The sequence below is a fragment of the Cupressus sempervirens genome, chromosome 3 (genome assembly GCF_028749045.1).
Source record: "Cupressus sempervirens isolate cs-2001-9-10 chromosome 3, ASM2874904v1, whole genome shotgun sequence".
Lineage (NCBI taxonomy): Eukaryota > Viridiplantae > Streptophyta > Pinopsida > Cupressales > Cupressaceae > Cupressus > Cupressus sempervirens.
The window spans coordinates 430,352,587-430,424,675 of NC_143120.1; positions in this window are offsets into that span (position 1 = coordinate 430,352,587).

Sequence of the window (72,089 nt, forward strand, 5' to 3'; positions counted from 1 at the left end):
ACTATAGGCCACTCCTACTATTTTTTACATAGCACACACATGTAATAGTATAATACATGCTTCATAATGCATTATATTTCACCAAGACTGAGGTTTGTATTTTCCTTGGAGGTCGAAGCCAAAGGTTTGGTAGAGTCAAGCTAGTCTATGATGTATTTTCAATAATTATATAGGTAAAAGCACAAATATGTGTTTCCCTATAGGATATCCAGTAGGGCTATGACCAAACTAGTTATAGCCGAACATGTTATGGCTAAAACTATTTCAATCATACATATGTGGCACTACTTGGCATCAACATGGCATGAAGGTGGTTAAAAGGTTATGTATGAAAAGCTTCTAGACAAAATTATTTTGTCTAAAATGGTACAAAAAGAATACATTTTTTCTTCAGTGACCCTAATTATATCATTTTGACTATAGCAGCTTCTAGAGTTCCTAGAGCAGGTTAGGGTGTTTTGGCCCTAAGAGGTAGGTAGAATTTTTTTTAAAGTTAGTATATGTTAATATTAGTTAGATTATTTTTTCTAGGTATTTTATTAGTTACATAGTAAGAGTTATTAGCTAGATTAAGTAAATTTTATTTTTTAATTATTATATCTTAGATAGATTAAATACATTAGAAAATTATATAGTTAAAATTAAATCTATTTAAACATAGACCTAAAGGTTCAATATAGATAGGGTGGGGGCCCTAGCCTAGTTGGCTATATCTTCCCTGTTGTAGGGGGTTGGTCATGGGTTCTAGTCTCCCCTGTCCCCATGGTACCAGTGGGCATGTTGAGCCAACACTACCAGTCATGTTAAAAAGTTTATCTAGTGTAATGTAGTTTATAAGGGGGGGTCATGCTACACCCAATTGTTGTAGCCTAAAAAAAAAAAGGTTCAATGCAGATAACTATAGTTTCACAATTTCATATCCAATTATTCATAGGCACAGATTAAATGCATAAATGTATAGTCAAATTTAACATTAGTTCATTGTACTCATAGATTAAAATTAGTTAAGAAATATTAGTGTGACTAGTTAATAACTTAATTGTATTTTAGAAGTTAACCTAGTAAATCTAGAATCCAACATACCCAACTTTTAAGATATAGAATAAACATATTAAAAAATCAAGTAGGAAGAAAATAGAATAACTTAGTTATTGAAAATTAGAACTAAAAGTTAACCAATTCCAAAAGATGTGTAACATATAATCTAGATGACCAACTTAGTTGTTCAAATAAATAAAGCCTAGAGTTAAGTTTCATCTAGACATCAAACCTAGATAACTTGTTCAAATGTATTGTTATCTTAGTTTCTCAAATTTAGTGAATAACCTTTATCTATATACTTATTTTGGAATTGATTGAACTAGAGTTTTTAATCCTTCACATGTACATACTTTTTGTTCAAATAGATGAACTATACATAGTTAATATATATACATATTTTAAAATGATCTATAGGTTTCAAATGTTCAACTTAGATATGATTAAATAGTTCATACACATAATTTTGTACATATATGTTTAAAATTAAGACTTGATTTTTTAATTTACATTCTCTCTATATGTGTACATATATGCATGTGGAGATCTATATCTTTGGGATAGTTCTATGTTATCTCAATTTATAGATATACATATTTTTACATACATCATACATTATGGAATCTAGTACTCAGGGTGTACCTACATCCTTAGGGGAGGGTAGTGTTTAGGTAAGGGGTGGTAGTGTTGATTATGGTTGAGAATGTTGAGAAATATCATCTACTGTGGAGAGAGAATAGTTATTTAGAGACACCCTTTCTAGGCTATCTCATACTATTGAGGTCCAACATTCTACACTCTTGACTTCTACCACCCTCCCTAATAGGGAGAGGAATAATACTATGAGAGATGAGTTGTATTGTATGATTTAGGTAGTTGAATTATATAACCCATATGATGATATTAGTATTGAGCCTTTTTATTTGTCTCTTTCTTTTAGTGTTACTAGAACTATGAAGTATAGGTAAATTGATATAAATGTCTCAACTACTTTGGTGAAGACCATGTTTCCCTTTTAGAAAGATAAGAATAGGGTTAGGGGTTACTCGGCTATGAAGTATATAGATGAGCTTGTTGCATCATTTATATATACTTGGTAGATAGCTACACACCATAGATGGCTATAGAAGGATGAGTTCCCCTATATTTTTGCAAATAATTATTTGTAGTATTTATTTGTAGTATGATGCAGGTTATACAAATTTTCTAGGTCATGTTGGGAATGACCTAAGTAGATTATCAAAGAGGATTAGACCTATGGACACCCCTACACCCATTAACAAATGGGAAATGATGGGTCCAAACCTTTTAGTTATGCCATAAGGTCTAAAGATGACTTCTGCAAGTTTGAGTATTCCAGATGATACAGTTAGGAGTTAGATATATTATAGCATTGATATTGTGGCTACATAGTTGTAGGAGATGTCATATGATCATTGTGGGAGATATATGTTGCATTCTTGTGGTACCATTTTGAAATTTGCATTCTCTAGCATATGGCTTGATGATGCATACAGGATAGAAGACATCCCTTCTCCACTAGAGGTTTCTTCTTTATTAGAGATGGATGCATTGCATCATATTTAGCTATTGGTCTTCTTCATTCATATTAGGCCTCATCAATAGTCACATGGATTCCTCTTAACAACATGGGTGAACACATCAGCCACATTATCTCATGTATAATAGAATCACAAGGTTCACAAATATAGGAGGATATTCTTGCACCTTCTAAAACACCTACTCCTACTCAGACTGCTACAAAACCTCCTATAGTACCCCACTGCTTAGGCCACCATAGTATGCTGACATCTATTTAGCACTATTATTACAAATGTGACAATCAATTTAGACACCAACCTATTATATTAATGCACAATTTAAATATCAATCAAATCAACAGAGCATGATATGGTAAATACATATATCTATGTTTTAAACTTATTTTTATAATTTACAATTATACTTATACATAGTTGAGTTTAAATACATACCTAGAGACATATATTTTTGATTCAATATAACTTAAATATGTGTACATGTACATGTGATGCAGGGCCTTAGTGATAGTATGTTACATTTTGGTGATCTATAGACATCTACAGATCCAAGACAACATGACTCAAAGGTATGAAATTTATATAAATTTTATATACATATAATGTGTGTAACTTTAAAACTCTATAAAATAAATTTAGTTTGACATATATTTATGGATTTCTTTCATTTGACATAGAGTTTAAACTCACATCATTTAGCTTTTTGAGGAGATGGATCAGGAGGTGATGTTGTTGATCGACATGTATATGTAGTGCTTATTTTATTTTATTTGTGCATTTCATTAACTAGAACTATGTTATTCTGAATTTTGACATGGAGACATTTTATATGTTATTTTGGATTTTCCTTTTAATCGAGGTCCATGTTTTATATGTTATTTGGATACAGGAATTTGTTTGGGGGATGTCTTAATCTATTGAACTATAAAATGACATGTCTTAAGGGGAGGTCCTAAAACCTACACATAAGAACACAAAGAAAACACAAAAGAACACATTAGATTATTTAATCACTAAAGAATACATATAAACATGTTTAGATTAAAAAAAACATAAGCTATTTAGCATAAGTAACATATTGAAATACACACATATATATTGAACCATCTAATGCACATATAAAACATATCACCATAAAATCATATCTACCAAGGAAGGCTTCTAGAGCTCTACAAACATTGTATTGTTAAGATTCTCTCTATTTTTATTATCTCTTAAAGTTTTCCATGTTCTTCAATAGATGGTTTCCACTTTTTATTTTTGCGTTGTCCTCTTCAGTGTATTGTGTCAAATTGCAACCTTTTCACTATGGCGTGGTTACTGTAATGTAATTAGAATTTTCTATCTAGGCATGTATTCAATAAATTCAATACCACTTTTGTTTAACCTTATTTATTGATAATATGCCCCTTCAACAACAACTAAAACAATTGCATATGATTGTCCATCAGTATCTATAGTTCCTTCTATCAACTTGTCTTTTTCTTTTGTGCATGTTAGAAGATAATAGTCTCCATTATCTGCATTATCTGCTAAGAATTGGACAATAAAGATATCTCCTACATGTACATAAATATAATAAGAATTTTTTTTAATAGAAAAATTAAATATATAAATTGATATTTTAATGAGCATACATATATACATATGCATTGATTTGCAGTAACTAAATAAAAAATGCACTCATAATCAGATGAATGTACATGATCATGAATGTCAATATCAATGTCATCATATTTCAAAGGAGGTTGTGTGACTATCACCTTCAAATTCCAATGCGAAACATATCCATTTCCTTATTTTAACATTCACTCATTAGATTGTAATTAGTGCAGTCATCACAAAAACATGATGTCTCTCTTACTTTAATCACTGGAGGTTTGTGGTGTCTTGTATTCATCACTTGATGTAAAATTTGAATACCAACAATCATTTGACAATTTTAAGGATCATATTGGTCTAGATATGTGTTACAAATATGAAAAATAAATTTTTCATTTCAAAATAAATATAATAAAAAACTTGAATTTGAAAAATACATCAAATATATATAAATTACCTTTCACTTCCCAAAAATAATGATTATTGTGTTTGGTATCTCAACTAGTGAAATGAACTTTGCACCATTCAAAAATTTGATTCACACACACACACACACACACACACACACACACACACACACACACACACACACACACACACACACACACACACACACACACACACACACACACACACACACACACACAAAATACATATGTACCTACAAGTTCATTTTGTCAAAGTGGACACTTTATACATGATCTTGCTTGATCATGCTCCCCTTTTCCACATCCACTTTCAAAGAAGTTCCTCAAAATTCTAACAAATTAAATGCTTTTACAGATTCAAATTGTCCTATGAACATAAAATCAGATTTAAAAAAATTACATATTAAATTAAAATAACTAAAATATGTGTACAAATACATATAAGTTAAATAAAGTTAAATTAATATGTATAGTACATGTACACTAACCTACACAACCATCATACCAAACTCAATGCTCTGAAATATTTATTCCATGATTTCTATGATCTTGAGAGAGCATTATAAAATAATGGCCCACATAACTTCCATCATAAACTCCATCATCATTGATAGAGAAATGAACCTCCTTAATGACAATGAACTCATTTCGGTCCAAACTTTCTATCTCATCCACTTCAAATTGTGCATGTTTTTAGGTTACTTGCAAAAATATTGCAACTTATTTAGAATGACAATATTGACCTTGAAGCTCTATTGGAGGTGAAAATATATAGTTCTTTGAGAAATTTACAAATGAAAGAATACAATCAAGTGGAAACTTTTATTTGAATCATGAAAATGTATAACTCGCCATTGTAAATCATGATAATGTTGGATATGTGGATAGATCAATGGATGGAATTTGTTCATAAAATCATTATACCATAATCCACTATCCTTCAACACTTTTTCTTTTTATTTATCTCTTGTCTAAGTTTTTTATGTCTCATATTCATATCTCATCCATGAAATTGGTGTTAATTCATTAACATTCTCAAGTTGCAGTGGAGATTTATGAAAATCTCCATAATCATCACATTAATTTTTGATACATTGTACATTGAACTCATATGAATATTCATATTTACAACATAATATAGACTTCAAAAATTGTATGGTACTGTTGGGGATGACCAAATTTGGATTAAGTACTACTAGAACATTTTTATATGATTGCAAGTGTAGACCAAATTCAACACAATTTCAACAAAAGTAAGTTTCACGTATATTATTTATGTGTACAAAGGAAGGACACAATCTCTCCAAAATTATCTAACATATGTTTACATTTGAAAATGCTTTCTTGAATGTTTGAAATAGTTCACTATGTGTTATATCTATAAAAAAAAATTGGATGTTCAATTTTTACCCCAATCTATGGATCTTTAATTTATATAGTATCATGTCTATTGGAAGAAACATGAGAGGATATAGTCTCAAACACAATAACATGTCTTTCAAGGAACTCTACAAATATTAACCTAATTATTCCTAATGTTTCCATCTGACATATTTCTCCTCCTAATGTATATTTCAATAATTCTTCCAAATAAATTTTGTAAATCATAAATTGCACATACTTATTTTATTTGTGTCAACTTTCTACTAGATGTTGTACTCATAAATACTCTTTATGTAGTGCTTGAATTACCTTTTCCTCCTTGAGTTGTATTGTAAATTTTGTTTTATGCAGTTTGTAAATTTTCAAGTATTGCTTTATTAACATTATGTGCATGGTTTCTCCTATTATCAATACCCAAAAATTCCAAGACAAGCCGTGTCTCTTTTCTCCTAAATAACTTGAAAAATAAATTTGCCTTTCTATATGTACATAAATTTTTGAAATATTTAACCCACATGTTTTTGCAATGCTTTTTAATAGATTTTTTAGATGCCATATGCTCAGATGGAATTTGACTAAAACTTATCTCCTCATCTATATCAATCAAAATTCCTATGCCTAATAATGTGTCTCTATTGCTAGAACAACCAATTTTTTCCTCCTCTGGAATCTCACACTCTTCATGAATTGCATCCTCTTCATGAATTTCAATAGATTGACTTTTATTACATTTTGTATGAACCTTTGATTTTGTCATTCGTTATTCTATCATATTTCATTGATTTATCCCTTTTATGTCCCATTAAATGTTTTGATCTACAAATAAATGTTTTAATCTAGATTCTACTAAACACAATTCAATGGTTTAATATAGAGTAAAAAAATAACTAGGTGAAAAAAACATACCTCAAGGGCAACCCAATGTAATTTCTTTTCAACACCATAAACACACTAATGAAAATTGGTTCAAAAGTTATTTATTTCCAAAAATATTGTATTATTTTTTACTACTTACTTGATTTTTAAATTATGAGAAAAATATTTTTTTTATATGAATCGACCATGTGACTATTAGCAATTTTGTTAGATCGGCTTGGGTTATGAAAAAAATAGTTTTGGTCATAACAGTTATGATAATCTGCAAGTGAGTTGTAAGTTGTTATTAGATTAGGGGTTACTATTAGTTTCTAATTATTATACCAGTCTAGGCTAAATCCATTGGATTAAGGTTGACCTCACAGTCATTTGTAAATCCATTAACTAGGAGACATTCCAAGTGAATGATATAAAGTCCTCTAATAAGGCTCATTGCTAACAAATTGATTGAAATTCTCTAACTAGGTCACATTCAACATTGTGTATTATAACCTATAATAGGTTTGGCCTTTCATAGGGCATCACTTCAAAAGAGTGAGAATGAGTAGCATGTTACTAGTGGTTTTTCCCAAATTAGGTTTCCACATTAAATCATTATGTCAAATGTGTTATTGAATCTATTACGCTTAATGATTACATTTTTTGCAAACTAAATATTTTACAATAACCTACAAGTTTAAGTGATTGTATGATCTAATGGATGCATGCATGATGGATATGTTATCTAGATATGGGTTCACTATGCTATGAAAAAATTTATTTGTACATTTGGAGCTTGGATAATTGATTCACTCCCTAGTTATTATAAAAAAATCCAGTAATTGGTATAAGAGCCATCTTCTTAAGATGACTAATTTGAAGGTACTACAAGAAACTATCAAGATGTCAAAAATAGAGGTACCTAAGCTTAATAGATATAACTTTCCTACATGGAAATTTTTTATGAAGCTACACATAGGAGGTCCTAGAAACCATGCACAATCTATCATTGCCACTAAGAATGTTGATCCTGTTGGCACCCTAACTGTTGAAGATATGAAATAGAAGACAGAACACAATCAAGCAATGTTGGAGATTTTTTTGTCCTAATTTATGTCACATTTGATGACATCAAGGGTTGTAATAGTGCAAATAAAATGTGGGATGCTCTTTACACTAGCTATGGAGGTGATGCAATTTTTTTAAGAGCCAAATCTAAAAGTCTTAGAGGTAAGTTTGATGATATGAGTATGCAAGAAGCTGAGAATGTTCCTCAATATTTATCTAGGATAAAAGATGTTGTTAATGCTATAAGAGGATCTACAAATAAGATAGATGATGAGACTATATTAAGTAAAGTTTTGAGAACACTACTACCCATCTATGCTATTAGAGTTTCTACAATAAAAAAATTGAGATCTATACCAAGTTCTAATCTCACTCTTGAAGGTTTGGTAGGTAGTATTAGTACTTTTGAGCTATCTAATTTTGACAACTCCAAATCTAACAATGATGAATCTACTTTCAAAGCCAAGCTATCATTGCAGGAACCTAATTAGAAGAAGAACAACATGGTAAAATATGTTTCTAGTGAGAGTGATATAGATGAGGAGGATGTAGAACAACTTGAAGCACTAATAGCACGGAGATTTCATAGAGGTAAAGGAAAATTCAAAGATGAGCTATCTATCATGTGTTTTTAATTGCAATTAGGTTGGTCATATTGCTGCTAGATGTTTAGAGAAGAATAAGTATAGATGTGGAAAAAAATAAAAGAGTAGAAGAGACAAAGATAGCAAAGATTACGAAGACAAAGGCAAGAAGTCTTGATAGATTGTAAAAGAGGAAACCAAAGATGGATTTGATAATCATGATGATCAAGTGTTATATGTTACAATGAAGGATGATTTTGATGAGAATGATGCAATTGCACTAGTTCTTGTGTAAAAAAGAATGAAAAATGGATCATTTATAGTGGGTGTTCACATAAGCTCATTACCTTGAATTATTATAATAGAACTAGTGTAATGTTTGGTAATGATGCACTTTGTCTGATAAAAGGAAAAGGTTCTATCAAACTCATAGAAAAGATTTTATGTGACAATGCTTATTATGTTGAAGGGATTACTTACAATTTGTTGAGTTTATCACAATTGAATAGTTTAGGTTATAAGGTAGAGTTTGAGAACAAGATTTATAAGATATATGATATTGATGAAAAACTAAAGCGAGGTAATCTATTCTATCTTGACATGGATGATGTTACTTGTCTAGTTGTATAATTTAATGATGTATGGTTATGGAACAAGAGGTTATGTCATGTTAATTTTTATAACTTAGTTAGTATCAATAACATGAGAATAGCCAGAGATTTTCCTAGGTTCAAGAAACCTAAAAACATAATTTGCAAATAACATCAGTTAGGAAAAATGATAATGTCTAGTTTTAAGAGTAAGACTCATATCTCTAAAGAACTTTTGGAAATTATTCATATTGACTTGTGTGGACCTATTGATGTGTAAAGCTACAAAGGTGAAAAGTACATTATGTTATTTGTTGATGATTATTCTATGATGATGACAGCTATGTTTCTTAAATAGAAATCTGATGCTTTCCAAATGTTTAAGTGGTACTTAGTATGAGTTGAGAAGGAAATAGATAAAATTATGAAATGTTTGAAATCTAATAGAGGAGGAGAATTTACATCAAATGAGTTTAAGATTTTTTGTAATGACAGAGGAATCAAAATATAGACATTTGCTCCTAGAACCCCTCCACAAAATGGAATTTTTGAAAGGAGGAATAGATCTATAATGGACTGTGCTAGGACACAAATGATGGAGAAATATATTGCTTTCAAAAACTAGAGAGAGGTTTTAAGTACAACTGTCTATACCTTGAACCATTTGCTGGTCAAGAAAGGTACTCATTCAACATCTTTTGAACTATGGTATGGATACTCACCCAATGTAAGATAGCTTAAGGTATTTAGAAGAAAGTGTTGTATTCTCAAAGATTTTAGGAATGGTAAATTAGATGCAAAAGATGAAGAAGGTATACCTGATGGCTATTCCAAAAGAAGTAAATCTTATAAGTGTTTAAATACTAACACTATGAAAAGTTGTGGGAAGTGCAAATGTGAACTTTGATTAATATACAGAATTCAATCAGGTTGAACCTATGAAGGAACGAAAGGAATACTAATCATTTGTATAATTTTATGAAGGTATGCCTACTGGTGAAGATGATGTAAATAGAGTTACAAATCAACAACGAGTTTTAGTTTCTGTCAATTTACACACAATGAATGTCAAGTTGCATTCAAGAACCAAGCTACAATTAGGTGTTGAGTTACACAATGAAGTTGAGGAACATTCTAATTTTGAGATTAGTGTACATGAAAGAGATGTTGAATTACCTAATACTGAAGTTCATAGTTATTTAAAATTTGAGAGACCAAATGAGGAAAGCATAGCAGAACCTACTGCACAAATAATTAGACATAAAAATTCAAAACCAATGACAAGGAATATGTTGAGAAATGATACATGTTTTCTTAGCATGAATGAACCAAAAATAGTGAAAGATCCCTTAGAAGATATGGATTGGATTAATAGAATGAAAGAAGAGATTGAATAGATTGAGCAAAAAAGACATGGACTCTAGTTCCTAGACCAGAAGATAGAAATGTGATTGGCACCAAGTGGGTACATAGAAATAAGTTTGATGAAAATGGTGAATTCATAAGAAATAAGGAAATATTATTTTGCAAGGGGTATGCACAAGAAGAAGGGATAGACTATGGAGAAACATTAGGTCCTGCTACAAGATTGGAAGGAGTAAGAACTTCAATTGCTTACTCTACATACAAAGGTTTCAAAGTTTATCAAATGGATGTTAAATTTACATTTCTAAATGGCATATTAGAAGAAGAGCTTTGTATAGAACAACCAGAAGGATTTTTTGGCTAACAAAAAAAACATGGTATGTAGACTACACAAAGATTTATATGGTTTGAAGCAAGCACCAAGAGTATGGTATGAAAGGTTTTGTAATTATCTTATGAAAATTGGATTTGAGAGGACTAATGATAATATAAATCTATACTTGAAGATAGAGAACGGAAAAGGTATTTTACTATCTTATTTTTTTTTTTATGATATCATATTTGGAGGTTAGGATACTTTATGTAAATATTTTGTAAATGAAATGAAGAAAGAATTTGAGATGTCTATGTTTGGAGAAGTCAAGTTCTTTATGGGTTTGCAAGTACATCAGATGAAATATGGTATATACATCACTCAGTCAAAATATGTAAAGGAGGTACTCAAAACTTTTGGATTGGAAAATTCTTAGCTAGTAAGAGAAGCTATGGTGAAAGGACATAAATTGTCAAAGAATGATGATTTAGCTAAGGTGAATCAAACATTGTACAGGACAATGATTGGAAATTTGTAATATGCACTACATAGTAGACTTCATATTGCATTATTTATTGGGAAGGTTACAATATTCTCTTCTAATCCCAAGGAGAATAATTTGATAGTTGTTATGAGAATAATGAGATATATAAAAAGTATAGAAGACTATGGTCTATATTACAAGAAAAATGAAAAATTTGAGCTGAGAGCCTACACTAATTCTGATTGGGCTAGAAATGTTGATGATAGAAAGACCATTAGTGGAGGAGAATTTTTCATAGGAAAAAGGTTAGTTACATGGACTAGAAAGAAGCAAAATTGCATATCTCAATCTACTACCAAAGTTGAATATGTTGGTGCTACAAAAAATTGTACAAACATTGTATGGATGAAATAACTACTCAAAGGTATGAAGGAGGAAATCACTGAACCTATGATACTTTATTGTGATAATAAAAGTGTTATAAATATATCAACGAACCTTGTGATACATATAAAGAATAAGCACATTGCAATCAAGTATCATTACTTGAGAGAGTTAGTTCAAGACAAAGAGGTGAAGATGAAATATGTGAATATAAAAGAAAAAATAGCTAATATCTTCACAAAAGTATTACCTAATTATTCTCATGAGTATCTAAGAGGTAAAATAGGGGTGATACCCTATTTAAAGGCTATTTAATAAGCATGAGAATTTCCTTGTAATAACTATGATAATTGAGACATGTTCCACATTGATGCAATGGATCTTACTTTAGGAGCTGCTAAAGTAATCAAAGAGCTAGACCTACAAATCAGTCACAAGATAGGTGATAAAGGGAGGAACTAAAAAAATTCATATCTATATATTAAGATGATAAGTCTTTGACATTGTTGTCAAAGAGGGAGAAATACATGAAGCAATATCTACACAAAGGGAGATAGTGTACATAATGATTAAAAGACATACATCTACTTCAAAAGAGGGAGATATTAGCAAGGGAGATATAAGGATTCATAAGGAGAGAAATTGATCAAGAGGGAGCCCTAGGGATGAGTTGATTGTTTGTTGATTAGAACAAAATTTTATGATGTATACAAAAGATGAAAGCTACTGATATGGGGAGAGATTTCAATACAAGGAATTATTTTCTTTTTGGTATTATTGTTGGTTGTACCATAAGGAGAGAAATTGATCAAGAGGGAGCCCTAGGGATGAGTTGATTGTTTGTTGATTAGAACAAAATTTTATAATGTATACAAAAGATGAAAGCTACTGATATGGGGAGAGATTTCAATACAAGGAATTATTTTCTTTTTGGTATTATTGTTGGTTGTACTAGTTGTACTAGTTCTCCATCAATGCAAAAGAGGGAGATTGTTGAAAATAGACTATACAAGTATACGAATGTGTTTCAATCATTTTTTTGTCACTGATGTCAAACCTGCTACTTTATGGTAAGACAACTACTTTGTTGATTTTGAGTACTATCATTTGTTTGATTAATGAAGGGGATTTGATCAGATGAGATAAAAAAAAGCATGTAGACAAAAGGTTGAGTTATGGTATATAAAAGGAGTAAAAAGATCAGTTAAGACATAGATGATATAGTGCATTGATTATTTTCTTAAGGTTACAAAATTTGGATACATTGACTAAGTCTAGAAGAACAAGTAAGAAAAACTGAGTCTACCAAGCTTGAGTGAGTAGACAAAAAGTGCCAAGAAAAGTTAGTGCAAGCTAAGAAAAAAATTAGTTGGGGCCAAGCAAAGTCAAATTCCAGTGTCTGTCAAGTGATACAGTGTAAGCTAAGTAAAGTTTAGTTGATACCAAGCACCAATCAACTTTAGAATTTTCCAAGTGATCTAGTGGATAAAAAGTGGAAGAATAGAATGGAATTTGAGTGGCAACATATTGATGTTGAGTGCCAGTATTCATGTTAAATCATGGATTTGACAAATCTAAGTCAACTAATTTTTTTCTTAAATTTTGTGAAGCACGTGGAAGATAACTATGATGATTTGATGGCACCGAATTCATGGTAAATTATTTTGAGAAAAATTCAAATAGGATTCAAAGAGAATTTTCCAAAAGGGACTAAAATGAAAAGATGGGCTTCTGAAGATTTAAAAATACAAAAATTCTTACTTAAAATATTAAAACATAATTACAAAAATAAACTTCATCAAATTTTAGACATTTCATCAATTTACATAATCTTCAAATTCTAAGCACATACCACTTTTATGTCGTTAAGTTAATCACTTCAAGTTTTGGGATTCTTTTTCTTTATAAAAGGTGATATGAGTTAGTGCTTTTACCAATACATTAAATGCTTGATTTTTCTTGTGTGCTCTCCATGAGGTTTCAATCTATTTAAATATTGACAAAATCTGGTTACATGATATTGTAGATCTCTATTTTACCTATATATGATACAATTTATTTTAAATTCAGAGTATTGTAAGCCTTTCAATTGTGATTTATTTTGAATGTATGTTCATTTTCTCGTAGAACACAATGTGTATATTTGGGGGTTATATGTTGGCTCATTCATTAAATTTTGCAACAAGTTATTTTTGTAAATAAACTAGACTCTAGTGTATAGACTTTCAAAAAAAAAGTATTAATTTTTTATTATTTCTCAATGATTATTATGGGGAGCACAAATATATTTCACATTTTTAGGATGTGTCCACTTACAAAATTTGTAAAAAAAAATATAAATTAAAAGATTACCCTAAAAAATATGAGATGAACTGCATGGTGTTAGCTAAATTTTGACTAGAGCAACTAAAGAGTTTCCAAAAATAAATTATGATTTTAGGGGAACTATAGTTCACATTATGTTATGTTTTTACTAAAAAAATAGTACCACTTTTTGTTTCACCCTTTTTTGAGGGCCTTTACATCCAAAATTTTAAAAAGAAAAATAATTAGTTTAGAAACTAGATTTAGAGGACTACAACTTTTATTTTAGTCATATACTTATTTTTTTTGTGTAACTATCTTCAAATAAGATTGTCGAAGTTAAGAAATTCCTAATTTCAAGAAAAAAAATGGCATCTTATACCCCCTTTTTGGTACCACAACTCTATGCACGTACCCCATAGTTTGGAAAGTTTCATGATCAACACTATTAATTTTACTCTTGATCCTCAACTCTATAACAAGGCAACCAAGAATACCTCCTTGATGATTGCCACTTCTACGAGGAGGTCTCACAAAAATGATCAAAGCAAGTCTTTTGTTAACCCCTATTTTGTGTAGGTTTTGGATAAGGATACTCATAAGAGAAAATGTGATGATTGTCAAGGGATTTATTGTACACTAGAGGTGAGCACACACAAAATGGATGAGCTCAAATCCCATTTTATTTCCCTAGAAGAGAGTTTTATTACCCTTTCTCACTTTGCATCGATGGTTATTCAAAGTACCATGACCACCCTGTAACTGTTACTAAAGTAGAAGGTAGACAAGGGCTTGGGCATGTAGGATTCTACAAATTTGTATGGGTTCCTTGCAAATGACTAAGTGAAAGTGTTGTTTTCCTCATTTCTAAAGAAAAGGAAAAGGGAAAAGTCTAGGCATTTAGTTTTAAATGTTTCTTTTTTGATGTTTTATCACTACTAGTATGTATCAACCTTTTATATTGTGAACTAGTTGTATATGACTATGGTTATTTTATGTTTCATACTTGATTCTTTCGTTAGGATAAGTTGGTATGCTTACTTTATTTTCTATAGTTTTATGAACAAGAATATGATTGTTAATGGTAGTATAGATTAGATGGGTAAAGTTAGACTTTTATGTTTTTATACAAGTGGGGTATTCTTTTTTCTTGGTATTAATGTTTAGACGTTGGATATGTTGTCAATCTAGTTGTTGGTAGCATGGTGACTACTAATGTATGTTAAATGGGCCAACCCTCTTGTTTTGGCTTCTTTAATTTATAAAACAACATAATAATAGAAGTTTTTTTCAATTGCATTAAGAAATCCTACTTGATGGTTACCATATCCATTCCCACAAGCTTAAGAAAGAGATATTGGAATCCTCTTTTTTCATGCCTTTTAATTTAGAGAACATGTTTTTTTGGCTAAGTTTTTAATCAATAGTAATTATCTTTTTGTCGATGTGAAACTCTTGAAATTGAGTTATTTAATTTAGAAAATACTAATATAATTTTAAGCAATAGCCTTTTATATTGTTATTTTATTCTAGTTGTAATCTTATTTTAGCATTATCATGTTACATGTTTTTCTCCATTTTTTAAACTATGAGATTAATATATAATTTTTGAATGTAAAATATTTTTTTAGATTGTAATCACTTGAATGTGACTTTTTCATTTATTTTTAATAATAAAATTTATATCTAAATGTTGGAAATAATCAAGACTAGCTAGGTTACTGAGAGGGGAGGGGTGAACTAGTAACCTCAAAAAATTTTAACAAATTTAGCACATAATCCATTCAACATTAATTCATCTAATCTATTTCATGCATGAGAAACTAAAAGATAAGCATTCATGGCACATGAACACAATATTTGGTGACCCAAAAACCTTTCAAATAGAAAGTAAAACTAAGGTGTGAATGATACCCACAAAACTTCAATACTTCAATATAAAGTTGACCTATTAAGGCTTACATTGATCACTTCTAATGATCTACCCTATTAGGACTGATTAGGACTGCTAGGTCTGCCTTGTTAAAGGTTTTAAAAACATACAATGAAGTATGCACTCGGTAAAGAGATTTAAACAAAAGACTTTTGAGTCTGCCCTATTAAAGGATTTGAATCTAATTCACCTATTAGGATGAAACAATAGATGTGACTTAAAAATTGATTCTTGATTAGATCCTTGAAGTATAGATCACCTCTTTTTGATAGATTTAACTTGACTACTCCTTATTTGACCTTGCTGAATACTTTTCTTTGCTTCTGATTTTCATTCACATTCTCATCAAAAGATTACATTTGCTTATCATTATTAGTCTCACATACATGGGTATAATACAATACATTATATATATACTATCCCAATTCTTATAATTACAAGGTCAACTAAAACACAAGATAACACAAATATCATTGAGTTGGCCAAATAGTAGAAATTCAGGTTCTAAAAGTTGACTTGATGAACTTCTGATACTCGGCATCCACTGCATTACTTGGCATCATCATGCATTTGGTAGAAGTAGAGGCTTGGTCCATACTAATCACTCAATGTAGCTTCGAACTTAGGGAAAACTGGAGACTTGGTAGAAAGCGAATATTATGTTTACCTTGCTTGCACTTAGTAAACACTACTCATCTCATCACTCGATTAACATTGGCTTCACATCATAGAAACTGATGACTCGGTAGAAACTATGAAGCTTGGTAACAACTGAATTGCTTGGTGATAACTGTTGGACTTCACACTGCCTATTTTCACTCAATAGCCTCTAGAATGCTTGGTGTGAACTCTAGAGTTTGGTAGCCATATGAAATATAAATAATTTTTGTCACTAATAACAAACAAGACTTAATTCAAACAATCTCACCCTTTGGCATTAGTGACAAAAACAATTATTAACCAAATCTTATGTACACTGACATATTGATTTTTTCTTTTGATTTTACAAAATTTGTCTTTGTGATGCATATGCAAATATCTCCTTCATAAAATGTACATATCATATAATATCATGCAAGTATATATCCTCCTTATATACATGTCTCTCTCTTCTATCTACATTTGTCTCTCCACAAATATATTTTTCTCCCCCTTTTTGACAATAATGCCAAAGATTTATACAAATTATTAATCAAGAGACACCAAAATGTGAGAAAAACTTAGAATGTACCTTAAAAATAAGAACTAATATCTTATCCTCATTTTATTGCAAAATTTTGAAGGTATGAAGCGCAACTTGTACTTCTACTCAGAGTTCAATCATATGATCCGCAATTGAAAGATTGTTATCATGGATCAATGTTTTTGAGTAAGCAATATGCTTCTACATTGGGTCCATGATAGGAACCATCATGTTTTGGATGTCTACTATTGTAGACCAGATCCTTTCTTCCTCTCTCAATAGTTCTACTTGCATGTCTGATAGGAATTTGATCCTCGTGTGATGTGTAGAGCTTGAACTAGGGTCAAACTGCAACTTTTGAGCACTGGCCTTTAGATCCTCATCTATCTTATTCAATTTTCCCTTTATTTCCTTTTTAGTTTTGGTAACATCACATAGCGTTTCAAAAAGAGATATTACATTTGTAAAAGAATTTTCAAGATTAGCCAAAATTGAGGAAAGCTCTACTTGATGTATGGCAATGTGCTCAAGTACTTTATTTTCAAACTTTTTCTCTACCTTCTCCATAAGTTTTTCTTGGCCACTTGAGTCCTCATTGAACTTATTTACTACTTCCTCTAACAATAACAAAATATGTTTAGATGAATCAGCATCCATGCCTATAGCTTCTGTTAAGATGTTCTTTGCACTCTCAATGACTCAAAATTCTCTATCCCTTTCTACTCTTAAGTGGTTCTATTTTACCTTCTATTCCAGAAGTTGGTTAACCAATCTCATTTGTTACATAGTAGCATTGTCAAAATCCAACTTAGGAATTTCAATTTCCTTTTCCAAGTCAATATCTTCCTCAATTTCTTTACCAGTAATCAAAATTTTAAGTTGTGTCCTTGGTTCAACTTTTGACATTACTACTTTGGAATTAGAAATAGAGACAATGGTAGAAATAGTTGGGCTTGCAGTAAAAACTTGAATAGCCTACTGATGAAATGCTGACTAGAGTGCTAAAAGAATCCAAAATTTATGTGCTACCCAAAATTGAAGTAATTACCTAGTGGAACACTAACTGATGTACATACAATAGGAGCACTTATAGGAATATGCAAAACTAAAGTAGACAAGATTGTAGAACTAGATCTTGTATATGTTGCTGATGTCCCTGACTTGGGAGTTGAAGAAGAGAAAGGTTGCAGCTTGGTGGATGAGGTGGTAGACACTTCCATCAGTAACACTTGGAGTTAAGATGGAGCAAAGAGTGATTGAGTAGATGATGTATCTGTTGTGGTTGCAATCACACTTGCTAAAGCTATCTCTATTGATGATACTACAGATTTTGGTGGAGAGTGAGGAAGGGAGGCTATGACTTTTTTAGAAATCCTCACTGGATCACTTTCTTCATCATTTTCTTCTTGTCTATCTTCCTCCTTAGCTTCATCCTCTTTCTCTTCTTCACCATCCTTCATTAAATCCTAATAATCTTCAGAATTTACAGTGACACAAGGACTGATGTCTTCTTCATTATCCTCATCCTTGTCACTATCATCATCCATGATTTCCACTAGATCCTCACTTGGCTTATGAAGATGGAACACATCCTTCCATGCATCTGTCAAGTTGGGCACCAACTGCTTTAAAGTTTGAGAAAATATATCCTTGAAAGTCTAAATGGTGTTATCCCATCTAACCTTGATCTTATCCAATAAAACTATTGGTACTTGTGAAGAAAACTAATTAGGAGATAATTTCCATTTGCCTAACTTTTCCATGCTCGAACCTTCAATCTCTTTCTATTTTGTTAGAGTCCTAGTTTCATATTTGAGTGCCTTGAAGTTGTTTATTTCAAAAACTTCTCTTAATTTCTTCAATCTTTCTTTGTAACTGGGAGGGGGTTGGTAAAACTGAACTTCACTTTCATCTTTCCTTGCTTTCTTCTTAGATCTTCTAGTGAACACAGCTATGGAGGGCTTGAGTGGCTTGATGATAATCACCTTGCCTTTATTTCTTATCGGTTCTTTCTCCTTTTCTGATTCTTCATCTTCACAGTCAGATTCTTCTTCATCTTCACCTTTTCCCTTGGTAAGCATAAGAGGGGCTTTAGCAATTTTCAGTTTTGATACCCTTTTCTTGCCTTTGTTGATTTCCTAGGGAAGCTTAATTTCAAGCTCTATTCTGGCTTTAGTTTCATGATAAGTTCCAATGATAGGTAGCTTTTGATCTACAAGCTCATTCACTAGGGCTTCAATTATATCCTTAGTTTCATCAATGTTAACCTCATAAGGAAGAGGTTTTACCCATGCTATTCTAGGCCTAACTACCTAGATATATACTCTGTCATAGTCAACCATAAAGCATACATAAAATTTGTAATCTTTAACTAATTATGGAGGAATTTGGAATCTATTGTTCATCTTCTCCTTAAAAAATTCAAAATAGTTTTCCATGATAGTATCAAAATTCTCACCCATTTCTACAATAAACTCATTAATCTGATACATAATAGGTGTGTCTTTTCTCCACACTACTAATCTTTTGGAGGGGGAAAAATTTTGAATATAAAAGAACAAACAAATTAACAAAGAACCAAATTTACATATATTGTTCTTTGATGTTCTGATGCTATCCATATTCTTATTCAACTTTTTCAACAATAAGTCTACCAAGTCAAATTCCAAATTCTTCTTAACAACCTTGTATGCTAGGTCTACAGCCTCACATGGTACACTATTTAGTCAACTAGAGCTATATATCTTATGTGCAATAATATAAATGTCAAATCTAAGTTCCACATTAGATACATTGTTAATTTTTAGTCCTCTTTTGTCCTTCTCAGCTAGGGTTTTCTTTTGAAGCTCATCTTGACCTAAGGTTTTTGTAGCTTTAACCTTGTTTAGCATAGGCATACAAGTAATTTTATGAATCATCTTCTTCATAATCAAAACTGATTGCTCTAACCAAAACTGACCATTATGGACTTGGCTCAAGATATATCTAATCCATTTTATCTGAAAGTTTCCTGGTAGATGCAAGATGTGGATTAAACCTTTCTCCTCTAAATGCTTATGCTTGGGCTTAAGAGTCCCATCAACACACATTTCTCGTAGGGCACTATCCATTTCTAGAGTCCCAATTTCTTGCATAGCACATTTGAAATGAGTACAAATATCTTTAATAAGGAGTACCTTTGGTGGAATTTTTGATTGAGCTCCATTAGGGTCAAGTGATTCTACAATCACTAGCGTCAACTTGAAATTTAGGGCCTTCCATTCAATACCTCACACCAACATCTTCAAACCTCTCTTTGCCTTGCTATTGCTACTGCTATTAGATGTCATGATCACTCGGTAAACTAAGAAAATTCCTAAAAAAACTTCATTGAAAATTTCACTCTAGATTTCTTGAATCCTCTATAAATCATTCTGCTCTAGATATACTAAATTTGTAGTGGAAATGAGATCAAAATTCTACCCTTTTGATGAAAATTTTCCATTAATGCCCAGTACTATGAGAGACATAATAACATAGTGTGTGACAAACTATCATCCACTATATGTGTGAATTACTTAGTAGAAGCATGTAACTTAGCGATCAAACAAAAAATTTTTACTCCCAACCTTGCTCAGTAGAATCTATGACCAACCTTGCTCGGTATGACTTGATCTTACTTGGTGAATGCTAAATTCTTGTGATTCCTTTGTATCTGGAATGTTAGTTTTGATCTTCCACTCCCTTTCATTGGAACTGCTTGAGATATGACCTTGAGAATACAGTTCTAGTTCTTCTTTAAAAACTTAATTTGAAATGATGGAGTCACCCACTTCTTGAGTGACTTCACTACCATGACTTGAACTAGTTTCCTCAGTAGATTGGTAAATCCATTGATGTCTCATCTATTTCCTAATTTTATATGCTCTTTCTTTCTTTTCATCTTCAACTTTACCTATTTTCATGCAATTCTTAGCTATATGACCAAGTTTAGTACATGTGTAACATCTTATTGTAGTATCCTTCTTTCTCAAGTGATGCCTTGCATAATTTATGTCAGTGTGTCCATATTCTCCACAATAATGACATCTACACCAAGTATTTTAGTCCTAACCAAATATTGACTTGACCAATTGTTCAACAAGATTGAATGGTTTAGATCCGCATTCAGATGCCTTGTCACCTTGTTTCTTCCATTTGTGACATTTGCCTTCAAATTTTGGTTTCTCCTTGAATTCATTAGCTTTATGACCATGCTGACTACAATTGTAGCATTTTCCATTGAATTTTTCCTTTCCATTGCTCCAACATTTGTTCGATGTGTGACCTATCTTACCGTAGTAATTGCAATTAGGTTTTTGATTCCTTTGAGCACCTTCTTTGGTGGATTTACCTTCTTCTTTGTATCCAAGTCCTACTTTTCATTTATTCCTTTGAATATTTTTCTCATTCTATTGATTCAATTGATTCATGTCTACTTGGGAATTCATCATTCTCTCATTGACTTGTTTTTTAGTGTTTAGGTCATTTTTCAATCTTTCAATAATTTACTTTTTAGATCTTCACTCATTTCTTGTTCTTTCATTGATTTCTCTTTCAAAATTCAAATTATTTCTTATTCTTTCATTTTCTACTCTAAGAGTCATGATTTTTTCATTTGCATTGGAGATTTGATCAATAAGGTCTTCATGCTGAAGAGATTGATTTTGATCTTCATTGTTCCTTGTCCCCAAGTATTCCTTTCCCTTATTTATCCATTCCAAAATTTCACATGATCTTATTGATTGAATTTCTTGTTCTCTTTTGAGTTTCCTTACTACTTCTTTTAGAGATCCATTCTTTTCTAGGAGTTCTTTGATTGCATTGTTTGCTTCATCTGAATTGCTTGAAGGGAAAAAGTCTTCAATCTTCTCTTCAACATACTTATGGTCATTCATCTAATTTGAAAGTTCCTTCCTTCTTTTTAAGGATTAAGAAAGATGCTCTTTTGCTTCTTTGAGTTGAGCTATGGCCATCTGTAGACGTATCTTTTCATTTTCAATTGCTCTGTCAAGTCTAAATATCTCCATTGCCCATTGATCTTTGCTCAAGCTATTAAGATTTTATCCTAAGAACCACAATCCTCTAATACCAATTGTTGGAAATAATCAAGAATAGCTTGGTTATTGAGAGGGGAGGGGTGAATCATTAACCTCAAAAACTTTTAACAAATTTAATACATAATCCATTCACACCTAATTCATCTAATCCACTACATGCATGAGAAACTAAAAGATAAACATTCATGGGACATGAACACAATATTTGGTGACCCAAAAACCTTCCAAATAGAAAGTAAACTGGGCTGGGGATGATACCCACAAAATTTCAATACTATAATATAAAAATGACCTTTTAAGGCTTACATTGATCACTTCTGATGATCTACCCTATTAGGAGAAATTAGGACTGCTAGGTCCACCTTGTCAAAGGTTTTACAAACATACAATGAAGTATGCACTTAGTAAAGAGGTTTAAAAGAAAGACTATTAAGTCTACCCTATTAAAGGATTTGAATTTTATTGATCTGTTAGGATGAAATAGTAGATCTGACTTACAACTTGATTGCTGATTAGATCCTTGAAGTATAGATCATCTCTTTGTGATAGATTTAACTTGACTACTCCTTATTTGACGTTGTTGAATACTTTTCTTTACTACTAATTTCCATTCATATTCTCATTAAAATATTACATCTACTTATCATTATTCATCTCACATACATGGGTATAATACAATACATTACATATATACTATCCCAATTCTTATAATTACAAGGTCAGCTAAAACACAAGATAACATAAATATCACTAAGTCAGTCCAATAGTAGAAACTTGGGTTCTAAAAGCTAACTTGGTGAACTTTTGATACTCAGCATCCACTACATTACTTGACAACATCATGCATTTAGTAGAACTAGAGGTTTGGTCCATACTAATCACTTAATGTAGCTTCAAACTTGGTGAACATTGGAGACTCAGTAGATATAGTGTCACTCAATAGAAACTAAATACTATATTTACTTTCCTTGCACTTGGTAAACACTACTCATCCCATCACTCAGTTAACACTAGCTTCACATCATAGGAGCTAATGACTTGGTAGAAATTGTGAAGCTCAGTAACAACTGAACTACTTGGTGATAACTGCTAGACTTCACACTGCCTATTTTCACTCGGTAGCCTCTGGAATTCTCAGTGTGAACTGTAGAGCTCGGTAACCATATGAAATCTAAATAAATTTTGTCACTAATAAAAAACAAGACTTAATGCCAACACTAAAATTTAAGCAATGGTCTACACCACAAGGGTAAATTGTAAGCCTACAAACAATAATAACAATTAGTGTAAAATATTATTGGCTTGGCTTTCTTACAATCAAAACAATAAATATTTTTAAATGTTAATATTTTAATATAGAACCTATGTAGGTTTCATTATTTTTCCTTCCTTGGAACATTTCCTAATTTTTCTAATACTTTTTAAATTAGAATGTAATATTTGGACACTAAATTTTCTAATGTGTCCTCCAAGTTTAGAATCCATTAAGTAGTTTTTTTAAATAAATATATATTTGAATTTTTACCAAATTAAAGTTAAGTTATCCAAACTTTAAACATATGAAGTACCAATCTAATAAATATCTTCAACATACTCTTGATATAATTATAGCATTGTATAAAACATATTATTGACAAATGACAACTACTAGTTAAATCCCAAAATCTAGTGGTTGGATGTTTAAGTACATGCAACAATAAGTCGATAGAAGTGATTTGTCTAATTGAATGTAAGAAAAAGAAGAGGTATTTTTTCATTATGGAGACAAATAGATAGTAGTATATTTTTTATTGATTAGTATAGAAATGTAAATTTGATATACCGTGTTGAGTTGACATATTAAGAAATACTAAAATTAAGTAGATATAAGAAATACTACAAGTAAACAACGTGTTAGAAATATTTAGAATAATTGGGGGGAGTCAATCAATTACACAAGGTCCATATGTACTATTTGATAAATTAAACATAAATATTGACTATTATGTTTATCCTATTGTTGCTTAATTTGTACTATGATAATAAAAATACTCTCTTAAACATAAATTGTTCTATTTAATGAAAACTTGATCAAACGTAAAAACATATAAAGCATTCAACATAGATTTATCACTATGATTTTAACATAGAAACTCAATTTGGAGAAAACCACCAACAACATGTCACTACTTTTAACTCTTTCAAAGTGAGCTCTATTAGGAGCCAATCATATTAAAATTTTATAAAACACACTTTTAAATGTGACTTGGTTAGACGATTTAATTACCCTATTAAGAGGGGCCTAGTCAAAGGACTTTAAAATTTCCATTTATAATGTCACCAAGTTAAAGGATTTTCATAGACTATTAAGTCTTCCAAATAACTTTTAGGTGAACCTCTATTAAAAGGATTTCAATACAAACTATTCGTGATTATTTTTAAAAAAATAGTAGGTTTTTGCTCTCTATGATTACAACTCACATTGCAAGTTTAAATCTCTATTTGGTTCATGTGCTAATTCATTGATAAGCCTCCCATTTTCATCTTTGATCTTGATTCTCTTGGAAATCCTTCAAGAAATCAACCTTCCTCTCCTCAACAACACTTAAGTCATCAACTCATATTCACTAATCAACATATGCATCTGCACAATAAATCTCATTTAGCATCACATTCACTTACACAGTTATGCATATTTGATCAACCTTTTTTTTTTATGTGTCTCTCACATACACTCACACCTACATGTCTGTAGGTTCCCTTTCAGTACACCATTTTAAAAAAACTTTTAAAGTTGCCTCCCATAAAGAATTTCCCAAAAATTGTTCCCAGTATGCTTAACAAAGTTTCTATGAAGGATTGAATTATTTTTGGGTCCAAATATACAAATGTGGAAGCAAATAGAAGCCAAAGTTCATTTTTCCACCATGGAGAAGCACTTTTCTAATTTTTCACAATGGAGAAGTCAACTTGGGATTTTCCACCAAAGGAAAAATGAAGTGTAGTGGAAAACTTATTTTCTACTACGACTTTCGTAGCACTTTTCTAATTTTCCACCATGGAGAAGCACTCTTCTAATTTTCCGCAATGGAGAAGTCAACTTGGGATTTTCCACCAAAGGAAAAATGAAGTGTAGTGGAAAACTCATTTTCTACTGTGACTTTGGTAGCACTTTTTTAATTTTCCACCATGGAGAAGGACTTTTCTAATTTTCCACAATGGAGAAGTCAACTTGGGATTTTCCACCAAAGGAAAAATGAAGTGTAGTGGAAAAATCATTTTGCACTATGACTTTCATACTCATTCTTAGATTTTCCATTGGAGAAGCAAATATTTCATTTTTCAGCAAAAGGAAAAATGCATAGAGGAAAATTCATTTTTCACTATGACTTTCACAGGCAAAGTCCAATTTTCCATATGAGGAGAGAAAAGGAGAATCTCAATCCAAAATGAAGGTATATGGGGTCTAGCATCAAGATTACTCTAGAAAAATAATTTGTGAATCAATCTACATCAAAATTGTGCCCACTACATGGAAATAGAAAATTTATTTTCCACTGCAACTTTCGCAGTCAAAGTTCAATTTTCCACCAAAGGGAGAAGAAAAAAGTCAGATTTCCGCTATAAGAATTCTAGAGAATTTCTCCCAAATTTTAGTAGAGAATTAACATTTTAAGCATTGAAGATAAAATTCTTGTAGATTGAAGACATGGATTATAGAGCATTGAAAGAACAATGGCTGGAAATTTTATTTTATTAATTCTGATTTTGTAGCAGTCATATAGAGCAGAATTCAGAAATTCATATCTTTTTACTCATTGATTATTTTTCTAATTGCTCTAGTCAAGACGAAGATAACTAAGTGTGGAAGAACATATCCAAAAATGAGCTCAATCCAACGGTGGAATAAAAAGATATGCCCCACAAAAAATGGCTCATTTTTACCTGACAGAACTATTTATTTTGCTGTCCACTCAATGAAGGAAAGATTTTGATATCGATTTAACATATTTAAATGTCAATTTTTAACATATAATTTAAATATGTTAATATCTATCATTATTTACTTTAAAAGTTAATAAGCATATCAGTTTTCAAAAGGAAAAATATGAGAAGTCGAAGAGACAAGATCAGTTATAGAACTGAAAAGTCATTGGAAAAAACCAAAAGGTTGCTAGAGAATGATTTTATTGTAAAACATTTTCCATTGAGAGAGGCTTCTTTTCTGCAAGAGTAGGTATTTCTAGAGTAGGGGGAAGACAATAGTTTATTTTATGCATTTCATTTCATGCATTGATTTCTATAATAGATTTGGCCAGAGTTGCAGGCAAATAAAAATCAGAGCATTGTATTTGTTGTGTTCAAAACAAAGAAGATTTTTGCTTCAAATCAAAGAATTTGGGTATTATTTTTTGAATATATTCAATCAGAGCATTGTTGTATTCAGTTTTGTACATTATCTTGCATCTTGTGTCAAATAATGAATGTGTTGTAGATCAGAGTATTTGCACGTATTCTTATTGCATAAATCTGAATATTAAATCTTAATTTCTTCATTGCATTCACATAATTTTCATCCATATTGCATTACCGATATCAAGAAGTCATAGGAGTTGTGGATTCATGGCATTGGCTAGATTTAGGAGTTAAAATCTACCTAAGTTAGTTCTGTCTAAGGCTGGCTTGGTTTTCCTCTTCCATTCTCGGGTTAAGAACGTACCCAATTAGTTTAGGAACAAAAAAATTCATTGAATATCATTGATAAGGGAGTTGTACCTTTCAATTCAGAGGAAATTTATCAATCTCGTGATAGATTATCCAGTTGTTGGTATCAAATTGTTTCTCACAGGTTCGGGCATGTAAGAGTTACATTGGATAGAACAATCTGTTTACTAATAGATTTTTGGTGACTCTGCTGGGGAAGCGAAAAAGAAGATTAGTGCTGAAGTTTTACTTCCTCAATTTTTATTATTATCTCTACTTGAGATTGGTGACTCTATTTTGATTCTCATCATTTTTGGTTGAAGAGTCCAGTGCTTTCATTTTCAGAATTATTATTATCTCTACTTGTAGGAGATTGGTGACTCTATTATTAAAAGACCATGCACATTAAAGTTGTGAAAGGAAGAAGGCCAGATCCTTCTTTGATTGAACTTCACCAAACACATGATCCAGTATTGCGTGATTTATTTGATGCTTTTAGAGAAAGCATTACTCGTGGGAGAAAAATGAATTTGAGCATTGAAGAAGATCATGCACCAATCCTTTTATGGAGAAGTGTTTGTGCTAGGTATCACAAATTAAAGGAGTTGGAAGTAAAATCAAAGTTATTGCACCATTGTAGAGAAAGGGTGTTGTAGCTAAGAAAAGAATTGAAGGTAGATAATGATGAGATTGTAGAAGTTCTACACCATCACATCTCCTATAATTTTTTGGTCTTGAGTGAACAAGAGGTTCAACCAAGAAAGAAAATCAGAAGAAAACCCACATTCAAAGAGATAGAAGCTGAAAGTGATTTCAATTTACAATTTCTTTGGACTGCATTTAAACAAAGCATTGTTGAAGCTGAAAAGAAGAGATTAAGTCTCTCCAAAGATCATCAATCCACTATGTTGTTAAGGTGGGTATATCAGTGGTACTTTAATGTCCAAGACCAAAGAAATGGGAGTTATGTTTCAGCAAATGTTCTTGAAGAAAAACCAATAAATCAAGAATCAATGTTAGTTAATTGTTCAGTTCTTGGAGAGCGAGAGATACCCCAGCTTCCAAAGGTACAAATTTCAATGGGAAAAGACACTCTTGATAGCAGCTGGGAAATGGTAAGTGAAATAGAAAATGAGGATTTGACTATGGTTTCTTTTGTTCCTGAGGTTACAAGTTTCAGATTTGATGAAAATGATGATCATCTTTTACATAAAGTTTCTTTTGAAAATCATCCTTTGGTTTGTACACAAGTGGAATATGAAACTTTTAAGTTTGAATAAGATGATATTAAAAATGATTTTTGATCTTCACAAGTTTATGATGATCCTATATTAGAATCATTTTCTTTTGATGAAAGTACAAACTTAAACGTTCTCAACAAACTATGTATCTATGGAAAGGTTGGATCATGTTTCAATGATTATCAAATTAAATCTGAAATTTTAGTTGAAGAAAAGGGTGTAAGAACAAATTTTGTACAAAGATCTTAAATACCTTGCAATGTGTTGCAGCATCATGAAGATGATGAAGAGCCAGATTATAATTTTCTTTGTCATGAAATGGAGGTTAATCAATCTTTGGTGCCGGCTGAATGTAAGTCGTCTTCTACAACTGATTCAAGTATTGAAGTTTTAAATTTGGATAAAGAAATTTTAGATTTGATTGCTACAAAAAATGAAGAAGTTAATTCATTTTGGGATGATCCTATGTGTGGTAAAGATCCATGCTTTTTCAGTTTTGGTTTGGGTTCTGAGTTTTCCCCTAAAAGTAAGTATGGTGAATGTCAACATGATGCAATAATTTTTCCAGAATTACTTGGAAATTATGATTTTGTCAAATCAGATTTATCTTTTGAAGTTTCTATTAGAAATGATCAAGTTGAAGAATGTGAGAGTGAATATGTTACAATCCTATTTTCAGAAGTTTGTGATTATTTTCCTCTTCAGCAAGGAGTGGAAGAATGTATGATCAACAATGTGCAGGAGGGAACAGAAAAATTAGAGATTTATGATGAGGTTTATGATGAAGCATAGTTGTTTAGGAAATGTTTTTGGCTCACTAGTTTCCAACACTATATTAGTGTGGCATTCAGACATGAAGAGTTTTCCTGGAGGTCTTGGTTTTTGTTCAGCCTTGTAAAACATAACCCACTTTACCGAAGAGGCTCATACTTTTCTTTGCCAATTAATGGTAATGCTCCTATCAAGATTTTATTTATTGATCGAATCTATATCTTTGTTTTAAATGAATTTTTTTCAGATTTGATGAAAGAAATGGGTGACAAAGCTATCTTAGTCAAGATTTATACTCACCCTAAAGAAGAAAATTTGTATGTTGAGAGCACCAAGGATGTTGGAAAATCTTTTGATTATGGTAGTCTCAAGCGCTTGGATAATAAAGATTATAATATATTTTTCATGGAGATGTCTAAGTTTCAGTTTGAGATTGGGAATGATTCTAAATCTTGCATTCAAAAGGATAAAGAAGAATCAGAAATTTATGACAAAGCATGGTTACTTGGAGAATATTTTTGGTTCACATATTTTCAGCATGTTTTTGGATTCACTTTCAGCAATGATGAAGTCATGGAAAGGAAATGGTTTTGTTGCAGCTTGTTGGAGTGGAATTTTCTTTTCTGAAAAGGTTCATACTTCTCCCTTCTGGTTAATGGCCATGCGTGAGTTTCTTCTTGCTTGCTCTTAATTTGGTGAGGTCTCGTCATCTATATTTGTAAATAAGCTTTTGTTTCCATAGTTTTGGTGTGCGTAGCTTAGTGTTCCCTGCTTTCTTAGTTTTGGTTTTTCCTTACTCCCCTCCGTCCTCCCAACAAGCAATTCTTTGATGGTCTTCTTTGTGCTTAGACTCTGTAACCCAATGGATAGGCACTTGTCTTTTGCTAGAGTTTTTGGATTCTTTATGCACTTTGTAGCACATAATTCTCATTCAGAGCCAGCTGTAGGTGCACTTTAAGTACACCATTTTTAAAAAACTTTTAAAGTTGCCTCTCATAAAGAATTTCCCAAAAATTGTTCCCAGTATGCTTAACAAAGTTTCTATGAAGGATTGAATTATTTCTGGGTCCAAATATACAAATGTGGAAGAAAATAGAAGCCAAAGTTCATTTTTCCACCATGGAGAAGCACTTTTCTAATTTTCCACAATGGAGAAGTCAACTTCGGATTTTCCACCGAAGGAAAAATGAAGTGTAGTGGAAAACTTATTTTCTACTACGACTTTCGTAGCACTTTTCTAATTTTCCACCATGGAGAAGCACTTTTCTAATTTTTCACAATGAAGAAGTCAACTTGGGATTTTCCACCAAAGAAAAAATGAAGTGTAGTGGAAAACTCATTTTCTACTGCGACTTTCGTAGCACTTTTCTAATTTTCCACCATGGAGAAGCTCTTTTCTAATTTTTCACAATGGAGAAGTCAACTTGGGATTTTCCACCAAAGGAAAAATGAATTGTAGTGGAAAACTCATTTTCCACTATGACTTTCGTACTCATTCTTAGATTTTCCATTGGAGAAGCAAATATTTCATTTTTCAGCAAAAGGAAAAATGCATAGAGGAAAATTCATTTTTCACTACGACTTTCGTAGGCAAAGTCCAATTTTCCATATGAGGAGAGAAAAGGAGAATCTCAATCCAAAATGAAGGTATATGGGGTCTAGCATCAAGATTACTCTAGAAAAATAATTTGTGAATCAATCTACATCAAAATTGTGTCCACTACATAGAAATGGAAAATTCATTTTCCACTGCGACTTTTGCAGTCAAAGTTCAATTTTCCACCAAAGGGAGAAGATAAAAGTCAGATTTCCACAATAAGAATTCCAGAGAATTTCTCCCAAATTTTAGTAGAGAATTAACATTGTAAGCATTGAAGATAACATTTTTGTAGATTGAAGACATGGATTATAGAGCATTGAAAGAACAATGGCTAGAAATTTTATTTTATTAATTCTGATTTTGTAGCAGTCATATAGAGCAGAATTCAGAAATTCATATCTTTTTACTCATTGATTATTTTCTAATCGCTCTGGTTAGGAGGAAGATAACTAAGTTTGGAAGAACATATCCAAAAATGAGCTCAATTCAACAGTGGAATAAAAAGATATGCCCCACGAAAAATGGCTCATTTTTACCTAGCAGAACTATTTATTTTGTTGTCCACTCAATGAAGGAAAGATTTTGATATCGATTTAACATATTTAAATGTCAATTGTCAACATATAATTTAAATATGTTAATATCTATCATTATTTACTTTAAAATTTAATAAGCATATCGGTTTTCAAAAGGAAAAATATGAGAAGTCGAAGAGACAAGATCAGTTACAAAACTGAAAAGTCACTAGAAGAAACCAAACAGTTGTTGGAGAATGATTTTATTGTAAAACCTTTTCCATTGAGAGGGGCTTCTTTTCTGCAAGAGTAGGTATTGCTAGAGTAGGGGAAAGACAATAGTTTATTTTATGCATTTCATTTCATGCATTGATTTCTGTAATAGATTTGGCCAGAGTTGCAGGCAAATAAAAATTAGAGCATTGTATTTGTTGTGTTAAAAAAAAAGAAGAGTTTTGCTTCAAATCAAAGAATTTGGGTATTATTTTTTGAATATATTCAATCAGAGCATTGTTGTATTTAGTTTTGGACATTATCTTGCATCTTGTGTCAAATAATGAATGTGCTGTAGATCAGAGTATTTGCATGTATTCTTATTGCATAAATCTGAATATTAAATCTTAATTTCTTCATTGCATTCACACCGATATCAAGAAGTCATAGGAGTTGTGGATTCTTGGCATTGGCTAGATTTAGGAGTTAAAATCTTCCTGAGTTAGTTCTATCTAGGGCTGGCTTAGTTTTCCTCTTCCATTCTTGGGTTAAGAACGTACCCAATTAGTTTAGGAACAAACAAATTCATTGAATATCATTGATAAGGGAGCTGTACCTTTCAATTCAGAGGAAATTTATCAATCTCATGATAGATTATCTAGCTATTGGTATCAAATTGTTTCTCACAGGTTTGGGCATGTAAGAGTTACATTGGAAAGAACAATCTATTTACCAACAATGTCATACTTTGTTTGGCTCTATAACTCTTTAAAGAGGCAATTCTTGCTTTACCATTTTCCACGATCAATGTAGATCTTAGGGTTTATGATTAGGTTCAACACAATTCTTTGTATTTGTCCATATTCTTTATCTTGCTCTAAAAAATCTTCTCTAGAACCCATCCATTAGTTCTTTACCTATTCCTCACCTTGAATTGAATGGTAACCCTCATCAATTTTATCTTCAATGTAGTTTACATCTCCCAAGAAATCAACTAAGTCAGCTGGGAATCATAATTTCCTCAAAATTATTCTCAATACTATTACTTGATAATCACTAAGTTCTAACACTAGGTCATCACTAAACACTCAATCATTGTAAAAAATCTAGTGGCATCAAATATCTTACTTAGTTGATACTAATGCTTAGTTAGCACTAGATTTGATTGGCATGTACTGTGGCTCAATTGACACTAGCATCACTCAACATTCCTTATCCTTTTTCTCTAATTCTCAACCTGTCTTAATGTTCTTGATATAAAAAATTACTTTATCTCATCAAAGTCTAACTAATCAAATGTCTGTTTGTAACTTCCTTTTCATAACTCAACCTTTCCTCTACCTGTTATTGTTATCAGAAATTTATCAAATCCTCTTCATCAATCAAATAAATTTGACATTTAGATTTGGTATCAATATATCTTATCAATAGATTTAACATCAATGACAAAATAACAATTGTTCCAATTGTATGTTTCCAACAATCTCCCTCTTTGGCATTGATGACAACATCTCTACATCTCAATATATCAATATATCTCAATATATCAAATATATCAAATGTATCTCACTTGGTTACCATACAATAGAAAATATTTCCCTTTGAGACAATATATTCTTTTCTATATTCGTATACTCCTTCTCTAACTATCATATATCTCCCTCTTTCTCTTTCTCTTAGTATCTCTCTACTTAAACAATAATCTACCTTTTTATTGTATATACCTCCTCTATTTTAATTATGTCTCCATCTTTGACAACAATGCGAAATATCCTTAATGCATTTAACAAAGACACTTAGCTTTCACAGCTTTGATCTCTTCATACATTTGAGTTATGTTTTTTTTGTGTGTCAAACTAATTTTTGTCATGTGTCTATGACTGATCTCTTATGTTGTTCTTAAATATCTACCTTAGGCATTTCCAAAAGTAGAGCTATATTGAATCACTATGTAGGATATTCTAATTAGTACATGTGATCCAATGCATGTTGTCTCTTTAAGTATCTTTGGTTAGGGGAGTCACCCCTAATTTACATCTAAGATATTCATGAGAATCTTTAGGTAAGGGTTTTTCAAATATGTTAGCACTCTATTCTTTGGTGTTCACAAATTATAGAGCCCATTTTTATATTTCTACTAACCCCTTGTTGCTCTTTTTTAGTATACCATGTATTTTACTTTATTTTTTACTATTTTATTTCATTTTTTTCAGTTTTACACTTTATAATTCTATCAATTTATTGTTTTTTTTTTCACTTTTAATATGTAAACTTGTAAATTTCTATGGTTAATATTTTTATCTTTAGAATATTGTATATGTTCATTTAAATATTTTCATATCTATTCATTTTAATTTTTTTGTAGGTGTTCATTTAAAAATTATTAGTTTAGATGTTTTGATGTACTTAATAAAAATTACAATATTAAATAATTAGATGGACGCAAATTAGATTGTTTAAACATGTAATTACATTGATATTTTAGATTTATTTCAACTAAATAGTAATTAATTATAAATTAGTTTGTAAACCATATAACAAAATATGTAAAACTAACTATATTCCTAAGTCTAACCTCAACCTAACCATAACTGTACACTAATTTAATCTAAACTGTAAACATAAAACTAAGTATTTGATGGGGACACAACCCAAGCACCGAATGGACACAATAGGAAAGGGAAAATTTTATTAACTGTAAAAATATACTAGTACACTTAGTGCAGAGGAATAGACTCCGAAACATGCCCTATGGGCTTACAATAGCATAAATCTGGAGATAAATTCTTCTCTCAGTACCTTCTCTCAAACTCCACTCCTAACTACTTTTTACAATGCCAGAAATGTTCCTAAATAGACCCCGGAGGGTTAAATATTAGGAATACATTCTAGAAAGTTCTAGTTGGCATCCATTGACCAAATAGAAGGCTCTAGAAGTCGCATTAGAAGCTAGCACAAAATTAGAAGAAACCAAAAATGGTAACCGAACTTCTAGGAGGCATAACTTTTGAACCCTAGCTTTGATTGATGAACCGTTTACATTTTTGAAAAGCTCTCAAACCGCTCTATAGCCCTATATACCAGCTTTGCTCATCCCCCATTTTTTGGCCTTGTTCGAGGTCATTTAATGCCCCTAACCTGACTTTGAAGCATTCTTAGGAGGTCTCCAAAAATTGAAAAATTGCAATAACTTTCAAACCGTGGGGCCTTTTGACCTGATTCTTTTTCTGGAATGCTCTAAGTTACAATTACATTAATCCAACCAATTTACACCCTCTAATTTATCAAAATTATGGCTCAATTACATACTCCTATTTTTTTGGCATTTACACATAACCCAAGGTGTTCAAATACTCTAACCTAGAACACTGATAGTGGAACTGTGAGAGTTGGAACCTTTACTTGACCCAAATGGGTATCCAAAAATGAAAACACTTGAAACAAAAACTAAGTCTAAGTACATTTTTTTGGGTGACACAAGATTGCCCTTAGACCTCTGGATGCTTCTACATCAGTATTTAATTTGCTCCCTTACCTTAAAACCATAATTTCAACTCTTTAATCCTAACATTAACTAAATCTCTAATCCTAAATAATCATACATAACCATTTATCCTTAACACAACCTTAGCCCTAATTATGATATTTAAATGTAGACAAGCTCTTCAATTCTATTTTTGATTTTCAATAAGTAATGTTTCCTTTCCAAATCAAATGTAATTTTAAATCCCAGGTACTCCAAATTATCTAGACCATCATATCCTTTTAACATTTCATTATTTAGTTAGATAAATTTTACAACAAAATTTTCAATAATTTGATGAACATATCTTTTTCATAAAATTACACACTAACCGTAAACATAGTAAATATAGTATTAACCTTGATGTAAAATTTCACTCACCATAATTCTAAGCATAACCCTAACACTAATTAAAATTTTAACCATTATATAATTAAAATTGATAAACCTAACCATGATCATTAATAAACTTAATCCTTAATGTTTCTAGGTAACAATAATGTAGTGACTGACCTAGTTTACATTTTTGCTATCATTACCAAACTCTTTTAGGCTAGTTTTATGTTTGATGATTATAGCATAATTTTGAGATTATCATACATTGGTTTAGATTCAGTTGATATATGATGAGATTACTTGATACTCTATACTTTATGTATGCATGATGATTACTACAGTGTTTTTTAGTTATTGATGATGTTTTGTTAGATGGATTATTATATGAGCTTTCTTATGGATACTTACCCCATACTGCATGTGTGTGTGTGTGTGTGTGTGTGTGTGTGTGTGTGTGTGTGTGTTTTCTTTATGTGTGGCATTTTTGATGTGGTTAGGAAGGGAGTCATAGTCACCTGTTAGTTGGGATCTACATGATTCACCACTTCCAACCATTGCCTATTTAACATAATATATATTGTGCTTGTACATGCGTGGATTTTATGCAGGTTGCATGTACCAAGTATTAATTTCCCTGAATTGCTAGGATGAGGGTACCCTATAACATTATCTCAATGGTAAGAGAGGGGAGATAAATTCTTAAGTCCAAATTCCAAACCTTTAAGCCATTTGTCCTAGAAAATTAGGACAAGATCTGAGTTGACTACCTTTTGAATGCATCGAATGATGTCAATTCATGATTATAACCCTTTAGTTTTATTTTGTATGTGTTTTTCTATGATGGGTTTTCGTATTTTATTTTATGAGTCTTTGGTGAGTTTCCTATTAATTAAGCCTAATTAAAAGATTAAATTAATGATTTAATTTAATGAAAATTTATTATGATATTTTAATATATAATTATATTTAAGTAATTTGGAAATTAATTAAATAAAAAGAGTTAAATTTGAAAATAAAAGTTATAAAAATAAATTTAGAATGTGATAATATTTATTTAATTTAATAATAATATTTTTAGAGTTCATTTTTAATTAAATGCTAAATAATAATATTATTTAATTTAATAAATGGTTATCAAATTAAATGTTCAAAAATAAATTGAGAAGTGGAAAAGAAAAAATTATTTATTAAAAGTTTCATGATTGCATGATACGTGTATGAGATTAAATTTAATAAATTAATCTAAAAAGAATTCAACTGAAAATTAAATAAAGTAATTTAATTAATTAATTAATGTGCATGGTAAAGTAAAGGAAAGATAAATAGAAGTTAATAAAGAGTTAAGGGTTGTGAGCAAGGAGTCCACTCGGGTGAATGCACAATTAGTGCCCCTATTTAAGGATAGAACTTCTTATAACCAATTGAGGGTTCATTTTTCGAGGGACTAAAGTTTTGTAGAAGGATTGTGAATTTTGGAGAAGGAAGGAATTTTTTGAAAGGAGAAGGTTCTGAGAGGAGGAATTTCTCTACAATTTTTTTGAGCATAGTCATTAGCAAAAATGTCCAAGTAAACACTTCTAGTAATTTGCTCAATCTATTACATTTCATTTCCTTCCTATCATCATCATGTCTATTGTATGATTTTTCGAAGAATTCTTGTCACGAATGGTTTTTATACATTGTGAAACTTTAGGTTATTTCTTTTGGATCCCTTAGTGGGGTGTTATAAATAAAAATACCCTAATGGAAAGTAATCTTAATCCTCACCATAATTAGAAATCGTAATCCTTAAAGCTAGCACATGATCCTAAAATGTAAACCTTAATTCTAATCATAATTTTTAAACATTATTAATTATAAGTGTTAAACTTTGATATAATCTTAAATTATCATCCATTTAATCCTAAATCAAAACCTAAACCATAATTCTAAATTCTAATGATAATCTTAAACATGATAAGTCTTACAATAGTAGTTGTAATCCTAAATATTAATTTTTGTGCCCTAATAATTTAATGTTAAAATTTACTCTACCCTAATTCTAAATGGATAACCCTAAATCCTAACCCAATCCACAATCTTATTTATGTTAAATCCTAGTTGTTTTCATATTGAACCTTAATCATAAATGCTAAATCATAATCCTAAATTTATTTAAATATAAATTTTAAACTCTCATATTAAATTTCCTTGAAAATGCTCAAATTCTAAATGTCAAATATTGATTATAAATGGTAGACCCTAATTTCTCAATAATTGCCATAAATGTTAAAATCTAAATTACTAAACACTGAATTATCCCAATATTAACCATAATCCTAATTTTTTTAATATTAAACCTTATGGTATATTAAGCTTTGTGGTAATTAAATTAATTTATGGTATATTTTGACAATTAATTTATGGTATTCTCATTGGAAATTAAGATTTAAATGGCATATTAAGCTTTATGGTAAATTAATTTATGGTATCCTAATCGTAAGCTTTATGGTAATTAAATTAATTTATGTTATATATTTTGTGCCCCAATCATAATGTTAATTAATCTATACCCTAATTCTAAATGGATAACCCTAAATCCTAACTCAAACCATAGTCTTATTTATGTTATTCATCCTAATTATTTTAATATTAAACCTTAATAAAAAATTCTTTAAAGCATAATCCTAAACATTTAAATATAAATGTTAAACGCTCATATTAAATTTCCTAGAAAAGGCATACCATATAATACTAATCATATTTCTAATTTAATGATATAAACCTATCCCATAATATTTACCCTTTCCCTAATTCTAAATGCCAAACCATAATTATAAATGGTAGATCCTAATTGCTCAATAATTGTCCTAAATGCTAAAATCTAAATTACTAAACACTAAATTATCCTAATCTAACCATAATTAAAAATCGTAATCGTTAAAGCTAATGCTAATCCTGAATATGATATTTTATGCCTCGATCATAATGCTAATCACTCTATTCTAATTGTAAATGGATAACCCTATATCCTAACCCAAACCAAAAATCTTATTTATCTATTTATTCCTAATTGTTTTAGTATTGAACCTTAATCATACAAATTTGGTAAGGCATAATCATAAACATAAATATAAGATACTTTTAGAATTTACACTTAAGTTGATTTATTAATGTAGTTTTTTGGAGTATTATATTACGATTAGGCTTAAATTTGGTATAATGTTCAATAAGCCTTAACATTAGAGTTTACCTTTATTTATATAATTGACATGGTTTTAAAGATTTGTACATTTATATAATTGATATTTTAGATGTATTTTATTAAATAGTAATTTTGTGATTTTTTATGTTGTTTTAAACATATATGCAGTAATTTTCCCCCTCCCCCACCCCCCACATCTTCCCCCTCCATCTCTATCTCGACCTCCATCCCCACCTCCACAACCACCTAGTCCTTCACTAGCACCTCCTGTAGAGGATTTGAGGGAGAGCATGAGGTGCAACCTTCATGACCTCATGCATGATATTTAGATAATTAAGCATGAGGCACACCCCCCTACATCCCCCCACCTACTCTTCCTTGGAGATAGAATAAAAAGCATTTTTCACTCTATCGAGCATTTGGATTGTGACATCAATAGCTTTATATTATGGAGGAAAAATATGCATGCCTTTTATTCTAATGGCCTATCATATAGAGAGGTCCATAAGCTCAAAATAAATAAATGACATTTTATAAGATATTTTATAAACCCTAAGATGGGTCTTGAGATTAGCGAGAGGAAGCCTCACATTTCTATTAGATGGTGCACACATCCACATATATCAGCACACTTTTGGGAGCATTGGTGGATGATATTTGACCATACATGACACAAAAATAAAGAAGTGCCCATGTACTTCCTTAGGAAACTATGGGGTTAATTTGAATAAGGTTTGAAACTATTTTATTTTGATATTAGATCATTTCAGGGTGTTGGTGGAGGGATGCCTCAAGATATGCCTGGGGAAAAGTTGAACAATAATACAAGGAATCACATATGACCTTAGCCTCTTGTACCTCTTCCTACACTAGTTGTCCCAGTGCCACACTAGCATTGAGCAGTGTCATCCACTCTTACTTCATTGAGTGCCCTTTCATGTAATTTAGTAGAACAGTGAATGTAAGTGAGAGAGATACATCCTCTTGGACACATTAGTACTAGTTGTGGAGATATATGAAGTGTTGAAGTTGATGAAAGGTCAACTCCACATCTCCTAAGAATCACCTACATGCAAACCCCTATCATAGAAAGAGAAGCAAAAAGATATAGAGGCAAGAATTACCAGATCCATAGATGAGACATTCTTGATGAGCAAAAAGAAAGATTTCTATTATCAAAAGTGAATTAATAAAATTACAAAGAGATCAATCCTTATAAAAGGAGATTGAATCCTTAATAAGAAAAATGCTAGGTTGCATGATAATAATTAATAAAAGAATTAATTATTATATACCTAAAGTTTAGCTCAAGTAACTAGAGATAATAAGTGACATAATAATTAAATAAAAATGACTTAACTAATAAGGTGGTATCTTATTACTCTAACACCCACCCTTAAGATAAATGTAGGAAGTAGCTAAAAACCTAGAAGCTACTACTCAAAGAAAATTTGAGTCCTCACAACAAGGCCTGATGAGGTACCCAAGAACAACCAAATCTCTATAGAGAGGAGAAATAGAGAAACCCACATGGGAAAAACCCTACTCCAAAAAGACAAGGAAAGAATGTTCTAGAAGATAGGAACAAAAGATGATCATCAAGAACACCACTAAATCATGTAGAAGCTACAAAGCTCTATCAAAAGTAACTACTCATCTGATGAACCTCTACTGAAATAGAACTTGACCATGTAGAGAAGACTATAATCTCCATCAAATTAGGAGGCAAACAATGGCAAAAAACTAAACTCAAAGATACAAATGACATGAAATACCAAAGCCTGATGAGTTGATCAATCGAACTAAAGAAGCATCAGAAATAATAGAAGAACCCCTCCTAATGTAAACAAGGGTGAGGTGATACAAAACTAGAGAAGTGGGCCAAAATAACTGCATGTCAAGGAACCATGATCAAGATGCACAAAAGAATTGTCATGCCCGAAAATACGGGGCATAAACATGAGTAATAATTTATTTATTTTTGGTTAAATTTTACTAAGTTTAATATGTTATTTTTGCAAGTCATAGCATGGGTATACTGCAAGGCAGATACATGGTCACCTATCAAAACTATAAGACTGCAACTCAGTCTAAAAACATCTTGAAGGATTAGATTGTGAAATTTAAACTAAAATAATTAAAATTAAATCAGTTAATTAATTAAATAATCTAATTTTAGTAAGTTAAGAGGTTCAACTTGTTAACACCTTTATACCCTTAATATATTTAAATAATTGGAATAACCATTTAATTAATCACCAAACTAACTATTTTGAAAAAAAATTGAACTTTGAAAGAACTTCTAATTAAAACAACATTACATCCTCCAATAAACTTTATTCAACATTTCAATATTATGTAAATCTATAATATAATAGAATTTAAAAATATTCCTAATTATAACACAAAATTAATTAAACTAAATGCAATGATACCATGATATAAATATATATGGATACATTAGCTTACTACATTTTACTAATTTAAATGGTAATAATAACATCTATTTCAATTTAATTAAATTAGCAACTTAACTAACAACAAAATACATACTAACATTTCTTTGATAAACTAATATTAATTAACGCCTAGACTAACTTGAATTTAAACTAAACTAAAACTTTTTTAAAAAATTGTTTAAGAACAACAAAATAAAATAACAAACATTAATACTAATTTACATACAACAAAAAATCCTCACTAGCCAACTTATTTTCTCCCCGCCCCACATCTACCCCTAAAACTTTAATAACAAAAAAAAACATTACCAAACTATTCACCAAGTGCTTCTTTTAAGTTTGGAGGAGGTGGCATGCTGCTCCATGCATGGTCCCACCCCAAGACATGGGCACCAACCAAGGAGGGAAGAGAGGAGGGGCTATCTTGTCAAGGTGGCTTAGATCTTTTAAAAACATTAGTTTCCCTTCCTTTCAAGTCAATCATGGTGATCGGGATATGATTTTGGAAAGAAATTTATGTGATATTCTCCCCATGCGCTTAGAACATGGAAGAAGAGTAAAGGGGCTTAGGTGGAGACATAGGAAAAGGGGGACAAACATTTGAAGGTTAAAGTTTATTAGGTATAACTTGTAGGATGAGTCTAGGATATTTGGGATTTAAAAAATAGTATCTCCTTTTTCTATTATTCCCTATTAATTTAATTTTTTTAAAAATAAAGGATCCACAGAGAGAATATTCTCTATTGCAACAAGATAAGTAAAACATTTTTCCATAGAAAGTCTAGAGAGCAAAAATGCTCCTGTAGGTGCCTTTTTTTTTAAGTATGAATTTTTTTCTAATTGTCTAGTTTTTTTTTTGAGAAACATATATTTTCTTTTTTTTTATCAACCTTTTCTCTCTATTATTTAACCTGGTGCAAGGCTCCATTGGGAAAGAACCAGTAAGAAAACCCAACATCCTTGCCAAATACATCAAAATTTAAATACATTTTTACATAATGTTACAATTCAATTGAATCCTCTTCTAGGTCTTTCACAAGAGGTATTTTCCAATATCTTCAATGTATCAAGGGAATCATGGGAATGACAAGAACTGACCCAGAGGTAAAACAACATATTATGATGAACAATTCATGCATGCATTCCAAACCTATTTTTGCACAATAGGTTCAACATTGAAACAAACTAGGGGGGGGGGGGGTGGATTTTCTCAATAGGAGATGTCAATCACCATACCATAACGTAGCTCTTTTGGGGCTAAAGCTCAAGAACTTCCATTCTTCTATAAATGCCCTTTCGAGGCCAATTTAACAAGGGTTCTCATTCCTTCCCTTCTTCAAGAATTCAAATTTTCATACAAGGTATGTGATGAATAGTAGGGGCCCATACACCCTACCCTCTTTCTCTTTTCTAACCATGAGAGGAGACTCTACACTATTGAGGTCCAACTAAGGCCATTACCCCATACTTGGTCACTTCTTCCCTATCCAAGGATGAGTGATGCCAAAAAAACTCCATGAACTCACCTCAAGATTTCAAAGCAAAGCATAAGAATGACACCAAAGGACAAGTTAAGATCCCTCCCCAAAAAATCTCAACATATATGCAAGCAATATAAGAACAACAATGCCTTATGCATGAATCAAAGTATGAACAATATGAAGAACCTGATCAAAAGAGTGAAGAACCCAACCTTCACAAAAAAATTTATGGTAAAATTACAAGTTGAGAAGAGCTTATCCTTCCTTTCCTTCAATCTTCAAACTTCTCTCCAAAAACAAGAGATTGTGTACCAACCCCAAAAATTCTCCAAAATGCCTCTAAATATGATCCTAACTCAACTATACTTTAGGTAACCCCAAGGTGGAGTTTGAGTCACCAACTCATGAAGGAGACAAATCAATTTTCACAATCAACAAAAAGTAGGGTTTTTGAGTGACCCTAAAAGTCAACCAAAGAGGCTAAGGGGGTGGAAAGTACTCCCAACCCATGCCCTTACCTCTAGGGTACTTAAATTTAATTTTTTTTGGCTTTAAAGACTTAATAGGAACCAATCAAAAGCTAGGAGAATTTTAAGACTATATAACAACCTTCAAAGAAAGATAATGTGAAGTAGCACAAATAGCAAGGGGTTCAGTTTCGTCTTTCCATTAGATTTTTCAATTAAATATCCTACACACTAATTGCACATATCAGTAGTTCAAGAAATCACATGCATATATGTAAATTATGTATTGGGAAAATCATGTAAATTTAAAACATCCATCTTTCTAATAATCAATTGTTTATCTCATTCTACTCATATTTTCAACCATTAAAATTGTATAATCAAAGTTTTAGTTCTGCATTCATTTACTACATCATTATACGTGCTCATAAGGCATTAAATGATAAAATCAAATATCTAAAAGTAAAGCATCACAAATCATAAAATAGCATAATAATGTTTACTACATCAAATAATGTCCTGATAGATCGAGTTATGAGTATCAAAATAATAATATATCAACTATGTTATGATGGGTTGTGGCGAGGCCTTACATCCTCCCCCATTAGGCATGAACTTCCTCCTAGAGTTCATAAAAAAGATATGGGTACTAATATCACATTCGTGCCACATCCTCCCATGAAACCGTAACCTCATCATAACAATCCCACTATACCCTAACCTAGTCCAGCTCTCGACCTTGAAGTGCTAGGGGTCTATTGGGCAATAATATGAATAGGCTCCAGAGCTAACTAGCCATCCAACTCCACCTGGAAAGCATCCCAATCTATAATATGAGACTCATCATAAATGTATCCTCAAAGTACTGAAATATGAAACACATTGTGGACGCATGACAGGCTAGGGTGCAAGGCTAAATGGTAGGCAACTAGCCCTATCCTCTCTAGGATCTTGAATGGTCCAATGAATCGGGGTGCCAACTTAGAGCCCTTTCTGAATTGAATTGGACTCTTGTATGGCTACACCCTCAAGAAAAATCTATCCCCAACCCGATACTCTTGATCTATCCTCTTCACATTAGCATACTTCTTCTGTTGATCTTGTGCCTCTCTTAGGCGCTACCTAATCAGGGTCACCTACTACTCCATCTCCTTAACTAATAGAGGACCAATAGCTACTTGATCCTTGATCCTATCCCAACTCAAGGGCATCCTACAAGGTCTTCCATAGAAGGCTTCATAAGGCGGAATACCTATGAAGGAATGGTGCCCATTTTTATAGGAAAACTCGACAAGATGTAGGTATTCCTCCCATTTGACCTGATGATCAATCATGTACATATGTAACATATCCTCCAAAACCTAATTCACTCACTTGGTTTGATCATCGGTCTGAGGATGGTACGCTATACTGAAATTGAGCCTAGTGCCCAAAGTTGCCTACAACTCTCCCCAGAATGAAGAAGTGAACAAAGAATCTATATCAGAGATGATCTTACGGGGAACGCCATGAAGTCTGACAATGTCTTGCAAGAAAACCTGAGCTATGTCTCATGCTATGTAAGTAGTACACATGGGTGAGAAATGGAAAACCTTGGTCAATGTGTCAATTTTCAGCAAAATGGCATCATGGGGGCGAGATGACATTGGGAGACCAAAAATAAAATCCATAGATATAGCATCCCACTTCCACTCTACAATCTCATGAGGCTAAAGGAGCCCACCAGGATGATGATGCTCTGCCTTCACCCTCTATCACTCGAGGCGTCTCGCAACTATGTTAGCAATCTACACTCTCGTGCCTGGTCAATGATACAACTATCTCAAATCCACATGTAACTTCTTAATATCGGGGTGTGCTGCATAAGGTGCTTTGTGAGCCTGAAGTATAATGAGCTTGTGAAAACCCCTAATGGAAGGTACATGTACATATGTCCTCTATGATGCAAGAGTCCATCAAACTCTAAGGAATACTCTGAATACTTCCCTTCCAACGGTCTCTGAGCATGCACCACCTAACTAACCTCTACATAAAGCTCATCTATTGGCAAGTGTTGAAGAATTTTCTCTCTCAAATCGGTGTAAGTAGTCATAGATGAAAGCTCATGGTGTCTTCTACTTAAGGCATCTACAACTACATTATCTTTCCCCTTGATGTAATGAACATCAAAATCATACTAAAAAAGGAACTCCATCCACCTTCTCTACCTAGCATTAAGGTTTGGCTGCATGAATATGTACTGCAAGCTCTAGTGATTGGAATGAAGCTCAAATCTATGACCTAGTAGGAAGTGTCACCACCTCACTAACGCATGAACCACTTCTGCAAGCTCTAGGCCATGAATAGGGTAATTGAGATAATGAGTCTTCAACTTTCTAGACTCAAAGGAAATAGGTTAGCCATCCTATATAAGAACTACCCTTATACCATCAAAATATGCATTAGTGCACACCACAAAATCTACAGAAGGATCTGGTACTACAAGAATCAGTGCACCTATGAGGGCTCTCTTTAGCCATTGGAATGCTTTGATGCACTTCTCTATACACTCATACTTCTTTCCCTTCCTCTACAGAGATGTTATTGGGTGTGCCAATCTAGAGAATTCTGCAATGAAGTGTCGATAAGAGCTTGCTAGCCCCATAAAGCTCCTCACCTCAGTTACACTGGTGGGTGCTAGCTAATCCATGATGGCCCTAATCTTTAATGGGTCTATTGAGACCCCATCGCCTAATATGACATGACCCAAATAATGTATCTCAGGCCTATAGAATGCACACTTTGATAGGCTGCCATACAATTGATTCTCTCTCAACTTTTGCAATAACTGTGTTGGGTGCTCTTCATGCTCCTCATCATAAGAATATATCAGGATGTCATCCAGGAAAAAAACCACAAAATTATCCAAAATGGTATGAAATACTCCATTCACGAGGCTTGTGAACACAGCTGGAGCATTTTTGAAGTCGAATGGTACCATGGTGAACTCGTAGTGACCATACCTAGTATAAAATGCAATCTTAGGGATGTCACTATCCACAATCCTCAAGAAATGATAACCTGACTTGAGGTCAATCTTTGAAAATACTCTAGCACCTTATAACTAATTGAAGAGGTCATCAATCCTAGAAAGAGGGTATTGATTCTTGATGGTTACTTTGTTCAATTGTCGATAATCAATACACAACCTAAGTGATCTATCCTTCTTCTTAACAAATATCACTGGTGCACCCCAAGGTGACACACTAGGTTGAATATGCCCCTTCTCTAAGAGTTCCTCCAACTAAATCTTTAGTTCACTAAGCTCATGAGTAGTCATCCTGTAGGGTGCTCTCGACACTGGATCTGCTCCTGGCACAAGATCAATATGAAAATTCATTGCTCTAGGTGGAGGCCTACTAGGGAGATCTAAAGTAAAGACATCTACAAACTCCTACAAGATTGTAAAATCATCAAGGGACGGCTCCCCCTCTGAATCTTCCTCTCTGTCGCTAATGGTGATAGCGAACAACTGACATCCCTTTCGCATGCACTATCTAAGCTGCATAGTGGAAATCATACAAAGGGATATGGGTCTCTTAACCCCAAGGATCACTCTAGAGATACCATCTGCATCCACACATTCCACCCTCTTTTGTTGACAATCCATCTTGGCATTGTGGGCATAAAGCTAATCCATGCCAAGAACAACATCGTAAGAACCTAGAGGGGTAATGTGTAGATAAGACATCGTGGACATGTCTTCAATCTGAATTGAGCAATAATACACCATGGAAGTAATTGACACTCTGGTTCCTGAGGCTAACTCTACCTCCCAACTGACATCCTACCTAACTACCACCAACTTGCAACTCTCCACAACATACAGAGATATAAATGAATTAGTAGCTCTGGAATCAAATAAAATAATAACTATGCTACCCTGTATACTACCTATATTTTCAATAACTATAGCCTAATGCTCAGCCTGGTAGTTATCAACCGCTGCAAAAACTATGTGGGATCTACGTACATTGTCAACTTCGGCTCTGAAAATGTCCCTCTCTGACCACTAGAAGAGTGTCCCTGAGGAAACTCTCTAGCAATATGACCCATGCCACCACAAGTGTAACATGGTCCTCATGTATAAGATTGTGCACCCTGAGATCTAGACTACTATGGGCCTCTTGACCTACTAGATCCATTGAAACCACCCCTAGAAGAATGTTGAGTCTTCACTGACTGTGACTGTGGGGCCTCTACTCTCTGATCTTGCTTGGGACCCTATAAATGCCACCGCTTGGGCTTGGAGCCCTAATAACCCTATGAGGGTATTTTTTGCTATTGCTACTAAGGTTTCTACTGCTGAGACTGTTGGCCCTTAGAGGACCCTGCTATGTAGTTTTGATTCCCTTTCCAAGGGGGTTTCTGCTGGGTAGAGTTTTGGTTCTAAGATCGATCCCATGACTCCTATCTTCCCCGAGTATCCTCTGTGACTAGTGCTACCTCAACTACATGTCTAAAGGTAGTAGGAAAGGCCATAGGAACTGAACCCTGAAGTGAGAAATTTAGGCCCATGATGAATCAATGCACTTGTTGTTTCTTGTCCTTCATGTATTCAACATTCGAAAGGAGCTCGAGAAATCTGCTCTCATACTGAGCTACAATGAGGCCCCTCTAATATAGAGAATGAAATTCCTCAATCTGCTTCTTCCTGAAGTGCTCTAACAAGTACCTCTCTCTGAATATCTCTAAGAATGACTCCCACGTGAGGGTATCCATGCTCACTCCTCCTATAGTCTCCTCCTAATGCCACCAATTGGAGGCATCTCATCTTAGTTAATGAACTACAAGACGTGCCTTCAGATTACTCCCATAAGGACGTAATCCAAAGCACTACTGAACACTCTGTAACCAAGCCTCTGCTACTATCCCCTCTATGGAAATAGTAAAGAGTGGTGGTTTGAGTCGTATCAACTTTCTGATATCATATCCTATATGTTTAAGAGGTCTATTGAGTGGTGGTCCTCTCTGATGTATCGACTCACCCTCATGCTCACCTTGTCCCTCAACCTACCTTGATGGGGAACTCCTAATCCTCTCATTATCTTTGGCCATGCATCCTCTGGGATCTTGTGCTTGCCTTTCAAGAATTTGTTTCCTTGGTTGTACTATAGGTGCTATCCTCTATTGGAATATGCCAATCAGTGTTTGGAGAGAATTGAAAATGTCCTAGTTCAGATTCGGTGGTGGGTGAGATGGTCCATTCTCCTGTCCCACTCTACCACCTCTCACCCTATGACCTCTTCCTCAACAGTTGCTTCGTGTAACAAGAGGCATCCTACACATTTAAAATTTTAGTTAAGTTCAGAAGCATAATGGTTTAAGGTTCCTAGTGTTCAAACACGAGCTCTGATACCAAAATGTCATGCCCAAAAATACGGGGCATAAACACACCTAATAATTTTTTCTTTTTGGTTAAATTTTACTAAGTTTAATATGTTGTTTTTGCAAGTCATAGAATGGGTATACTGGAAGGTGGATACATGGTCACCTATCAAAACTATAAGACTACAAATCAGTCTAAAAACATCTTGAAGGATTAGATTGTGAAATTTAAACTAAAATAATTAAAATTAAATTGGTTAATTAATTAAACAATCTAATTTTAGTAAGTTAAGAGGTTGAACTTGTTAACACCTTTATACCCTTAAAATATTTAAATAATTTGAATAACCATTTATTTAATCACAAAACTAACTATTTTGAAAAAAAATTGAACTTAAAAGGAACTTCTAATTAAAATAACATTACATCCTCCGATAAACTTTATTCAACATTTCAATATTATATAAATCTATAACATAATAGAATTAAAGAATATTCCTAATTATAACACAAAATTGATTAAACTAAATACAATGATACCATGATATAAATATATATGGATACATTATTTTACTACATTTTACTAATTTAAATGGTAATAAAAACATCTATTTCAATTTAATTAAATTAGCAACTTAACTAACAACAAAATACACACTAACATTTCTTTGATAAACTAATATTAATTAATGCCTAGACTAACTTGTTTTTAAAAATGTTTAAAAACAACAAAATAAACTAACAAACATTAATACTAATTTACACAGAACAAAAAATCCTAACTACCCAACTTATTTTCTGCCCACCCCATGTCTACACCTAAAACTTTAATGACAAAGAAAAACATTAACAAACTGTTCACCAAGTGCTTGTTTTAAGTTTGGAGGAGGGGGCATGCTGCTCCATGTGCAGACCAACCCCAAGACATGGGCACCAACCAAGGAGGGAAGAGAAGAGGGGCTATCTTGTCAAGGTGGCTCAGATCTTTTAAAAACATTAATTCCCCTTCCTTTCAAGTCAATCATGGCAATAGCGATATGATTTTGGATAGAAATTTATGTGATATTCTCCGCATGGGCTTAGAACATGGAAGAAGACTAAAGTGGGTTAGGTGGAGACATAGGAAAAGGGGGGGAAACATTTAAGGGTTAAAGTTTATTAGGTAGAACTTATAGGACGGGTCTAGGATATTTGGGATTCAAAAAATAGTATATGCTTTTTCTATTATTTCCTTTTAATTTTATTTCTTTTTTAAATAAAGGATCCAAAGAGAGAATATTCTCTATTGCAACACGAGAATTAAAACATTTTACCACAGAAAGTCCAGAGAGAAAAAATGCTCCTGTAGGTGCCTTTGTTTTTTAAGTATGAAAATTTTTCTAACTGTCTAGTTTTTTTTTTAGAAACATATATTTTCCTTTTTTTTTTATTAACCTTTTCTCTCTATTATTTAACCTAGTTCAAGACTCCATCGAGAAAGAACTAGTAAGAAAACCTGACATCCTTGCCAAATACATCAAAATTTAAATACATTTTTATATAATGTTACAATTCAGTTGAATCCTCTTCTAGGTCTTTCACAAGAGGTTCTTTTCAATATCTTCAATCTATCAAGGGAATCATGTGAAAGACAAGAACTGACCTGGAGGTAAAATAACATATTATGATGAACAATTCAAGCATGCATTCCTAACCCGCTTTTGCATAATAGGTTCAAAATTGAATCAAAATAGGGGGGAGGTGGATTTTCTCAATATGAGACGTCAATCACCATACCATAACATAGCCCTTCTGGGGCTAAAACTCAAGAACTTCTGTTCTTCTACAAATGCCTTTCCAAGCCCAATATAACAAGGGTTTTCATTCCTTCCCTTCTTCAAGAATTCAAATTTTCACACAAGGTATGTGATGACAAGTAGGCCCCCATACACCCTACCCTCTTTCTCTCTTCTCACTATGAGAGGAGACTCTACACTATTATGGTCCAACTAAGGCCCTTATCCTGTACTTGGCCACTTCTTCCCTATCCAAGGGTGAGTGGTGCCAAAAAAATCCCCATGAAATCCCCTCAAGATTTCAAAGAAAAGCATAAGAATGACACCCAAGAACAAGTTAAGATCCCTCCCCAAACAACCTCAACATACATGCAAGCAATACAAGAAAAACACAATGCATTATGCATGAATCAAAGTATGAAAAATATGAATAACATGATCAAAAGAGTAAAGAACCCTACCTTCACAAAAAAATTTATGGTAAAATGACAAGTTGAGAAGAGCTTATCCTTCCTTTCCTTCAATCTTCAAACTTCTCTCCAAAAATTAGAGATTGGGTAACAACCCAAAAACTTCTCTAAAATACCTCTAAATATGATCCTAACTCAACTAGACTTTAGGCAACCCTAAGGTGGAGTTTGAGTCACCAACTCATGAAGGAGACAAATCAATTTACGCAATCAACCAAAAGTAGGGTTTTTGAGTGACCCTAAAAGTCAACCAAAGAGGCTAAGGGGGTGGAAAGTATTCCCAACCCATGCCCTTATCTCTAGGGTACTTAAATTTAATATTTTTTGGCCTTAAAGGCTTAATAGGAACCAATCAAAAGCTAGGAGAATTTTAAGACTACATAACAACCTTCAAAGAAAGATAATTTAAGTTAGCACAAATAGCAAGGGGTTTAGTTTTGTCTTTCCATTAGATTTCTCAGATAAATATCCTATAAACTAATTGCACACATTAGTAGTTCAAGAAATCACATGCATATACGTAAATTACGTATTAGGAAAATCATGTAAAATTTAAAACATCCGACTTTCTAATAATCAATTTTTTATCTCATTCTACTCATATTTTTGACCATTAAAATTGTATAATCAAAGTGTTAGTTCTACATTCATTTACTACATCATTATACATGTTCATAAGGCATTAAATGATGAAATCAAATATTTGAAAGTAAAGCATCACAAATCATAAAATAACATAATAATGTTTAGTGCATCAAATAATGTCCCAACACATCGAGTGATGAGTATCAAAATAATAATGTATCAACTATGCTACGATGGGTCGGGGTGAGGCATCACAAGAATACATATGTGTGTACTAAGGTGATCAATCTCAAACACATCATGAGGCCAATGTCATAGAAGGGACACTGACTAGACAAAGGAAGATGGAAAAAAAAGGCAAAAACATCAACCCCCCATGGCACCTTATCAGAGTAGTGAATGTACAATAAGGGACAAGATGTGGTGAATTTCTAGAATACAATAATCTATAAAAATGTCCTAATATGACACTACTCAAATTAGAAGGCAAAACAAGGAAAATAACTGAAACAAAAATATAGATATAGTATGGCACTTAATCTTAATGTATTTGGAAGAATTAATACAAATGATATCTTAATAGATTAGAAGAGACATACAATTGATATAAAATATAGTTCAAGTCATGACAAATCATCTGAAGTAACAAAATTGATCCTCAGACCTAAAACAACTAAGATATCCACCAGAATGTAAAAACATATAAGACTGAATAGAATGTGCCTGGAGTAGAATATGCAAAGAAAATTAGCATCACTAGAAAGATATTGGAAAGAGCTTTCTAATTATATAAAGAATTTTCTAATTATATAAAGAATTCCCAAATCAAAGATTCGATGCTCAAGATATGTCTCCTACAGTGAAAAACTAAACATTTAGATTTGATTGCAAAAATAAGAAACCAAATTACATCAAAACACAAAAAAACCTACACCAATGTCTTTGCCTTTGAACTAGCTTTTTGGCATATTTTTTGGATTAAAAAAATACCTTCGTATGACAAAGATATGGCCAAAAAACCACAGACAACTTTTTAAGGAAAAAGAAATCATAGAAATGATGATTTGAAAGCCATCAAATTTCAGCCCAAAAAAGGATGATGTCAGCAACTGCAGTTGTCAGCACTTGGACTGACATGTGTCAGTACCTTGCTGACATAAGCATCACATGATTTTTTAAAAAAAAATTTAAAAAATAAAAGAAAGCATGCAAGTGCTTTTTGAAACTTTTATTTTTTTATTTTTTGGAAAAAAAATGCATTTTTTTCTTCTTAAAAAAGTGCTTTCTTCTTTTTTCATTTTTTTGATTTAGTTTTCTAATAAAAAAATAAATAATCACCTTGTGAAGTGTGCCCAAATCTGGGGGCAACTTTTTGCCTCAAATTTTAACTATGTCAAAATTGGACAAATTTGATATGGAAATAGAGGTTTTGGGTGCTTCAATCCAATGGTGAGCTCTGTTTGGGCTCAAAATACACCAAAAAAAATGACCCCCCCAAATTCAATACAAAATAACTCTAAAAATTGAAATCTTCTAAAATAAAAAAAGAAAAAATTTGAAAGCCAAGAAAAAAATCTCATAAACTAAAGAGGGGCATGAAGATCTAGAGCTCTGATACCATGTTGAAGTTGATGAAAGATCAACCCCACAATCCCCAAGAATCACCTACATGCAAACACTTGTCACAAAAAGAGAAGCAAAAAGCTATGGAGGCAAGAATTGCTAGATCCATAGATGAGACATTCTTAATGAGCAAAAAGAAAGATTACTATTATCAAAAGTGAATTAATAAAATTAGAAAGTGATCAATCCTTATAAAAGGAGTTTGAATCCTTAACAGGAAAAAAGCTAGGTTGCATGATAATAATTATTAAAAGAATTAATTATTATATGCCTAAAGTTTAGCTTAAGTAAACTAGACATAATAAGTGACTTAATAATTAAATCAAAATGATTTAATTAACAAGGCAATATATTATTACTCTAACATGCAGAGGCCCCTAGAGTGATGTTTATGTAGTACATGATGACCATTATGTTGCAGGTGATGATTTTGATGATGATGCATACATTGCCCATGGTGATGGTAGTGATGATATTGATGTGTCATTAATTTTTTGACCTTTTGCATGGAGAACCCAGAGATAGTTAGGAGAAATAGGTAAAATTTTAATTTTAATTTAAATAAAATCATAATTCTTTCATTTATACATAGATGTGTACTTGTATTAACCATATTAATGTATGTTTATTTTTAAATAATAGATGATGGATGATATTGTTCCTCCTAGGAGGTAGTATAATCTTCTTTTGAGAACTAAAGATGTTGGCATCCCTCATATAGTATGCACTTTGAATTATATTGGAATTAGTTTACATTCAACCTTGAATTTAATAACATGTTCTCATATGTTCTTTTTATATAATTTTGTAGGGATTGTCGTCTACTACACAATTTGATGTTTGTACAGGTCTTGTTCCATTGACCACTAAGGCATAGCCTCAAATACCTACAGTATAAACTTTTGGCTCAAGAAAAATAATTTTTACTTTTTTTTATGTACACATTGTTATTAACTTATAACCTTCAACTTTGATTCATGTATAATTTTATGTGTTTTTGTTTGATAAATAGAAGATGGACTGCTCTTATCCATATAGGCCTCAATATAGTTTATTTTTTACTCCATCTTTTGACCATTTGAGACATGCTGATGATCATCATGGTAGCATATCTTTATACACATCTATGACATTGGCTACTACTCAAATATGATATAAATGTTTTTATAGTTAATAAAAAATGTATTGTAAATTATGTACTTTTTACTTTATGTACTTTGTAGTTCATGTATATATAATTTTGACTCAACATTTATGTATCCATAATTTTAGGACTATGTTCACATGAGTGTTTCTAAGAGTATGGGACTAAGCTAGATGGAGGTACATACATCATCATTTGAGGTCAATAATGTGATTTATGTACATACATAGTTCATTATGCTCTTTGTCGAATTTTTTAAATGTATGTATTGTAAATTATAGGACCTCTGTACTACCACATTTGGTAGCTTTCATAGTGCACCATGTGGTATTATTTTTATTATGTAGTGAATATTTAATTTATTTGCAAGATAAAATTTGAAACCCATTTTAATTAACCATGTACATGATGAGACAACTCATGTTACATAGGATGATCCATCTACCTCATAGGGTGTCCCACATGATGAGACACCTCATGTTACATAGGATGATCTATTTGAGTCCTCTTCATGTGGACTAAAGAGGACTGTAGATGAGATAGATTAGGTCTTTTCGGCATCTTTAGATTGTGTTTTTATAACACATATATATTTTATTATGTGTCACTTTGTATTAGGATAGTTAACTATATTATATTTATTTTTTGACTTTATAGATCATGTTATGAAATATTGGACCATATACTATAATTTTTATGACTTCTTATCATGCTAGTGTATGCAGTATAGATTATTATGTTGTCATGTTGTACATATGAACCATTTTCTTTAATATGACATAATTTATTCATGTTATGAAACATTTTGTAAGTATATGGGACATGAACTATAATTTTAATAATTTTAACTATTTATATAGGAACATTCTTTTTTAGGCAAAAGTGGCAAGCCACTATATTATTTTATTATTCTAATAATTCTGATTCAACGAGGTCAACTAGGAAAGAATTAGCAGAAAAACCAACATTGTCCCTAATATATACAAAAGTATAGATAGTTTAAAAAAATACATAGAAGAGGTATTTCAACTACCACCCATTGCAAAATAGCAATTGCCATGGCATATTGGCAGTCTCCAAGCAATATCTTCATGACAATGACCAAGTAGAAAACAAAAATCTTACAAATCTATCCAATCAGATCCAAAACCACCTTCAAATGACCCTAGCTCATCAGGAAGAGGGCCCAAGCCAGTACAAAACTCTAAGAAGGTTTTATTCCAGTCCAAATCCAAGTAAACTTGATCAATTAATTCCCAAAAATTATGTTCAATTGGTAGCACTGAAGCTACATTCATACCCCTAGAAATTGAAGTAGTAGAATCCATCTATAAATCAAACAAAGCCTAACCTACTAACTCAATATGCTGCACCAGTTGAACATCGATTAAATTTGGTGTAGAGGGCAAAACATATTTCTAATAATTAAAGTTGCCAGTGTCTACAGCTTTCTTAATTGCTTCAAAGATATAAAAAAAATCATGATTATGCAGAAGTTGATAATGTGAGAACAAACCACCAACTAGTGTTGTTCCATTCCATAAGTCATACTTTTGCATAGCCAAAATTAGTTTATTATTAGCCAGATAATGAGGATGGATTACCTTATGGGCCAATGTTTGAAGCAAATCAGGTGACTATATTAAATCCATTACATTAGAAAGGAAAATTGAAATAAACTGAGATGGATATAGAAACATTAGTGCTAAAGAGGAAAAGAACTCTTCACCAATAATATGTTGAATAGCTCTTCAAACTATGTTTGAGTAAATTAAAAACATTTGATCCATCACTTCATCCATAATAATGTTCGATAACACCTTTTCCTCCAAAGATGAAGATAAGAAAATATTAAAATTCTTTGGCATGATGGCATGGTGTTGTTTGTGAGACATATCACAAGCTTGAGCGATATCCCACCCATAATGCATCTTGTAACTAGATGACAAAATTGAATTCTTGCAAAAAATGTAACTGAATGCTGAGGTAAATAAAGATTGCAATCCTCATGTACTAAATTATACAGTGCAACATGGTAAAGCCATCTATATTTGCACAAGAGAACATCCTTGAAAGAGCTGAAAAAAGTACTGGCACAGTATATTTTAATGACTCAGATTTAGGCACATGAGAAAATCAAAACTCATTATAAAAAAATTCAATGTCATCAGGGAATAATCAGAATTGAAGCACTTAAAATATATTGTGGAAGTCATATCATCATAAATGTATCTAAGCAAATCATGTGGCATTTATTAATGTGTACTCTATTACCAAGGCAACTCGGCACTTATTCAGCTCACTCAGCAAAAAACATATAGCTCTGCATCACTCAGCACCTAATACAATTCTGAACAGCTCAGCACCTAATACCAATCTGGACAACTCAGCACCGAAGACAAATATTGTCAAACAAGCACTTCACCACGTAACTAACATATAGCTTGCATCACTCAGCACCTCTAACTAACTAGCTTGACACCTTATACAATTCTTGAACAACTCAAACTAGCATTACACCAAGTAACTGACCAGTTTGGCACCTGAAGAAAATTTGAACAACTTGGTTCCTGATACAATCTTGGACAACTCAGCACTAGATACTACTCTAGACAACTCGGCACCTAATGCAAATCTAGATAATTCGGCATCTTGATACAATTTTGGACAACTTAACACTTGATACAACTCTAGACAACTCGACACTTAGTGCATATCTGAAGTACTCAGCACCTAAACAACATACTTGGCACCTGATAAAGCTTGGTTTGCTTGGCACTAAGGGATACAATTCTGAACAACTCAAACTAGCATTACACCAACTAATTGACCGGTTCGGCACCTGAAGAAAATTTGAACAACTCACCTCCTCATACAATCTTGGACAACTCGGCACTAGATACTACTCTGGAGAACTCGGCACCTAATGTAAATCTGGATAACTCAACATCCTGATACAATTCTAGATATCTCAACACTTGATACAACTTTGGGCAACTCAGCACTTAATGCAAATCTGAGTTACTCGAAACCTAAACAACATACTAGGCACCTGATAAAGCTTGGTCTGTGCAGCATTAAGGGACATCTCATTTTAATTCACAAAACTCGACAGCCATGGCATCTACTTGGCACCTAAAATATGAATTTTAGATGTCGAGTGGGTAGATGTAGATGAATCCAAGTCTTCTTGAATAAGATTTTTAAGTACCTTGTATTTCTCAATAAACAACAAAGGGTGAAGAGTAGAAGTAGTAATCCCCACACAACCCAAATTTGATAAAAAATTTGCAACTTTATTCACTTCTTGATAAATATGTGAAATTCTAATATCAAAACATTGATTGAGAAGTCTCCAAATCTGATTAAGAACAAATTTTAATTTCCAAGAAATGATGCACCAATGGATATAAGCATCAATAATAACTGATGAATCCCCTTCTATATGTAGCCTATGGAAACAACCTTGTTTAGCTAGAATAATTCTAGCCAATAGTGCATGAGCCTCTGCAATATTATTAGTGTCAATAGGAAAAGGAGAAACTGTAATAGCCACAACCTAGCTAGAGGGATTTCTAATACATGCTCCAAAACCCGATGGGCCAGGATTTCCTTTTGAAGCTCCATCAAAGTTCAGCTTCCAAAAATCATAAGTTGGAGGTCTCCAAAAATTCTTTCTAGGTAAGAGAGAAGATGGGAAATAGTTAATTTTCCAACCATATGGTATGAACACATGTTTCCATTTTTGGACAATTTGAGAATCCCATTGGGTCACTATCGAGTTGATTTTAACTACTTTTAGACTAGAATTAGTTGCTTCTGAGATTGATTTTTCAATAACATTCAAAACAATATCTAGAGGGAGTGATTCCTTTCTAAAAATATGCTTGTTACATTCCCACCAAATAGCCCAAATAACCAATGCTGGTATGCATTTCCAGAGATTTTCAAACAAAGATTTTTGATAAAGAACTAACTAGGCTTCAAAGAGATCCTAGAGATTGTTTGGCAAAGGAGTATAATAATTGAGTTTACTCAAAATAAAGCACCAACATTGAGAAGCAAACGAACATGTAACAAATAGGTGATCCACGGATTCTTCATGCTCCTCACAAAGAATACATTTAAAAGGAGGAACAATATTTAATCTGGACAATCTGTCACTAGTTAAAATCCTTTTTTAAGAGCTAACCATGCAAAATAACCTACTTTAGGAAGAACAACTGGATTCCAACAAAATGAGAAAGCTCTTGAAATAGGATTTTGTAGACCATTCAATTGTAGAATTTTGTACCCCTCTTTCACTGAATAATTTCCATCCTTAGCTGGAGCCCAAAAAATCTGATCTTGGGTTTCAGATAAAAAAAATGGTTTAGAAGACAAACTATTTTGAAATTGACTGATTTCCTGAGGTGAAGAAGTAACTTCATGGGATCCTTCCAAACTATTTTCTTAGAAACTTCACAGACATGATCCACATAATGAAAAAATTGAGACCCCGAGTGAAGCTCAACAACTTGGATAACATTCACTGAGATTCCACTCTTAGAGTATAAGAGGTATATATAAGTTCTCTAATTTGTTATTGACAATGCATACATACTTCTAACTAAATTATATAAGTACATATATAAAAATAGCACAATAAAGAAACAAGTTACATGTGTTTGATTTCAATGTAGTCATCCGATTATACCATATGAATCCTCTCTCTTTTGGAATGCATCTATGATTGTCTCATGAACATCCATTAAAATTATCCATAATACCTTATTTGTAGGTCTCCATTTGTATCTTTCTAATTTGACATTTGTTTCCACAACCAAATAAGAATAGTGTAAAATCTTCTTTTGGGTTGGTAGTTTTCAAATACTAGTAAAACATTTCTTGTTGTAAGGTATGTATGTAGCCAGGTGCCAGCTACAATGATAGACCAAATTGGATACTAAAAACCATCATCATCTCCTTGATGAAATATCAATTATTTCTAAGGTTTTGCACATCTAGCTAGTGAATACTTAGTTTGTGCATTGTTATCATTAGGTGAAATAACACCATTAACATGTCCTAGAAGATAAGATAAAGTGCATGAAAACTTTAGTCAAATGTGTACATATATAAATAATATATTAAAGACATGTACTTGAATTATATTAATGACATGTACATAAATAAATAATATAAATTGAACCATGATCACAACAATAATTTAATTTAACTTTTCATACCAAGTTGTATGAGGTCTAAAATACAACCATAGTTTTCTAATGCAAAAGTAACATTCTAGCCTTCATTTACTATATCATCTTGAAAATGTATGTTAGTAACTACTAATGGTTTTCTTTTCCAATCTTCAACCTATTATGTATTATCACATTCTTCTCATTCACCTACAAGATAAAACTGACAAGACAAGCAAGCTTTCTAGTCCATATAGTCCACGTGTTAGAATATGAACTTCTAAATAAATTAACAGTAACAGATTTCCACAATCCATCTTACTATCCTGCACTTTCTTATCCTGATGATGGATCATGTAGTGTGATCCGAAACGTTGATGAAATAAACAAACACAATCTAATCCAGAAAACACAGTACTTTCTAAATAAATGTCATTTAGCTGACCCACTAATTGTATCAGATTCATATCTTTAAAAGATATTCTTCTCTTCAACTAGAAAAAATAAATGTTTTATTGTAGAGTTTTGACTTGAACCTATGTATAAATATTTGTTATACCATTTGACAATCTCATGTGCATTTTTTTATTTTCCCTTTTCCTCAAATTTTAATTGCTCTCTACTAAGGGCTCTCTTGACGTATGCACCAGTACCATCATGTTCTCCTTTACCATGTCCAGACTTAAAAAAACTCTATACATGTTGGATATTAGTTTTCCTATGTGTCCTACTCAACAAATAGAACATTCTAGCATTCTTGAATTGTCCTGTACAATTATATGACCATATCCAATGATGTATCGTTTGAATTTGTCTCTCTTTTAATTTATCATAAAAGACCTTGAACCAATGTTGGAAAAACTAAGATGAATGAATTTTATTATCACTCATATAGAAATGTTACTCTCTAAATATTTTTTGACCCTCCTCTATACTATCAAGTTCATGCCTATAAACTATATAAACATAAATTGTTACTTGCATTGAATTGTAATCTTTTGATTGTACCTCATCTTGTGGTGCAAATGTGTACACATATCACATGTACCAAAAAGAAATGCATTGAAAAGAAAGTATTGATCATTAGGTGGCTTACAAAACAAACCTAATATGAAGTTGTTGATAGTTTGAAGTGGTATTTTTATATCACATACGTACAACATTTCTTTATTATGCATGGTACCATGTATAGATCAAAATACATCATAATGGTAACTAAATTGAACATGTATTTTACACCAACATGTGATTCTTTCCTTGTTAATCCTTGCATGCCATGGTTTACACCTTCCAAAAGATCTTTGACTAAAGGTAATAGTTAACACCTTACCACCTACAAATTTTCTAAACAATTCAGTTTGAGTCATGTCCAAAAGGTGTTTAGGATGTGGATCATGTATTTTTTAGCCAACTCTAATTTAAGAGCATCTCCGAATTAGGTAATACTCTTGTATTATCATGCCAAAAAAATTTAATAAAACTTTTGACTTCACTACTAAGTTTCATATCAAATCTTGGGAGTCTACTACGAGAAGTCCACAAAATATTTACCGGATCACATTCAAAGTTAACCCTTCTCTTTACAGCTCTTTCTAAAGTCTTACCATTCCCATTAAGATATCCACTTATGTTACTAATCAATATTTTGTCAGTTGTTGATTTGTTAACTAAAGTTGTTGTTATTGCTCATCATGCTGCATTCTTATCTTTAGAGTGACTTGTCTTTCTGATACCATTAAAGGCACTAGCAATAGTGGATACAACTTGTTTGAAAGACTCATTTTTATTTTTAAGATTTTCATACATTCCTAACCTTTTCATTACTTTATGAACTTTAGACATTTTAATTAGTTGCAACATCATCTAACATTGAAACCCAAACTACTTATCTTAAAAAAATGTCTATATAATCTATTAGCATGTTTCCTAATTTTTCTCCATAAAATAAATCACTCTAGATTATCCAGCAGATCATTAGGAAAATAAAAATTATGTTCATGCCCTTTAGTATAATTCTGACATGTTTGTTCAGTAATTGGTGTTTCCATATCTACATTTATCTCATTGTTATTTTCAATTGGCATTTTATTTCCATTATTATTTGTAATTTGAATCTAATTTTCATTTTTTCTTGGTATTTCTTTCAGGGCATGCATTTTTATTGGAGTTTTTTGTGCATGATCATTTAGCAATCTATTCTCATGAAGAAAATCTAAATGATTTAAATCATAACCTACTTTAAAAAAATCACCAATTCCATCATGAGAAAAATAAATCGATCTTTGGAGACACACGTGTATTAAATATTTGATTAGAATGTGTACTTGAATCTCCTTGTATTGGTTTTTTATCCTCTTCATCTATCATGGTATCCTCAATGTCTTTCTCCTTTGAAATATTACTCAACTCTCTAATTCTTTGTCTTCTCCCTCATTGACAATGTTCTTTATTCTCTTTATTTATTGTAATCTCCTCATTTCTTAGAACTTTTATTTTCTTATTTCTTTTTTGTTTTAATCCCATGTTTGCACTAGTTTTGAATTCAAATCAATAGCTTGCAAATTGTAGAAGAAAACAAGAAAATAGAATAACTATGATCGAAATTTGTTGTTGCATTTTGAAATTGTCATTCAATCATTGTAATCATTGAAAAATGGCCTGCAAGGCATCTTTTGTGACCCAATAGGTACATTCAAATCGAGTCGGTTACGAATCGAGCACCCAATTTTAAATAATTGGGTACGTAATTGTTTAAAAATTGGGTGCCCAATTTGTTTAAAAACCAAATTCAAATTGGCCACCCAATTTTTGAATTGCAAATCAAGCACTCGATTCTAGTGCCATGGGCGAGAATTTTCCATGGGTACGAACTTGCATAGGATTTTACCTTGGGGAAAGGCATGGCATAGGCTTCATCCCACCAAGCCTATACCTTTATGAACCAATTTTTGAGTAAGGCATTTAATTTACAATTTAGGGATTGTCGTAATTTTTATATGGTCATCCCCATTGATTTTTTTTTGTGAAAACAAAAACCCATTACAGGTCTTACTATTCTAATTTAAAAAATATAAATTTTATGGTGTTATGAGTTAATTTGCTATTTTTCCATTACTTATTGATCAAAAGTATCTCTTAAAGATTAAATAGTGACATTCACTAAAACTTTAATAACATTTTAAATTTTTCATATTTTCTAAATTAATTTACATGTCATCAATCCTCACACAATTCTTTTGAAGTTAAAAAAAATCCAAAAATAATATTTTTTCTTAAATTATGGGGTCCATACATGAGAGGTTTTAGAAATTAACTCAATCATCAATTAAAAATAAATAAAAATAAAATTATTCATTAAAAAATTCAAGAAATTTATTCTCATCAATATTTGTTATGTCAGGTAACTTCATTTATAAGGATTTTAAAAAAATCATTTGGTTGTGTCAAATTATGGTGTCTGTACATGACCATGGCATGGTCCTGAAACATGTGTTTTGAAAAAATGGTTTCTAAAGATCCATACCAAAAAATAAATCTATCATATGGGTATACAAATAAATTACATATTCAAAAAGAAAATCCTAGGCACTACAATTTTTATTGTTGAAGGGTTTTTAATATTTAATCTCTAAATGGCTCAAATTTTGACATCAATTGAAAATATATTTCAAAAAAGGAAAAATAATTCCAATTTTTGACCAAAAGTGGGACCCAAATTCTTGCACTAACCCTATTGTTCTTCTCAATTTGGTCAATCTCCTTATGTATTGCCTGAATCCAATCTTCATTGTCTAAAGCGTATGTTATTGTTTTGGGCTCAAATTCATAAAGTAAGCTTGTATCATCTTTGTTTCTTTTCTTTGTCATAACAATTGATTCAACATCACTAATAATTTATTCAGGTTTGTGATGTCTTCTCACATATTTTGCTAGCATACGTAGTTTACTTCTTGGTTCTTCTATAGGTTCATCTGGAAAAATAATCTCAAGCTCAATTCCTCTTTCTTGTTCTAGTTTTGGTTCACCTTCTCCATCATTTTCATTAGATATTTGATGATTTGCATTGATTTTTTATGACTTGGAATCTTTAGTCTCTAGGTCAACACCCACTCTTTGCTGCTCATCAATTTGTGTTTCCACTTCATCATTTCTTATTTTCTAAGAGGTTGTAGCTTGATTTGTTTTTTCATTGGACTCTAGGAGCATCATCATCAACATAGTTGAATGTACTATAGTCTTCAGGGTCTTTGCATGAAGTGTCACTTTTTCTGCAAACTCATCAACCTTCACATTTGCACTTTCCACAAGTTTTTTAGTGTTAGAGTTAAAACACTTATAAGCTTTTCCCTTGCTAGAGTATCCTAGGACTATATCTTCATCACTCTTTTCATCAAGTTATCCATTCCTATTATCTTTAAGTATATAGCATATGTTTCCAAGGATTTTTAAATATTTCACATTAGGAGCATATCCATACCATAGTTCAAAAGGTGTAGGATTTCTACCTTTCTGGACTAGTACTCTATTTAGAGTATAGACATTATTACTAACAACTTCTTTCCAATATTTATTTGATATACTCTTCTTTGTCATTAATGTTCTTGCATAGTCCATTATAGATCTATTTCTTCTTTTAGCTACCATTGAAAAATGTATTGAAATAATTTGAAATGAATTCACCACCTCTTTCAAATCTCAAGCACTTCAGGTTCTTACCTATTCCTTTTTCAACTTTGGCTAAATACCACTTCAATAACTAAAAAGCATTATATGTAGATTTAAGAAACATCACAATCATCATCCTAGAGTAGTCATCAAGAAATAGAATGAAATACTTATCTCCATAGTAACTTTCAACATCAATGGTTCCACATAGGTTAGTATGAACCAATTCCAAAATATCACAAACAATGTATGTTTTACTCTTAAAACTCTTGAAACTAGACTTGGTCATTTTTTCCAATTAACATTGTTTACACATAGCATTTTTAGGCTTCTTTAGTTTAAGAAATCATGTTTCTTTCATCATCTTACTGGTATTCACCAAATTTTCAAAGTTTACATTACATAATTTCTTGTGCCATAACCAAACATCTTCTTGTTGTGCAAACAAACATGTCTTATTTGATACATCTAGATAGAACAAGTTACCTCTTGTCTAATCACAACTTCTTACTAACTTACCATAAAAATCATGCATCTTGGCCTTCCTATCATGGAATTCAACTCTATAAATTGACTTATTCAACTCTAAAACACTCATCAAATTATAGTTAAGTCCTTCAACCTAGCAAATATGGTCACATTTTATCTTATCAGTCAGTGAATAGTACCTTTACCTTTCACAACACATGGGATATCATTATCAAATTTAACACATCCACCTTTTTATGAACCATTATCCTCAAATTTATCTTTATCACTAGTCATATGATTAGAGAACCCATTGTCAATTGTTTATCTAACACTCTTGTTTATATATGAGAATAATGTTGTTTTCTCATGCGTATGTGCAGATCATGGTCAACCAAACCATACCCTTAAATGGTAATGAAAAATTAGCAAATTAGGGTTATGTCAACTTGACATGTAATTTTAAACTTTTAATGAAATTTCAATAACAAAGTTGTAAGAAAAGAATCTGTAGGAAATTGAAGTTAGTTTCTAAACAACTAGGCCATATCTGAAGATATAAAAATTGATTGGTCAAAATTTTGTATTCTAATACAATAATACAAAAATTTCAAGACAAAAAAAAGAAGTAGGCGTATGTCTAATCACCTTAATCAATATCAAATGATAATATTTTTTTATAAGATTCTAGGTATTAGAAGTATACTTATACCTAGATGTGACACATATTTTTGGGTATTTTATTCCAAATATATAGTTAATTATAATTTTTTTACTACAGTATTTTTAGAATAAAAAAATATTCATGTCTGACCACCTTAACTAATTCAAATGTTTACAAAATTTTATTTTTCTTTTATTTTCCTTATTGCAGAAGAGGTATATAATGTGACACATGTTTTACTTTTTAAAAATGTTATATTATTTGAAAGTTTTTTTTTTTTAATCAGTGTGTCAATCAAATTAAAAATTTATGCATAACTCCATTAGAAAATGAATAATAATTATGTATTGAACTCATAATTTGATAGGCATTACATTCATGGAAAGATAAGAATTTTGTTAAGAAACCCTTTTCATTTCATAATATTTGGGCAAAAAAGAAGTCATCAAACACATGTTTGGAGTAAAAAACACATATGAAGAGGCCAAAAATATGCTTTTGAGATATTTTTTAAGTTGACCATGTAGGGTTGGTATCCAAAATAATACTACACCTTCTAAAGGTATTAATATTTTAATTTGGTGTCAAAATGGGTGGGAAAAAGTCAAAATAGATTTTAAACTACTTTGAGGCATTTCAGAACTACATAGTTTTTAGATCTCCACTATTTGGCACACCATGATCCTACACATACTCTCATCTTCATCATATTATTCTTTCATAATAGCATATCAAACTCCATCATAATTACTCTCAAATTCATTGGTAGTTTCCTCTTCAGCAATATAATAAGATTTGTTACCTTTTTCATCAGTGTTTCTCTTCTAATCTTTGTCAACTCTTCTTCCTTTGTACTTCATTTCCTTCCTTTCATCCTAATTCTCTATGTCAGGACACCTAGCAGCAATATGACCAACATTGTTACATGGAAAACAAATAATAGGTAGTTTACCTTTGTATTTACCTTTTCCTCTTCTAAATATTTTTACAATAAGGGCTTCAAGTTCATCAATCTCATCATCTGAACTATCATTGTCACTCTTCACATGTTTACCTTTTCTTTTTTTAAGAACTAGTTGTGACTTAAATGTAGATTTAATAGTAGGAGGTGTGTAGTTATCAATGTTAGACATCACAAAAAAAGTCTACCAATTACACCTTTTAGGGTTACAGTGTAACTTCATGTGCATCTTAGTTATTGGATTGTAGAAACTCTAATGGCATAAATAGGAAGTAGATTCCTCAATACCTTTCTTATCTTAATTTCATCTTTGATTTTGTTCATGCTTTTGCTTTAGTTGTTCAATTGTTAGAGTAGTTGTTACCTTCACATACTCATTATCCACAAAGTTGATAGCGTCATCATTGATACTAGATATCTATAACCTCATCAAGGTTTTCCATGGAGGAAAGTTATCCTTATTCATCTTTGGGACATCTCTCTTGTGAGTCATGATCTTAATTGGCTTTAAGTACCTTCAAAATTTTCTCTTTAGGCATAGAGCTATGATACCATTTGTTAGAAATGTTTAGAATAACTGAGAGAAGGGGGATGAATGAGTTACTTAAGTTTTATATGTACCATTTTATCAATTAAACATAAACATTCACTATCCCATTTATCTTATTATTTCTCAGTCTCTATTGTAAAAATAAAAATTATGTCTTAAACATAACTTGCTTTGTTTAATAATTTTTTTATCAAATGGAAAAACATATAAAGAATTCAACACATATTTGACACTACAATTTTTACATGGAAACCCAATTTGGGAAAAACATAGCAACTTTTCACTAGTTTTCACTCTTTTGAAGTGATCTCTATTAGGAGCCAATCCTATTAAAAGTTTGTAAGACACGTTATTAAATGTGACCTAGTTAGAGGATTTAATCACCCTGTTAGAAGTAGCCTTGTTATAGGACTCTGATCATTCCATTTAGAATGTCACATAGTCAAAGGATTTACATAGACTGTTAAGTCTTCCAAATGACTGTTAGGTCAACCTCTATTAAAAGGATTTCAATAGAAACTATCAGCAATGATTAGAAAGAATATAGTAGGTTTTTTATCTATATGATTAAAACTCAATTTGCAATTTCAAATCTCTATTAAGTTCATGTGTTGATTCACTAATAAGCCTCTAATTCTCATCTCTAATCTTGATTCTCTTGGCAACCCTTCAAGCAATCAATCTTCCTCTTCTCAACAATGCTTAGGCCTTCTGCTTAGATTCACTTATCAACATAACATATGCGTAAGAAATCTCTTTTAGCTTTGAATTCACTAACACACTTTTATGTTTTTCACTAATATAATATAGGTCAATTTTTGACCTTTTATTTTGACCAAGCCCTTAATTGGCTTGTTCTATAGTTTTTTTTGTTTTAATGCCCAAGTTGGTTAAAATTTTGACCAAATTAGGTTTTCCAAATTTAGTCTAAATTTTGACAAATTCGGGTTCATAAACAAAAAAAGAGAAAAATGTGACATTTAAATGAGCAGGTTTGGAATTGGTCTACATGTGTGGGAGATATTTGAGGTAAGAGTTTGTATCATTTTTCATCAATCCATTTTCATTTAGGTTTTGCGTTGTAAATAGATAGAAAATAGAAATATTTTTTATGTTGTAGAGCCTCATTAATAGAACATAAACTATTGGACCAAGTGTAGAATTCACCATTAAAAACTATAGCTTCCTCAAATCATTCCTAATGTCTTGATGCATTCCTACCATAAAATTCTAAGAAAAGACCATTAATGAATGTTCATTCAATCAGATTTGGTTCCTTCAAAATATCCATGATGATGCAAGTGAGATTGATCGTGTCACCCCCTCACTAGCACTTACTTTGGTTGGCCCCAAAGCAACTCCATTGACTTTCTATCTATATAAAGAATCTAGTGTTTGAACAACTAGCCTAACCTCCTAAACATCAACAAATCCAAATGGGTTTTATCGGCATAGTCAAATTTTTATTTGTTAATGCTCACTTGCTTGCCTTTATGTTACATTGCACATGCTCAGAAATATCATTGGTGATGATCCTATGAAGAATGAAAATTTTAGAAAGACCCAAAGATGTCTTGGAAAAACATTACCCAGTCTATGACCTAGGCTCTATATAATTAAGATTATTTTTGATGAACTTCACTAGTGAAGCAAGAAAAACACCCTAATATCCTCTTCTCCAACTCAATGAAAATTTGGTTGGCATTTTGGGAAAGCTACTTCTATGAAATGTGAGGAATGTCCCACCAAAATATCTTTCTTGGAGAATTTAATTTTTCTAGCTCAATAAGACTACTCAACTAGAATCCCTATATTGAAAACTAACCTAGACTATTAATGGTGAAAAAATAGTCAATACTAAACAACATATGATAGAGATATTTAAAATGGGAAACCAACATGTTTGTCATACTAACTTATCACATCAAAAAATATCTAAAATCAAGTTCACATTGTGTTGTAACTCTGGCATTTTTGTATTTGATCATTGATAGCTTTCATTTTAGCATTCAATTTTTCAAGATTAGTCAACACCTTCACTCATAGACCTCTCATGTCAAGCACTTTCTGTACTATTTCAACACCATGCTCTTTCTTGTGAGATAACAATTTTTGATGTGCATTTTCTCGTAAAACATTAATTGTGTTGAACAATTCGATGAGAGGCATAAATTTTGTCACAAATATAGTGACTTTGATCTTCTCTAGGAATTTCTCCATTATTGAGCTCAAAGTCATGCCTACAAAACTATGACCCACCAATATTACCTAAAACCAAAAAATCAAAACTAGATGGAGGTAAAATAGATCAGTTCTTGAGAGGAAAAAAGAAGAAGTGGTCTAGAGATCATACTTTTTGGTGGGGAGGAAGAGAGATGAATAATTAAATAAGTAGTTGATTTATGTCAGAACATTTCTAAATTTGATGGGCATCCATTGGGTGGATTCCATAGGAGGCAAGATCTTTTGCAGTGGCATCATGACCTATCTTTCTTAGGAGAGGGAGAGTTTGTAGCAATGGCAAGCTCCATGAAACCAAACATGAACCAACACAAAGTGTGTCTTTACACCTACCACTGTCTTTACATCCATCACTAATTTTCTTTAATGAATTGGCTCTTTGGCAAGAGTAAATTATAAGAAAAGGGAGAACAAATGCAATAGATATATGAAATCATGACATGTCATGTCAATAGAAGAAAAAGATGAAACATATCCATTTCACAAGTAATTCAAATAAAGTAGAAAGTAAAGTTTCTTTGTATCACAACTTGATTGAAAACAATGACCACTAACATGTGTCATCATTTTTTAATAGAGATATCATTAAAGGGAAAGGGAACAAATACAATGGATATATAACAACATTTCATATGGATTGAAGAAAAAGTCTTGAATGATAAGATATATCCAGATCACATGATCAAGTAAATCAAGAAATCAAAGATCATTTCCATTAAAAATATTGACTATCAACATGACTTATTATGGATACATCACCTCATTTCACATTTCTTCATATTGAACATATAAATTACATTTAAAATTAATTACATTAATTCTATTTGAAATAACCATCTACTAACAACATGTGTCATCAATAGTTGATTATAAGAAAAGATGAACACATATAATAGATATATCACATCATATGACATGAATTAAAGGAAAAAAACTTGAATGATGAAACATATCTATATGACATGATCAAGTGAATCAAACAAGTCAAAGATTACTAGTGTTATAATTTGATTCCAAAATCATCATAGTTATATCACACAATTTCACATTTCACTAATCTTTGTTGAACTTAGAACTTGTAGTCAATACCGACAACTTTATTGATTCTGTATATAAACATGGAAATTAATTTTTTTAAACTAGAATCATCTATTTTATTTTGAAGATCACAATCAAAATGATAAGGAATTATTCTAATATAATATTTTCATGAACATAACCCCTCTTCAAAGAATATATTATAAACCAATATGTTGATGGTAGCTTCAAATTCATCTTCATTGATTTTCAAAAGCCTTAAACATTTGTAAGCCAAAACAATAGCTCTATGGGAACAAATACAATGGATATATAACAACATTTCATATGGATTGAAGAAAAAGTCTTGAATGATAAGATATATCCAAATCACATGATCAAGTAAATCAAGAAACCAAAAATCATTTTCATTAAAAATATTGACTACCAGCATGACTTATTATGGATACATCACCTCATTTCACATTTCTTCATATTGAACATATAAATTACATTTAAAACTAATTACTTTAATGCTATTTGAAATAACCATCTACTAACATGTATCATCAATAGTTGATTATAAGAAAAGATGAACACATATAATAGATATATCACATCATATGGCATGAATTAAAGGAAAAAAACTTGAATGATGAAACATATCTATATGACATGATGAAGTGAATCAAACAAGTCAAAGATTACTAGTGTTATAATTTGATTGCAAAATCATCATAGCTATATCACACAATTTCACATTTCACTAATCTTTGTTGAACTTAGAAATTGTAGTCAATACCAACAACTTTATTGATTCTATATATAAACATGGAAATTAATTTTTTAAAACTAGAATCATCAATTTTATTTTGAAGATCATAATCAAAATGATAAGGAATTATTCTAATATAAGATTTTTCATGAACATAACCCCTCTTCAAAGAATCTATTATAAACTAATATGTTGATGGTAGCTTCAAATTCATCTTCATTGATTTTCAAAAGCCTTAAACATTTGTAAGCCAAAACAATAGCTCTATATTATTATGAACTCATAGTACATGAAATTATCTATTTAATTGTTATGGATACCATTTCCAAATAACATGTTCATATATTCTTCCAATATTTTTCTATTCCTTTTCAAAAAATTTGATATATTTTTTCATGATCTACTGGTATAAATGTTTTTGAAATAAAAGTAGCTAAAACAAGGGGGCTAGCCCATTACAAACAAGTTGGTTGACTACCAACAGATAACCATCAAAACATATCTAAACCCTAATGCTTTTTTAAAACAAAAACAAAATTTTATACTATAATTATGAAAGTAACTATAGGCTTTAAACAAAATGCCTATTAACAAACTGAAGTCACTTAACAAAATCAAAGGCATGATAGTATTAAAACCAAAATAGTCTATAAACCAACGGATTAACATCATGCAAAAAATAAAAAAGGGGGGGGGAGCCCTTATGATTTCTTGACCTCCTTCTTCCCTAGAAGGACATTCACCCAATCTTCCACTAGGAATTCAAAAAGTAGCTCAGAGTCCTCCTTGGGTAGGTCCCCTTCGGCATCTTTCAATAGGCATAGAGCGATAGTCACTGAATGAGTGACTTTAATTGTGAACCTAGTTAATAGTCCCATTCTTTCCTCCAACATGTGGATTCTCTCCCATAGCTCATTACCAGCCTTGTTCAAATTGCCCAAATGTTTGTCCCTACCACCCTAATTATCCTACACAATCAAGTGATTTGTAGTTTTTATGGGACTTGCCTTGATAGGGGAGGAGATCATAATGGTAGAAAGCATCTGGCCCATCATTTTAGGGAATTGATTTTTTGTTAGGTCCACACACTTGGGCACAACCGTATCTGAGACATGCAACACCTCCTTATTCTACATGCCATTACCCAAGTTTGACTTGGAGGAATCAAAAATCTCCTCTTTAACCTCCTCCATATCTCCCACTCCAAAGTCAACAATTTTCTCCTTCATTCTTCATTTCGGGTAGCCCAAATCCTTAGAATCCAACTCCTTGTCCAATGAGGCTCCCTCCCTTAACTTCCTCTTAGCTTGAGACTTGGACAACCTTGCTGACCTCCTCCTTCCCCCTCTCCCCTCATCTTTGAACTCTGTATGAATTTTCTCCTTAGCTTTTCCTTTCTCCCCCCTGGGTGAGGGATTCACTAGGGACCCACTCGAAGAGGGTTGAGGGGTAGGGGCTCTATGATTGGTAATCTTAAGGGGGACCGTTTGGGGTCTAGGGCTCAGGTGAATAGGAATATCAATTTCCACAATCCTAGGGGGTCTAAGGCAAGATGAAATTGATATAGCCTAAAAATTAAACCCTGGTGTAAAATAGTATAATTAGCCCCCCTTCTCATTTTATCTTTCAAATCAACAACAATATCCTCAAGATCATGTAGCAAGAAGAAGGGAAGTGAAAGAAAATCATAGTGTCAAAAATGATTAAGAAGAGGAAAATGGTAGTAGAACCAAACTCCATACCTTCCTTCTAGGGTAAGATATTTGATTAGAATCAGAAAAACCTCATTCCATGGGTCACGCAGTTTCTCCCTCATGAAACCTCCTCTATGTTGAATTAGTTCCTCACCCTCCACAAAGAGATGTTGTAGGCTTGTTTCATTATTCACCTATGTCACCTTCTACCATTTTCTTCCCTTCATCACCATAGCAATCATCTCCTTTGAAACATAAAATGAGATCCCATTAATTGTCACTCTAT